Source organism: Harpia harpyja, chromosome 1, assembly GCF_026419915.1.
Source record: "Harpia harpyja isolate bHarHar1 chromosome 1, bHarHar1 primary haplotype, whole genome shotgun sequence".
Classification (NCBI taxonomy): Eukaryota; Metazoa; Chordata; class Aves; order Accipitriformes; family Accipitridae; genus Harpia; species Harpia harpyja.
The window spans coordinates 18,509,227-18,581,315 of record NC_068940.1 but is presented as its reverse complement, the minus strand read 5'-3'; positions in this window follow the sequence as shown (position 1 = coordinate 18,581,315).

Here is a 72,089-nt window from a genome sequence, read left to right as displayed (position 1 = left end):
TTCATGATTTGTTTCTGTAGGTTTTGGTTGTAAATTAGTGTTCATCACAGACTGCTATAGAGAAACTAACTTTTTAATAAACACAGTTTCAGCTAGTTTGTTTAAATCATCTTCCATCCTTGTTCTGCTCCTTTCAGAGCACTCTGAATTCATAAAGAGTATTTTCCTATTAGGTCTTTTCTTGATTTAGGATCTAGTTCAAGAACATCAGGAATGTTTATTTTTGGTGGTATTACATGATTAAGTGTTCTCGTCCTGCAAGTAAAACTATCGAAAATTACTTTATACAAAACTGCAAAATACTGTATTAAATATCTTGTGTATTACTTTACATGACTTCTAGGTATTTAATGAAATGATCAATTTCAAGCCACTTTGAATTATGAAGGTTAGGAAGCTGCAATACCTGTATAAATTGAGTCTTTAAGGGAAAAGGAAATAAAAAAAAAAGGCAAGCACTGAGATCAGTAGGTGGTTTCTCAAACATATTTTTTTCCTATTATAATGAATGTGAATAAAAAATGTCAGAGCTTTGTGTAAACTTAATTTTGGAGAGGGGAAAAGTGATGGAAATATGGAAAGCTAAATCTTAGAATGTTTACCCTTTCCATTTACATCTTGTTTCTTTTTCTTCTTGTTACAGCAATTGGGTTTTATTTGGAAATGGGTGATAATCCTGCATCCTCCAAAGTCCTTGTGCTAAGGTTTTCAAGTACACTGAATATTTTGGGGGGAGAAAAAGATTTTTCCAGTATAGGGAAGTAAAATTCTCGGTCTACGGATATTCGACTAGGGTGTGACTTCCAGTGTGGCAGCTTTTCAGGATGACAGGCCTGAATTTAAGAGCATTTGTATTGCATTTTAACTTTTTTTTCTTGTACTTTGTTCCTCATTTCTGTAACACTTGCAGGTTCTGTGGAGTGCAGCAGCGATCTTCTCGTGTTCACCTCTCAACACTTTTTGGTGATTTTTCATCTTTGCGCTTTATGGGTCCTCTGTTTCTTACAGTATACAGTTTTATATTTGGGGTAAGGTAAATGAAGTAATAGGACAAATCAGTCTTTTACATGTTTTTCATAGCTCTCCATCCTCCCCTCTCACTCCCTCCCCTCACCTTCTGCCCTCTGCAGCTTGTTTGAGGTGTTAGGTTTCTAGACTAAGTTCTTCTTGCTGCCTCTGTTACCTACGTGAATGGTCTTGGTCCCCTGGTTATCCAGATTTGCAATGACTTGGTGTGCTGTGCATTTCTTGGCTGCACACCTGGGCTTCCTCTGCATGTTCTGCAAACAGAAACAGCATGCAGGGGAGGAGGTTGGTGAACATGGGAGTTGGCTCTGGTATGAACGAGGAGCAGCCTGGAGCCGGGGGCTGAGTTGGAGGCTGTTGGTAGGACTGTGGCTGTCTTGGTCCCTTAATGAGCCACCCACCATGAAATAGTGTAGGATTTCATAAGATGAATAAGCAAAGGGTATTGCAGTACAGTATAACAAGCAACACACCTTGTATTGCCACTGGCAGGGAAAAAGAAAACCAACCAACCAAAAAACCAAAACCCAAACCGAAAACAAACCCCAACCCCCCTACTCTTGCTCTTTCAGCTTTGGCAGTGCCCATTTGGCAGGTGATAATATGCTCATTCCTGAACTGTTGTCTGTGAACATTCAGATGAGTTGACACTGTACAGATTAATATAAATGACTATGGAATTGTCGTGGTTTAACCCCAGCTGGCAGCTAAGCCCCACACAGCTGCTCACTCACTCCACCTAGTGGGATGGGGGAGAGAATCAGAAAAGTGTGAAAACTCGTGGGTTGAGATAAAGACAGTTTAGTAGGGAAAGCAAAAGCTGTGTGTGCAAGCAAAGCAAAACAAGGAATTCATTCATCACTTCCCATGGGCAGGCAGGTGTTCAGTCATCTGCAGGAAAGCAAAACTCCACCATGCATAACGGTTACTTGGGAAGACAAACTCCATCACCCTGAACATCCCCCCCTTCCTTCTTCTTCCCCCAGCTTTATATACTGAGCATGACGTCATATGATCTGGAATACCCCTTGGGTCAGTTGGGGTCAGCTGTCCTGGCTGTGTCCCCTCCCAACTGCTTGTGCCCCCCCAGCCTCCTCACTGGTGGGGTGGGGTGAGAGGCAGAAAAGGCCTTGACTCTGTGTAAGCACTGCTCAGCAGTAACGAAAACACCCCTGTGTTATCAACACTGTTTTCAGCCCAAACCCCAACTAGCTACTATGAAGAAAATTAATTCTGCTCCAGCCAAAACCAGCACTGGAATTAAAGCTAGGGGAGAAAAGCTGGAAACTTTAGGGTTGGCAGTGCTTCTTGAATGCCAGTGAAGAGCTTACCAGGTCTCTAGGTAAAGTGGATGGGACAGTAAAACTAATTTTTTTTTTTTTGACGTATTTTTTGACATTTATTTGACGTATGTAGTTACCTCTTTTTTGCCTAGAAAAAGAGAGTGGCAGCGTTATTACAGCTCCCTAGTTGGAGATCCCTTCCTTAGAGCTTCCTCTCTCCCCCCTTTCTTGGGCATGTCTTGGGGCAGATTTTTAGAGTTCATTTTCTTCAAAGCAGCTAAGAATATGCTTTCCTTATGGGTAGTCATAATTAGCTCTGCTTGTTCCTGGCAAAGGACAAATTGTTGATTTAGAGACTAAAGTCAGTCCTGTAACACTTAAAACTATCTTCTAAACCATAAATGATTTGTGCTTTGTGAAACCCTTTCTGTGCTGCTAATGGAGGTGTTTGAATGTCATTTGTATGAGAGACCGATACACCAGTCTGAAGCTCAAATCTGTTGCACTTCTAGACATTGTATGTAGATAGCATGTGCTTGTTGAGGCTTTGTAGAAGTAATGGTTAAAATGAAGGCTTGTATCCATGCTGTACAAAGGATATTGTTCACATCCATAGTTACCATTAGGAAGACTAAGTGGTTTAATAATTTTAGTGGTTTAATAATTTTAGTGGTTTATTCATTGAATAATCTAAGCTTTGGATTAAATAGTTAAAGGTCAGGGTCAAGTTTGTAAATAGTTCTCTCTGAAAAGGCATGAATAAAAATGTAGGAGTGTCAAGCAAACCATTTCTGTTCTACTTTTTGGATTGTAAAATTATTCGGATGCCTTTCTCAGAACTGATAAGAAGAAACTGGCCTTCTTCATAATTTTATATTGTCAGATCCTGATTAAAATATTTCTGCTTGGGCAATCCAAACACTCAAGCCAGTGTTTGAATTGCCCAGGAGTCTCCAGTACTTTGCCTTGGAACATCTTTCCCCTTGGCGTAACAAGGTGGAGACCCAGCAACAAATTGTGGCTGGAGCTTTTAGATGATAGAAATGATGATGAAAAAGTTTCTGATTAAAGAAATGTATTGCAAAATTTTTTTTTTTTTCATCAGTTTTCCAACTTGGTGAATAATCCCTGGACCTCTTCTGAGGTGATCTATTTTTTATTCTAGGAAGTTTTGAATAATAGTAAAATATTTACACTTAGGATAAGAGATGGACTTTGTATTACAGAGAAAATTACTTGCACATAGAGATGTAGCCACTGTGATTGCGCACTTTAACTGAGCTCTGTACACTGACAGTTGTACTTGTGCACAGCCTCCCCAAAACTGGAAGGTTATCCTGCAGACTTAACAGGACTTCAGCAGATGCATGAAAACACTTCAAAGTTTGTGTTTGCTTGTGTAATAGTGCAAGGTATGGAAAGCTCAAACCTGTCTGCCACAAAACTAGGTATCTGTCTTCTTATTCCTAAGGTCCAGCTGCCACAGTGCTGTGATAACACAACTATTCTGTCTTTAGACCAAAACTAGTGTATGTTTTGGACTCAAATTAATTTCTTCGGGTTTTTTGATGCCCTGAGTTTATAATAAGGCAGTCAAACACTTTTAGCCCCCTTGCCAGTGTAGTGTTTTCAGTGTTCAGATGCAGTGATGGTGGTTTTCTTCTTTATCAGAAATTGTAGTCTCTCTCTCATCAGTGGTTGTTGTTGCCAGCTGTTGACAACCACCAGCTGTTCGTTTTCTATCACCAGCTGTTGCCTACAGGGATGTGCATCTTTCTTCAGAAATGTTCTTACAGTAAACTCTGAAATCACATATTTTTTAATAATGCATCTTAGTCTTCCACTTATTTGATTTTTTAAAATATACTATTTGTAAAGAGGCATAGAATAAGAATAGAGGCACAAAAACCTGTCTCTGTATCTGCAAAATACACCAGTGTGAATAACTGTAACTCACCCTTATGCTAGATTGTCCAAACAATGTGCAGAGATGGCTATTTCAATACAAAATTATCTGTATAAAAAGACATGTATGTGTGTATGTGTATGTGTGTGTGTGTATATATATGTCGTGGTTTAACCCCAGCCAGCAACTAAACACCACGCAGCCGCTCACTCACTCCCCCCCCACCCAGTGGGATGGGGGAGAAAATTGGGAAAAGAAGCAAAACCCGTGGGTTGAGATAAGAACGGTTTAATAGAACAGAAAAGAAGAAACTAATAATGATAATGATAACACTAATAAAATGACAACAGCAATAATGAAAGGATTGGAATGTACAAATGATACGCAGTGCAATTGCTCACCACCCGCCGACCGACACCCAGCCAGTCCCCCGAGCCGCGAATCCCTGCCCCCCACTTCCCCGTTTCTGTACTGGATGGGACGTCACATGGTATGGAATACCCCGTTGGCCAGTTTGGGTCAGGTGCCCTGGCTGTGTCCTGTGCCAACTCCTTGTGCCCCTCCAGCTTTCTCACTGGCTGGGCATGAGAAGCTGAAAAATCCTTGACATTAGTCTAAACACTACTGAGCAACAACTGAAAACATCAGTGTTATCAACATTCTTCGCTCTGAACTCAAAACATAGCACTGTACCAGCTACTAGGAAGACAGTTAACTCTATCCCAGCTGAAACCAGGACAATATATTTAGACCAAATCTTCCTCCTCCTCTTGAAAAAGTTCTCCCCTGCACAGCAAAGCTGTTAAGGAAGGGAGAAAATTAAACTGTAACAGTGAAAGCAAGTGCCACAATACTTGAAATAGCCAAGTAAAAACTTTCAGATTTGCAATTATGTGAAGTTGTTTTTTTTTTTTTTAATCCTTCTCTGTGCTAATGCATACTGAAAGCTGGTACTTAATGGAGGACTTTTGTTAAAGAAAAAGCTATTTTATTGGAAGTGAAGTTCTTTGAGAAAGTTATTGTATATATTGGGGTTTTTATTTTATTTTAACAGACATTTTTAGAGCAATTTGACGAAAATCTGAAGCTTACTAAAAAGCTGCTGCTGGTGTTCTGCAGTTTTGCAGTCTGTGCTTTCTGGAGTTACACTGATATTATTCTCTAGAATGAAGCAACCCAAGGCTTTTGGAGAGCTCAGAAGCTTTAAAAGACTTTCCCGGTACACAAAAATTGGCGTTTCTGAACTGAAGTATCGAGGAATTTTGTTGACCCTGAGATACTAGCTGAGAACAACAACAGTGGAAGGAATTGGCTCCATAAAAGACTAGGCATTTATCAAACTAGTTGAGAAGAATCTCTTAATCTAATCACTTGGTACGGTGAATAAAAGATGTGATACAAAAATGATGTAGCAAATTAGTGTGGAAATGGTGTGAAATGTGTGCAATTGATTATATGACTGCTGAATGAAAAAATAAATGTAAGGGGATGAAATAGATACTTTAAGTGGGGAAAAAATATTAAGAGGTTAGTGGAGAATTAACATGCTTGAACAGATAGCTTATTTTATCTGATCTCTAAATCTATTCTCATGAGAAGTTTGGGTGCTCGTTTTCTACAGATGTCTGTGAGTGGGCATAGGTAAACGCTCTTCTTCCTAATAAAATATCTTAATACAATTAGATATGACTGTACCGTGTTATAGGTATGATGTTTATTGACTGCTGTCAATTATTATTGCAGTCAGGCTGTTCCTTCTGACCTTCCACCAGTTGAAAATCCTAGTAGTTTGTCTCATCTCAGATTTAGTTAGGGTAATCAAAAGTTAGGTGGCCAGGATCAGTATGCTTAGGTATGCTGAAACGTTAACATTAATGATAGGTCAACAGTTTCTTTTCTGTCAAAGTTTCGCCTTTGGTCCACATTTTGGATAAAATATGTATTGGATTGTGTGGCAAGGTTTTGGTAGCAGGGGGGCTACAGGGGTGGTTTCTGCGAGAAGCTGCTAGAAGTTTCCCCTATGTCTGACAGAGCCAATGCCAGCCGGCTCCAAGACAGAGCTGCCGCTATCCAAGGCCGAGCCCATCAGTGACAGTGGTAGCACCTCTGGGATAACATATTTAAGAAGGGCGAAAAAAACCCCTGTGGAAGAACAACAGTGGAGAAAGGAGTGAGAATGTGAGAGAAACAGCCCTGCAGACCCCCAGGTCAGTGCAGAAGGAGGGGGAGGAGGTACTCCAGGTACCAGAGCAGAGATTCCCCTGCAGCCCATGGGGAAGACTATGGTGAGGCAGGCTGTCCTCCTGCAGCCCAGAGAGGTCCATGGTGGAGCAGATATCCACCTGCAGCCCGGGGAGGACCCCACGCCGAAGCAGGGGGATGCCCGAAGGAGGCTGTGACCCTGTGGGAAGCCCACGCTGGAGCAGGCTCCTGGCAGGACCTGTGGCCCTGTGGAGAGAGGAGCCCACGCTGGAGCAGGTTTTCTGGCAGGACTTGTGACCCCGCAGGGGAACCATGCTGGAGCAGTCTGTGCCTGAAGGACTGCAGCCCATGGAAGGGACCCACACTGGAGCAGTTTGTGAAGAACTGCAGCCTGTGGGAAGGACCCATGCTGGAGAAGTTTGTGGAGGACTGTCTCCCATGGGAGGGACCCCACGCTGGAGCAAGGGAAGAGTGAGGAGTCCTCCCCCTGAGGAGGAAGGAGCGGCAGAGACAATGTGTGATGAACTGACCATAACCCCCATTCCCTGTCCCTCTGTGCCGCCTGGGGAAAGGAGGTAGAGAACTCCGGATTAAAGTTGAGCCCATGAAGAAGGGTGGGGTGGGGGAAAGGTGTTTTAAGATTTGGTTTTATTTCTCATTATCCTACTCTGATTTGATTAGCAGTAAATTAAATTAATTTTCCCCAAGCTGAGTCTGTTTTACTCATGATGATAATTGCTGAGTGATCTTCCTGTCCTTAACTCAACATACAAGCCTTTCTCTCCCTTGTCCAGCTGAGGAGGGGGGGTGATAGAACAGCTTTGGTGGGCACCTGGTGTCCAGCCCACCAATGTTTTTTGTTGTTGTTGTTTTTTTCTTCAAAGTCACTTTATGATCTGCAGCTGGTATAGTTTTATAGCAGATGAATGCTTTATTGATGTTGTCTTTAACTTTGAGAAAGCTATGTGGTTTCATTTGATAGACTGGGAACTATACATCTGTTTTTTGTTTCTGTTTTATTTTTCTTTCTACTGGGGATGTGAGAAGAAGAATCCAGACCACATTATAAAAAATGGGTAAGTAATAGGAGGCTGCATGTGTACTTCTCTTCCCAGCCTGCAAGGCTTCCTCACAGAATTACCTCATGTATCTGAAAGGCATGTAGGATAGTACCAAAGAAGTAGGGTTCTGTGAACTGAATAAGTGTTTGATGATGTTTCCACGATTGTCATAACTTCAGTTTTCACTGTTCCTGAGAGCACTTTCATCTCTCTTTTCCTGATACAGGGCACTTGTGTGAACTTGTTCAGAGTCTACCAAGGGCAGTAGCATGTGGTCTGTGGTGTCACTGTAATAGGTATTGATAAGGGTAGAGCTGTGGTAAAGTACCACCTTGTCCCGTCTTCCTATCTATGGTGGAAGATATTTAGGTTATGTCGAGATAAGCATTTTCCTTCACTAATTCATCTGCTAAGCATGCAAATCTCAACTGTATAACTCTATGAAGAAGAGCCCTCTGAATTATAATCTCTTTGTGAGGGTGAAAGCCTGAGAGAACTTGATGCCGTCTGGCTAACTCCAAGGGGCTTTACGTGAATATGCGGAAAAACTTTGAAAGCAAAACACTGTGTCAATAATGTCTGAATTTAGCTAGCACTGTCTTATCAAATGTCCATTTTTATTTCAATGGCTCTTTATAACAATTTTTTGTACTAAAGTTAAGAAACAGCAGCAGTAAAACTCCATATGCAAAACTCCTTAGAATTAAAAAACAAGCCTCTGTAATAATATGTCCATGTTAATTTGTTTATATGAGCAGAAAGACTTAGCAGAGAATGAGATTTTTTTGGTATGCAGCTGTTGATTTAATTTTTTTAGTGCTGTTGTCTACTTGTCATCTTCCAAGTTTGAACTGCCTGTCTAACAGCAAAAAACTTGCAGAAGCCCCAACCCAGTTGGCTTGCATATCCTGCAGTTATCAGATGAACTTGCTTTAAACTTCATTTGTGAGTGTTTCATTCTTAACATTAAATTTGTTTTTTCAGCAAAAATTTCTAGTACCTAGGGAAGGTAACTGAAGTTCATATTACATTATAACCAATCATTTGTTGGGGAGCCTGACCTCTGGTCTCCCTATGGGTTTGAGAGTTGATCACCTCTTGCCTGACCCTGTCTCTTTGTCAACATTTAATCCCAGATCTGTGAAAGATCTTGCCAACTGAGTAGTAGAGTGATCTGGAAAGAAAAAAAGCTGTTGCACTTAAGTCTGCACGAGAAAGTGAGGCATATAGGTTCAGTTTCTGGCTCTGCTGAAGATTTTCTGTGTGAAGTTGGGAATAGGTGTTCTGTCTGTCTTCTTTTTCTATCAAAAAGAAGAAAAAGTACTCTGTAATTTAATATTTAACAAGTGCCTAAAGGGCTATGCTGAGAAAGGGAGGTATGTGAAATAGTTCGAACAAATGACTGCAGCAAGCACGTGTAGGGTTTGTTGCTGGTTTTTGTTTCTCTTGGAATAGAACTCAATGTTTAAACCAAAAAGCATACTCTTGAGAACATGTGCATTATCAGGTAGCTTCAAAACTTCCTATACTTTGGAACTACAGCAGTTCTGACCCCGAGCTGAAGTGCTTGTAAATGCTTTTATTTCAGAGAAGTTGAATATTTAAGCCAGGCAAATTTGTCTTCAGAAATTTGGCACTTCTTTGTCTCCCTTTCCTGAAAGGCTTTAGCCGATGTTTTCAAAGTATGCTTGCTGGTCAGGGACAGTACAAAACCCAGTGGCAGTCTCTTAAAGCTTACTGGGCAGAGAAGGTAGGATACTTCTTTACTCTCCTTCCACAAGCTGAAATATCAAAGTTTCAGTCTGTATTTCAAAGACTTTACTGTATTTTATACAATGACTGATTTTGTACATGATTTTCATATATAATGTATCAGATGCCAGGCTCTTTGCAGTGATGCATGGCAGGAAAAAAAATACAATGGGCATAAGTTGATACAAGAGATTCAGATTGTCTATGAATACATTTTCACTCTTAGCACAGTCAAGGAGTGGGAGAGGCTGTGCGGTCTCCATCCTTTAAGGTTAACAAGACCAGACTGGATAAAGCCCTGAGCAATCCGGTCTGACCTCAGAGCTGACCCTGCTTTGGGTGGGAGTTTGGACTAGGGACCTCCTGAGGCTTGCCAGCTTGAATGTGTGATCCATTAAATTCTATAGCATTAAGTTCTTTATTGTTTAGTCTTTTTTGGTTTGGAATAGGTGGAATGTGAAGAATTTGAGGGGGGAAGAGTGGTTTGTTTTATTTGGGTGGGTTTGGTTTTTTTTTTTTGCTACCTTGCCAGAAGGAAGCTGGTGTTTCAGTGGGGCCCAGTTAACATTACACTGACCTTTTTGGCCCATATCCTCTGATGTTTCTAAAGGTAATATCGCAGCCCCCTTGAGGCTTTTGTACCGCTTTATTATTAGATTTTCACAAACATTGTTCCTTGTGATTAAAGTCTGTAGTGAGACTCCTGGGCATTGCTTCATCAGAGGAAGATAGGCAGGGGGCACAGGGGGCCAGAAACTTTTCACAGGGACACTGCTAAATCCTGAGAGAATTAACAGGAAAAAAGCCTACTTTTAACAAGCATGTGTATGGAACAGTTTCTGTATTTCTATATATATCCACCTTCCCCATTCTTCCAGTTCTCTTCCCCAGTGCAGAGAGAGCTTAGAGCTCACAAAGGACTTAATAGCAGCTGGTAGTATAGGCTTGGTTTAGCCTGACTTCTGCAGCCTGGTACTGAAAATAGAGCAGTACAATGAGCTTTAGACTATCTCCCCATGTTATAGCAGGCCAGATGCCCCTGTCTGGCTGACTGCAACTCCCATACTACTCTGCAAAACATAACATAAAGCCATTCTGGAAAGAGCATAGCTGACTTGTTGTCTTATATTTGTTGAGTGACATTAAAACAAGCATCATGTGATGGAAGATGTGGTCAGGGATGCACATCAGTCCTGCACACTGCAGTATGTGAGCACTTGTTTTCATGTGAAAGGATAGCATAGACCCAAGTTTTCCTCTCCGTAGTGCCTGGAAGCTTGCGTTAAACATGTACAGCTGAGGATAGATTTGACCTCTATCTGTGTGACCGTGAAGCAAGTTTAAAATAGAGGACTGTTCTAGGAGGATGGAGCTCATGTCCAAAACGTGATGTGGTCATAGCTACATTATTTTTCTCCCCTTTCTCCCTTCCTAAGGCTAACTTTGTATAGTTGTTGCACAATTGGTATGTATTTTTCATCAAAATTGTCAGACGAAGATAAAGCCTAAGCTTCTCTAAATTCTGTCTTCCTGCCTGGTGAGGAAACAGTGAAGTTGGACTTTACCTGTTGGCTGAAGTAAGGTACAAATACAGCTTTGACAATTCCTTACAGGGTTGCTTGTTTCCAAATCACAGATAGTTCTGAATCTAGGAGTGAACCAGGGCTCAGTTCAAGCTGCTGCCTGCCTATGTTTTTTAAAGATGGTGTAAATCAATTTTAGCTCTCTATGCACTGCAGCTATGGCTACCAGAAGGTCTCACACTGATCTGATTATTATGCTAGTTGTATGTGACTTTTGTACTACTGACAGTTGCTGTGGATTTTATAGTAGTTCAGAAAATTCTGCTTCTTACAGCTTCGTGCTATTGCTATACTAGCTTTTGTTGAACTGTGTGTTACAGGTGGCTCAGGCAAGCAAACCTTCCTTCATTGTTTCTTAAGCAAGGATTTGCATTCTACTCTTTGAGGAGAGGAGAAATGAATTTAACTGTCTGGTTCTTAGCTACCTTTCTTTCAGTGATGGTATTTTTGTATGAGTAATTGACTATTTTATTCTTCTGTAACAATGTAGAGTTTTCTACCAAAAATGGTAGAGACTGAGAATTGAAGTGTGCAAATAGCTCTTGTTCCACAAGTTTCAGCCATCTGGTTGCTTCAAAGAAAACAGGAAAGGAAAGTGCCTTAGGGGGGGTGAGAAATTAAAATAAAAATATTTTAGAAATAAATTATTAACACTTTAAAATTCAACTTTTATCTTTTCCTCAGTGTTAAGACATCTGGACTTGGAAGGCCTTTATTTTCTGCCTGCATCTGAACTGAACATCATCCGTTTGTGTAGTGTGCAGTAAATAGCATAGTGCGGCACAGTTGAAACTTCACAGCAATGACTTTATCCTCTGTGCAGTCGGCAGGTTTTATTCATTTTCTGCCTCTTTCACAACTTGCTGCAGTGATTATGCAAAGTCATTACAGTCATAACACAAAACAAGGAAAAACATCTTTTTTTTTATCTCTATACGTTGGGTACCAATTTCATCTCACTGCAACATTAAAACCTATACTGACAACAAAGGAATTCATTCTTGCTTTAACAAAATGCTGAAAGTACATTAGTATTTGATGTCTGCATCACACTGTTTTCTGTAGTTTTTATCATGAAGTTTATATCTCTGAAAGCATTTTTTGCCTCATAGCAATAGAAGCCAAATAATGAATAATTTGGTTGGGTCTTAAGATTTACTTAGTATTAAACAATATATGCACGTGAGTAGCATTTATTAGTATATGCCAGCATTTGCTACACTTAACGTGCAAAAACTTTTGTCTAAAGCACTTAGTGCACACAAAAATCAGCCAGTATCCTAAGGTATTGTAAATCACTTCATGAGCTAGAGGGATTTGCAGCAACTGAGGACCATGCTTAGCTTTTGTATGTAGAAAATTCATTTCTGTGTGTAGGGTAGTATATCTTTGTCAATATCCTAGGCATTCTGAGAAAACTAAAGCCAAAATATCTTCCTGTTGTGGTGTTAATGAACTAATTTGAAACATCTTTATTTCCTATCAGTCTATTAGCACATTTCATATTGGTACAACTATCTCTATCAGGTTCCAGTTAAATATGTTGTTTGACAGCACCATTTTCAGCATATGTATTTTGTATTTAAGCACGTACTGGCAAAGCTGCCTGACATATCCTAAATATTTGCCAATTAAATCAATTTCTGTATAGTTCTGCACACCCAAATTTCCCAAATGTAGGAAAGGATTACTGTTAAACAGAAGCTATATATATAAACTGTTAGTTTCATTTATAAAGACCCCTATATAAATTTGTCATTATGTAATATATATTATTATTGGTCATAAGCAGACATTTCCAATTCTAAATAAAAATACCTCTAGTGTTTTCTTCTATTACTGCTGTTTTATTTCCTACAATGAAGGAAAAAAATGACTAGGACACAAAGAATAGTACATTACTGCAAGATGTTACATAGACTAAAGCAGTTTTCTTCAGTGGTGATAAGTGCATGTCTAAAACTAAGCTAGAATGGCAGATAAAGAAACAGTTATTCCCAGGGTATACATATTTCTTCCATCTGGTGCATTATTTTCCAAACTAACTTCATTTGGCTTTCAAATGTTAGTTAACAGCTGGTCTAAAGGTTTTCATATTTGCTTTGCACATGTTCATCATTCATATGATTTTTAATATTCTCTGTAACATTTAGTTTGTGATTTTATTTCAGTTTGCTCATCCTGATTTTCCAAAGCAATGAATAAAACTTAGTTTTTGAATAACTTAGTTCTTTTCAAGATAAATGTGTGATGGAATAGAACTTAAGTCAGGAACTAGTCAAAAATCCCCCTGATCTATACAGACTGAGGTTGGAATAAAAGTAGAACTAACAGATAAATCTTAGGAAGAGTTCTGTGATCTGACACTGGTACTTTGGACAATGCACAGATAAACTATGCAAACTAGAACATAATCATAGGATCAAAGAATGAATTAGGTTTAAAGGGACCTTTGGTGGTCCAGCCTCCTCCTCCTCTAAGCAGGACCAACTGTGAATTTGGATCCATCTTAAATAGTGGCACTGTCTACTCAGGTTTTTGAGTATCACCAAGATCGGGAATTCCACAATATCTCTGGATATGTGACCAAATGTTTGACCATTCCTTCAGTGGAGTTGTTGTTGGGTTTGGGTTTTTTTCTTGTTGTATGTAATTGGAATTTCCCTTGCTGCAATTTATGGTGCTTGGTTGTTTTTTTGTTTTGTTTTGTTTTTCCTTCCCTGCTGTATTCCCCTTCTGAAGAGCTAAGCTTTGTCCTCTCTGTAATCCTCTTCTGCACTCCCAGCCTCACGCTCATTAGGCAGTAGAAGTCTGCAGCTGGTTTTCCGCTTTAGCTTCTGTGTCTGAAACTAAACAAACCGAGTCGCCTTAGCCTGTCCTTGTGTCAGGTACTCCAACCCCCAGTCACCTTGATATGTCTTCTGAACTCTCTGCTGTTAGCTGGTGTGTCTCTTGAAAGGGGAGAAAGGGGTGTTCATTCCTAAAAGGCTGAGTAAATGAAAAGTACCACTTCTGTGACCTGATGGCTATAGTCTGGCAAATGAAGCCAGTGTGCAGTTACCTTTCATCAGCGGAAAGGCATCCTCCTCAGCTTCTCTACCACGATCCCCAAGTCTCTTTTTTTGCAGTCTGAAGTGTTGCAAAGGGTTACTTTCTTGCACATGCAGGATGTTATATTTGCATCTGGAAGTCTGTAAGATTTCTCTTGGTCCATTCTCCCAGTGTATCCACATCCTTCTGAAGAGCCATTTTCCCCTCCAGTCTACTGACCGCTCCCCTAATTTGATACCATCTACAAACCTATTGAGGGCTTATTTCATTCCTTTGGCCAGGTCACTGATGCAGGACTTAAACAGTATATGCCCCAGTATTGACCCTGAGGAAAAACTGATTGCCAGTTTGACTGAGTCACTGGCTGTTGGTCCAGCAAGCCTTTCCTATGCTGTGTAACCCATACATCCAGTCTGTATTTCCGTGATGTGGCTGTGAGGCTGCTGTAGAACACTGCTTTGAAAGTCTTGCAGAAGTTTAGGTAAGCAACATTCACTGCTCTCTTCTACTCGACTAGAGTGATTCAGAAAAAGCATCTTTGTATTTTCTTGTGAATTACCTGTTTTCTGTAATTATTAATTTTTGGAACTTTATTCAAGCTGTTCACAATTATGCTTAGACAACCTAAGTTGTGTCTGATTCCTAATTAATCAAGTGGAGTTGTCACAAGTGTGAAATTGCTAACTGACATAAGTTGATACAGGTTAATACAGGCCTGAAAATCATTGGATAAAAAAGGTGAATAGATTCTGGTACATAAAATATATATACCTTTTTATCATAATACTTAAATGAAACTTCTGTATTTGTCTGAACTGAACAAAATGGAATCAAGGTCCTAAATACTGCACCGCCAGTTAATACATGACTAGACCTAATGCATTCTATCAGAAATACTTGTATGTACATTCTGGCATATGAAAATATATATTTGGCATACAAAAATATACAAACTTTTCTTTTTTTTCTTTTACCTTAGTTCTCAGGCATGCAAGACAGGATTTTTTAAAACACAGGAAATAACACTTTGTATGAAGTATGTCTCAATGCCAAACATGGATGACACTTAAAATCCCTTTAGAGGAATGCAAGATTGTTGTTTCTGTATTTTAGTTCTTCAAAGTTTTCCTTTCAAACACAACTATTTTACATGTTACTTACTGTTTCACACAGTCAGGTCACATAGCAATCAAAGATATATGAACTTTTAAGAAATGTTTCAAAATTTGTAGAAATAACTAGCCAAAATATAATAATGACACTTTATGTATGGTGACAATGCAGTATTTGAGAATCTGACCTTTATAATAATTGAATATGTATATACCACATTAATGTGATCTTTAACACTGTTTGGTGATGTGCATAATATATGGATGGGTATCAAGCCTTGTCATTACAGAGAACTGATGTCAGATGTTTTCATTTTGGTTTTATTTGAACTAGCTTAACTTGGTAGTCACAATTTTTACTGTTTTTCTTTTTTTTAATTTTTAAAATATATTGAAGGCATGATAATTTCATAGACCTTAAAATGCAACATTTCTGCTTTTGCCTTTTTTATACTTTTATCTCCCATATCATAATTCTTCCACTCTCTACCCTCTTGTTTCTGGTGTATTTTTTACCTTTACTAATAGAGCTTGTAACCCATGTGAGCAAATTTAATAATCTAAAAGTTCTTTAACTGCATCTGACATTCTAAATTTGAAAGCAAGTGATGAAATTTGGGTGGATTACATAGGCCCAAATAATGTACTGGGGTAGATGCCAGATACTAATGTCTTATCTTTGTTCCTTAGGTAGATTGTCAGAAAGATTGTCACTGCAAGGTGTGGTGTAACTGGTGTGTCCCAGTGGAGATAGTGTCAGCTATTTATTATTGCCCTTCCTATTTCTGCTAATGAAATTGACCTGCTATTAAAGTCAGGCTGAATAGGGTAGAAACTTAGTTATATCAACAGCAAGGTTCAATCTGACAAAGTTAATAGAATTTCTTTCTGCAGATTTTACAGAACGCAGCATCCCAGATTCTTTCTGCACGGTGGTTTGGGAAAAAGCATTAGAGCAAAATACTATGTAGTTTCATTAGAGTTTCTAGAAAAACTGCCTTCTCCCAACAATATTTAGAGAACCAAAATAGACCTGCTTTAACCCATCATAATATAAAAGGATGTTTGTGGTGCTGTACAAAGAACATTCTTGTGCTCTTATAGAGCACATTATAGCTCTACTCTATATCAAATTAGAATTTCATGTTTTTTCAGTGAAGTGCTGTTCAAGGTGATTAAGGATGTGTAATCTTTCTCAGTATGATATATAAACTCATTCTGCTTTCACTTCATGCCTCCCCTTTATGCTTACACACCAGTAGCAGAACATTAACCTCCATTTTAATTCTACAATGTTAACACGTAGCTCTGTGTAGTGAAGATGGTAAAGAAAATCAAATCATATGCCTCAGGGATTCAGACACTGGCCTGCATGGGGGTCAGAAAGACTCCCCAACAGCAAACAAGGACATACACTGGATGAATCTTGAAGGTGCTTTGTCTTTTTTTTCTGAAGCACCAGCCCCTGCTGTACCTGGAAATAGGATACCAGATCAACTGGCAGCAATCAGATACATTCAGAAGGTTTCAAACATAAAATTTAATCACTGCCTGATCACATCAGAGAAAAACAATTGTTGCCTTCCCTCTCTTTCACCTGCAATGAGAGGTTGATTTACTAATCATCTAATCAAGTGCAGGACATGGTGTTTGAAATGCCAATAAGACGTTTGTATTTCTGAAGACATGGTGAGATTTAAGAATATATTGCAGGAAGTGTCAAAACTGACTTCCACATTAAGTAAAAAATGCATAATCTTTGGAGAGTTATGAATCCGAATGGGATTTCTGAGACCTTCTAAGATGGAGAATATAAAAATAAATAAATGAAAAGCATCTCAAGGGTAGTAGTGGAAATGCAATTCAAGACCTGAATATACGTACGGAGATTAAATCCATGGCCTTGTGGATCAGTTACATGTGTGTAGGAAGTGATCAAGATGCCAGTGGAAAGTGACTCTGGTATTAGAAAAAGTATAGTAAACCTGATTTTTTAATCTTTTTCTTTCTCTTCAATCCTTCACTCTGTTTCAGATTTTTCTTCAAATATTTAAATTTTGCTACTAGCTAAATTGGTTAGAGTTTAAAGTGTTCTGAAGGTATTTGGCACTCCTTAAATCTGGATTATGGAACCCTCGTGTTCAGGACTCCACACACTGTTCCTAATGTATCCAATGTATCCAAGCATCAGCATGTTTTTTCCACTGTAGCTTTGCAGGCTGATTTGATAATTCAGTCATGTTAAGGATTTATGATGAAAAATTTCTCATTGACCTCTGTGATATTTGGTATACAGCAGGATGCTGTGTTTTGAAAAATACCCAGAAATATTTTTCTAGAATATTGGTGGTTTATATACAGTTTCAAAGGGGATGCACACAAATGTTTAATAACTGTTGCTTCTATAACCTTAACTTTTCTTAAAATTATAAGAAGCTTTTAACTGCATGATTGCAGACTAGTTTTGGAATAGTCTCTTCTTAGGCTGGGCAGTTTTAGTGAACATAAAGTATCCTTATTGCTCAAGGAAAGGCCACAGATGATCTTCACACAACTCAGTTCTGATATAGCAACAGTTATTAATTCCCTTTCACATATAGTTCCCCCCTTTATCTTACTGACCTGAGACTGAAAGTTTGTTTTAGTTTTCACAACACTCCCATGAAGTGAGGTTCTTGTTTCTCTGTTCATCCTTTTTAAAACAAGGATAACAAATATCCTTTAAATTAAGGCATCAGGTTGGAGACAAAATGCTTTTTTTTTCTCTGAGTACTTCACATTATATAGAACTTAATATTTTTGAAGCACAGCTCCAATGAAAAAATTTCAATTTTGATCTTTGAAAACTTTGGACATTGAACTTCTCAAGGAACACAGATAATTAAGAATGCTAGTGGTGTCTAAACTGTAATGGTTGTAAGAGTTTGAACATAAGCACAATTTGCTATAAAGTAAATAAAGGTGTGATGTTATAGGAAGCCAGCTACTTTGAAGGTGTTGTCTTCCTATAATAAATGTTACATATAATGAAATTTCAGGAATTCTCTTGTGAAATAGTGATAGCACTGTCATGGGTATTTTGTTCCTGGAAACTAATAGCTGTGTTGGTCAAATTTATAAAATCCAAACATAAAAGAGTATTTAATGTAAATTACTGTATCTGCTTATTTTATGTATATTATTTCAGTTCTGTTTTAAATAGTAATACTTTAAGTGTCAAAATTAGCATTATTTGAACCACATATCTTTGTAAACTTATGCTAAATAAGTGGGGAATGCTTGGGGTTTTTTATTTGCTTTTTTTATGGGTAAAAATATTACTATGAATGAGAGAAAGAAGGGACTCTCCAAAGCTATGGAAGTATAACTGTCTGGCTTAATATACCTTTTGCAAACATCATTATTTCTAAGTTTTTACTTGAAATTATGGGTGCCTTGGGCTGTGCAGCTTTTTGTTGGGTTTTGGGTTTTTTCCAGGTAGCCCCACAAGTTTTGTTAGTAACATTTTGATGGTGTGAACACATGCTAACTAGCAGGAAACTGTGGTGTGAATTAATGGTCCCTTGGGAATCTGGCAGCTCATTCTCTTACTTAATAAAATTAGAGAGTTGTTCTGACAGCCAGAGACAGACTGCACCAGACTGTGCCAAGGAAAATGAGGTTCTGGGGAGGTTAAAGAATTAAAAGAATTAAAGATAGTCTTTGCATTTCTAGACTGTGAATTCTATTAGTGAGTAATAATAGAAATTATAATGGCTACTTACTGCCTGGACAGCTGCCTCATTTACATCGGTATCACTTTGCTGGCTGCAGTGTCCCATTTACATGAATGTGTAAATGGAAACTCTTAAAAATAACAGTATAACTGGCAGGCCTGATATAGATAGGTTATGAATATTTTCCTCTTATCTTAGATTAGTATAGAATGTCATTGAAAATTGTTTTTGCTGTTACAGATGTTTGAATGAGGCCATAAAAAAAAAAAATCGGTATTGTGATCAGCTGCAGAGGGTAATGCAACTGTAATGACATTCCTTCTTGAAAACAACTTTCTATTTGCCATCTAGCTCTTGCTGTGCCAGCTAGCTCCTGTCTACACTACTAACAATGTGCTAGGAGCCAATTTAACACAGTTTGTATACTTTTCTGCTGGTGTTGACATATGGTTAATAGGTTTATTGAAATGTACTATGAAGATTTGTATACTGAAAACCATTTTTAAGACTAGCAGCAATTGTTGCTTAGTAGCATCCTTGGAGTGAGGTCATGGTGACTCCCCCTGCCTTTGGGTATTTAAGGGGACAAGAGTGCTGCAAGGGGCACCCAAACTATTCACGGGTTGGATTACCTGCAGTCCACGTGAGACTTAATCCTGTCTTCCCTGCAGATCAACTGGGACCTAGAAAGAGAAGGCTTCACATTACTCCCCACACTTAATTCACCTGGCAGCATAGCAAAATCTGCTGGGGAAATGAACTAGATTTAACAGCTGTTGGATCAGGGAACTGAGCTGTCACACTCTGAATGAGGTAGCTACCTGTAGTCAACAGCAAGGGATTACAGGAAGGTACAGGCTGTATATAAACTCTGCAGGGGTAATGGTATTTCAGCCAGTAGGTTGGACTTTCCTAGTCATGTGCAAGAGTGAAAAACCTGAAGTTCATTATAACGGTTTATATTTATCAAACTGAAAAGCTAAATAAAAAGTTTGTTTTACTGAACTAGGAAAGGCACCAAGGGCAATTTTGCCTGCTTTTCTACCTGCCCAGAATGCAGACAGATGTGAAGTGTTTCTGGGAGGAACATTTAATCCTGGACTGTGATCCAAGCTGCTTTGGACTATGATGAAAACCTAAGGAGTTACTTCCTAGTTCCTTTACTTCCCTTTTTTGTCTAGAGCTTAGATTTTAACTTGGATCTTTATGTACATAGGTGGCAACTCACTAGGAATACTTCCACTGCGAAAGACACTATGCTGTGTCTGTTGGAGCTGGAAACGGTTCCTACCAAATTTGGTTTATAATACATAATTTTAAAATGGATTGGGTCCCTAGTGATATAAATCAGCATAAAGTCAATTTAAATTAATAGAACTTGTTCATCATTTGTACTTGATCTGGTCCAGTGGGTCAAGTTTTCAGAACAGTGTTTTCTTTTTTTGTGACCTTGCTCTGGAAGTTGATAAAATGTGTATGTGTGTGTGCACAGGAACGTATGTACATATTTACTGGTAGGTGACTGAGGGAAATGGTAGATTGCTGTCTGTGAAGAGTCTCTTTGGCTTGCATGAGACTCTGCTGTCACAGCAGTTGCCCAGATGAAATGCTACAAGTTACAGATTTATAAGTACATAAATCTGTGCTTTGCTGTCTTCAGTCTTTATTTTGCAGAATGCCAAAGTTGCACATATAATATGGGTAGGTAGATTTGTGACTACTGAATTTAGGTAGCAAAAGATTGTTCTTGAGGAAAATTGTAATTACATGTAAGTGAAACTGGCTATTTTTACAAGCTTTAAATGTTGGGGTGGGAGGAATGAAGGGAGAAGACCTTGTTCAGTATGTATTTGTTTCTTCTAATAGATTTGTTTGTGGCTTTTTTATCTTAAAGTGCTCTCACATCATCTGCATTATATTTGTATTGCAAAATTTTGTCTTAGGCTTGTATGTAATTTAGGATGTAGCATTCCATGTTTTGTGTAAATCCACTGTTAAAAATGGATTGAAGAAACATTAATTTTCAGAGCATTGAGAATTTTCTTGGTGTTATTTCAGATTAATGAAGTAGATACAACTTCAGCATTTTTTCCAGTAGTCATATGAAGGCTTTATGCTTTCCAAGCAAGTGCTAAAATGGAGATTACAAACTTACAAATTAAATCCAACGCTATCAATCACCATTTTTCTTAAAGGAAAAAAAAATCTTTTTCTAAAACCAACATACTTTCCTATCTTCTAAGTAGTATTTGCTAATTATATAAATGTATTAATATATGGTAGATATGAATACTTTGTTGTTTTTATAAAATAAATTTTCTCTCATGGTCCATCCTTATGTACCATGTTGTTTTATAGTATATTGTTCTTTCACAAATCCCCAAAATACTGACAAGGTACAGTAGTTCCTGAGATAGTTATTTTGTTCCTAACATTCACACATAATGTTACCTGCCACCTTCCTTTTAAAAGTTTGGAATGAAGGGAATTATTTCTGAGATTTAAACTTCAAGGAACAAGAATTTGATCAATATGACACTGAAAACTGACATTGATACAGCAAATGGTTAGACTGCTGCTTTCGTTACAAATGGATTTTGGGTAGGAAGATTCTGGAGAGTAAGGCTCAGCAGATGTGATACTAGCAGGCCTATATAAATTTCATCTGGCATTTCTGTTGTCAGTGTGAAGTCTGCTTAAGTGCACAATTTCATGGTTGGCCAGTTACCGTCCTTGGCTGAATTAATTTTCAGTGCTGGTGAAAAAAATTACTGGTTTGCCAGTTGCTGCTCAGAGGTTGTAACTCTTGACAGAAAATACATATTCCATCAGAATCTTAAATTTTTAATCCAGTGTCTGTGTTTATTGATGGAGGTTAAATAATGTTACTGGATCAACAGGCAGCTAATTGCACTTCTATGAGACAGTGAATTGCAAAGTTTCTCTTACTTTGTTTTTCCTTAAGTAAACAGCAAAGAACAAACTCTTTTTCCATTACATTTATTTATGTATGTAATATATATGTAAGAAAACTCACTAATGATTCTTAAATAGCTCATACAGATGAAAAATTGAGATCCATTTATTTAAAAGTAGTATTTAATTCTTGTGTCCATTGACCTAATGTGATATTAGTATCTGCTAATGGCCTTGCTGGCTCCATGAGAAGTTCCTGTGGCTATCATCTGGGATTTTGCTGTCCTTTAATCTAAGCTTTTAGTCTTGTGAATGTAGCAGAGGATCATGAGCCCTCTTGTTAAATGTTTGTTTTAGACAATTTTAGCTTGCCATGGAACATAGCTTATGGAAAATCTGATTCCTTAGCTTTGGGCTGAAGGGAATTTTTTCCCTGTTATTGTGAAGATGTAATAAACATGATCTTCAGAAAACTAGTAACAGTACTGATCTAAGATGTTATCTGTCAGCTGTCCTCAAGATAGGTTCCCATTCTAGTGTTGTCATCTGTCAAACTTGCAGTTTAGGTAAAGAAAAGGAGAGGAAAAAATACAGGGAATGGAGGAGATAAAAAGAGAAACCTTGCATAATATCGAAGATCTCCCTCTCCCTCCCTATGTCCCCAGTGTCCCTCTCCTTCTCCCCCCTCCCCAGCAGATAGCTGCTGAATTGGTCTGAGGGGAAAAGAGCTCTCACAGAAATGGCATAGGGGAAAAGTGTCACAGGCCTTGAAGCCCCATAATATGCTTGGCTCAGGCGCTGACAAAATTGAAGATTTTGTGGCATGCTAACAGCGATACAAAACCTGAGGAAAGATCCACTGTCTCGGGCATTTTAAGTCTTTCCCTAAAGAGTTGCAGTTAGATCTGGATCCAGCCTGCTCCAGAGCATCACAGAACTTTGTTTATATCCTATTGTTAATATGTTCTTTATGTACTCTAATATGAGCTGGTTTTAATTCTGCTTTTTATCCTTTACAGTACCCTTGGGGAATGATAGTCTGCTTTCTTGTCATAGTTACGCTCACGTTTCAAACTCTTTATGGAAGGATATCAGTGTTACTAACAGCATGTGTGTTTCCAATAGAGTATATTAGGATTCAGAACACTGGTAAGGGCTTGGCTAGTCCTAAATGCTTACAAAAATCTTATTCGAGTTCCACTCAAAAGGAATTGTGATTAAGTATAGTAGCTTACATTAAGGTAGAGCTTAATTCAGCTTGAAATAATCCGAAACCATCACATAGTTTCAGCTCCTAAACTGTTTATATTAAAGTTCATAATACTTTTGATGATTAACCAAAGGATCATCTGGAGACAAGTGCAAAGTGTCAGGTTTCAGAACTCTCTGACTCTATACTGTAATCTTGCTGGACCAGTCCCTCTCTAAATATTTTATTTCTCTGTTTTAAGTATTTACAGATTGTAAGACATTTATGTCTAGTTCTTATCAGAACAGTTTTCAGAGCAGTGTTTTCTGGTTTACTTGGAATTTGGCTAGCCCCATTTTTAATTGAAAAAGAAATACAGCCATCACATTGTAAAAATTATATAATGAAGTTCATTGGCTTCTGTAATTGTATTATTTCTATATAGAGCTGTGTGATGGGTTAACCCTGGCTGGATGCCAGGTGCCCACCAGAGCTGTTCTATCACTCCCCCTCCTTCTCAACTGGACAGGGGAGAGAAAATATAACAAAGAACTTGTGGGTCGAGATAAGGATAGGAGAGATCACTCACCAATTACCGTCACGGGCAAAACAGACTCAGTTTGGGGAAAAATTAACTTGATTTATTACAAATCAACCGGAGTAGGGTAATGAGAAATAAAACCAAATCTCAGAACACCTTCCCTCCACCCCTCCCTTCTTCCCGGGCACAACTTCACTCCCGGATTCTCTACCACCCCCCCAGCGGCACAGGGGGACGGGGATGGGGTTTACGGTCAGTTCATCACACGTTATTTTCTGCCGCTTCATCCTCCTCAGGGGGAGGACTCATCACACTCTTCCCCTGCTCCAGCGTGGGGTCCCACCCACGGGAGACAGTCCTCCACGAACTTCTCCAACGTGGGTCCTTCCCACGGGCTGCAGTTCTTCATGAACTGCTCCAGCATGGGTCCTTTCCACGGTGTGCAGTCCTTCAGGCACAGACTGCTCCAGCGTGGGCCCCCCACGGGGTCACAAGTCCTGCCAGAAAATCTGCTCTGTGGGCTCCTCTCTCCACAGATCTGCAGGTCCTGCCAGGAGCCTGCTCCAGCGCGGGGTTCCCACGGGGTCACAGCCTCCTTCGGGAACCCACCTGCTCCGGCGTGGGGTCCTCCACGGGCTGCAGGTGGATATCTGCTCCACCGTGGACCTCCATGGACTGCAGGGGGACAGCCTGCCTCACCATGGTCTTCACCACGGGCTGCAGGGGAATCTCTGCTCCGGCGCCTGGAGCATCTCCTCCCCCTCCTTCTTCACTGACCTTGGTGTCCGCAGGGTTGTTTCTCTTACATGTTCTCACTCCTCTCTCCGGCTGCCGAAATACCACCGTCCCAACTTTTTTCCTTCTTAAAAATGTTATCACAGAGGCGTTACCACTATCGCTGATTGGCTCGGCCTTGGCCGGCGGCGGGTCTGTCTTAGAGCCGGCTGGTATGGGCTCTGTCGAACACAGGGGAAGCTTCCAGCAGCTTCTTACAGAAGCCACCCCTGTAACCCCCCCCGCTACCAAAACCTTGCCACACAAAACCAATACAAGCTGCTAAGGGAATTTTCCATCAAGTATTATCCTTACTCCCTTGTACGGCCAAGTTAGACTGAGTCATAGCTTAAACTCATGGAGTTGCAGAGAAAATAACCGGGTAGAATAAGCTGTGATGAAAATTCAGCAGTTATTTTCTGTTTGGTCTAGTTTAAATTTCAGCAGTTTCCTTTCCACAAATGGAAAGACGCTTGAGGCTTCTAAAATGTGAGGCAATTTAAGTGATTGACTCTTATATCTTACACATTTGTATAACTCGTAACTTACCTGTTGCTCAGAGTGTGTGAAGCTGAGCAATAGTATTGTAGTCCAGGATAAGTCTCTGACAGTCTGTGATGAGGAAGAAGTAGAGAACAGCATGGAGAGGCCCCAAGTAACATGAAGAGAAGAGACATTTCCATATTTTTGTGCTAGTGGGATTCTAGTACACAGATCTCTCCCCTCTTTCTGTTACATCACTGATCTGAGAAATATACTTTTACTTTGTGTATCTTCTGACCAGACATTCCTCTCATTACTATTGTCACCTTTTGACAGACTTTCAGTTGCTGACTGTTCTCCAGTGTTAATGCTCCAATTGTGGTAAGCAAATACGTGGACACTTCTTCACCTGTTTGCTCAGGACTGATGGTTTTAAATTTTTGCTCACTTCTTTGAGAAACATCTATTGTGTCTGGCATATTCTTCACACTAAATATCTACAGCATGAAAGGCAGATAGCAAAGATAAGACTGAAGCTACTTGGTTCCCTTTGCAGTACGTTGAGTTGTCTTTTTTTTTTTTTTTTTCTTCCCCATAAAGGCAAATTAGAATATCCTGAGAACTCAGATTCCTGTTAGAGCTGCCAAATTAAGGCAAGCAACAAGACTAGTGTTTCTCCTGATTGCCAGTCCACGAGGAAGACTGACACAGTTCTGCAGACCCATAACTTGTGCCTTCTACAGCAAAGTGTGCCAAATAGGAGTGGTGATGGGAATATGAACCACTGGACCTTCAAAAGTTCAGGTAACTCAAAGAAGCTTAGGATAATCCAGAGGAAACCTTACCAAAACTCTGCTACCTTTGAAGATTGTCTATCACTTAGCCAGAAGGATTTGATATAAAATAGAAGCTTTATCTTCTGGATTTTTTTTCCCCCGAGTCATTCATCAAAGTCCAAGTTCAGTTAAGTGACTGTAATTTTGACTTTTTTTTTTTTTTTTTTTTTTTTTTTTAAGTTTGATGTTAAACCTATTACAGTTTTTTGCCATAATTCCATTTGTATGCCAGGGACAGCTAGAAGAAGAACCTGTAAAGAATGGAAGCTTTCATCAATGTGAACCTCTGTGTCTTCTGTTAAAACTTGAATAGGAGAAAATTAATTTACTTTTTTCCTCCATGTTTTGATAGTCAGATTGGATGAGTAGCTCTTATAGCTTACACTTGAATTAACTGAACCTTTGAAATGGGAATTTGAAAGAAAACCTGTATATTATTTAAGAAATACAAATTCTGTTTTAAAAGTAAGAATATTTCTTTAAGATTGGAATACCTCAGGGTTTAATGGAATGCGGGAAATAGCAACGTATCAAAACGTATGCCAGGGAAAATAAGCATTCCAGCTGTACTACTAATGAGCTATACCATTTGTCTTGGATGGCTGTGGTATACAGGAGGGTTCACTGCATTGTTCAATTCATGCAACTTTATTTTGATCACTTACTCTGATAGGTGGCTGGGGGTTTGAGGGCTTTTTGTATAAGAAATATAAAATTAATGTCTTGTATCTCTAAAGAATGTTTAAGTTTCCAAAGCAAACCTTTATGCTAAGAAACATCAGTGTAACAATACCTGCACAATCTTAGATTTATAGCTGTTTAATTATAGGGATATGTGAAAGAGATATTCAACGTGTGTGTGTGTATGTATATACATATATGTTATACTTACATATATGTGTGTATATATATACATATATGTATATACATACATACACACACACACACATGCTTCCCTTACAGTAGACTTCTCCCAATCCCTCTTCTCAAGATTCTGACTGTTCTTGATTCTGGAGTGGATGACTGTAATGTTAATAGTGCTTTAATACAATTACTTGGATGTATTTCCTTCTTTTCAAGTAGTTAGGTCTATTAGCAAAATGAATAGGTTTGTGCTGTGGACACTTCAGCCTCTGGTAACTTAAAAAGAGAAATAAAGTCAAAACAGGGTTAAACTTCATTTACACTGAGCCATTGGAATTACCTTATTACTGCCTAGATTTTCTGATCTTACTGAAGATTAAACCTGTGCTCTGGCATTTTGTTCACTGTGTGGCAGCCTCTGTCACTGTGTGTCACATCTGTGTGGCAGCCCCTGTCAAATTTTGTAGTAATTCTAACCAATTTGGTCACCTGTTTCAGAAGTTAAATGTGCTACTTATTCTTTGCCTGACAGGCATGCACCTGCAATTTGTGCACACATGCAGCATTTCCTTACAAATCTAGGCTAAATAAACATATTGGAAAAAAAGAAGTGGCACCTGTAATATCAGTTTGGGGACTACGAGATCCCAAACATAGACCTCTGCCCCATGATTAGCTGTTGTTTCTATACCTATGGCTTGCCTGTCAGTTCTGTAGCCTGGATGGATGGATGTGTACACATCAGTATGCACACACATATTCTTCCTGGTTAATTCCCAGCTATGGGGCATGAACTTTGCATGATGTAACCCTCAGCACTGATTCCCCTGAATGTCCAGGCTGAAGGACCTGTTGGAGCACCCTGTATCTCCCTCATTGACAATGCCCCTAACTTTCCTTCCCAAAGCTAAGCCCATGGGCATTGGCTTCTCTTACTGTGCAGTGGGAAAGCAGCTAGACCCCCTGATTGCACAGTGATTTTTTTTTTTTTTTTTTTTTTTAAAAAGGGGTAAGACCCAGTTGTTCACCAGCCCCAGTCATCTTCTCCTGATAATGTTCTGATCACTGCAGAAAGGATGGCAGGGTATGTGTCCCTGCTGGTTGAAGGACCAGTACCTTGTGTGTTCTAGTAGGGTGCTAACAGCTGAGTTAACACTGTCATTTATTCTTCTTCTATCCTTAGTCCTTGCTCATCCTTTCCACTGCTGGTTTGGATCTTGTCCCTTCTGCTTCTCAGTTGAGTTGTTTTTTCTTCAGTGTAGCTTGTGTGCTACTGCTGCAATCATGAGACTTTGAACAGAAGGGGAAAAAGTAAATGTTGGAGATAAATGTGATATAGCATAGTGTAGGGGTCCTTTTCCCCAGGTGAAGATAAGGTAGACCTCCTTTATTTAGCCTTCAGTAGAACATTTTACGTGACTGTGTCTTAAATTCGAAGTTATAGGAAGCAATGGAGGTTATTGAGAAGGAGGATAAAGAATTGGCTAATGCAACTATTCACGCTGAAAGAAGAAATATCAAGCAAAGGGAAATCATTAGTGTTTCTCAAGGGTTAGCATTGGGAGTAATTTTCATAAATGTTTTCATTAATGACCCTTACATTAATAGTAGGGAAACATTTTCAGCATAATCTGCTGACAAAATGAAGTTGGAGGACACAAAGGCAGACTGATATATCACAGAGAGAATGTTTTGCTATTAGATTCTGGATGTGTGTCATTAGTTTTTTGTTTTCCTTTCGTTGCTCTTATTCCTGTTGTCATTCAGGTTTTTTTCCATTGAGAGTTTCTAATCTGGAAATGAGTGACTAAGGGAAGGTCTTAGTATGCTGGTGCAGCTATAAACTGTCATTGTGATGCATTTGTAAAAGGGCAAAATGCAATCCCTTTGATGTATTGGAACTGGTGCTATTAAGATCTTGATGAAACAAATTCTGAAACATTATGTTCAAGAAGAAAGAGAAGAGGAAAGACAAACTAAAGCTGGAGCAGCTGGAAGTGCAGAAGAACACTGTCAGAAGAACGGTGAGCCAGCAAATGACCTTGGACTGAAAATGCTTGACTTGTTTACTTTAACAAACTAAAGGCTAAGAAGAGATGTGAGTGAAATTCACAAATATATCAGGCATAAATACTGGAAAGAAAAGAACAATTTAGCTAAAGGGCCATGCTGACACCAAATAAGTGGATATTAGTTTACCCTGAATAAATATAAATCAGATACTGGAAGATTCCTAGTTGTTTGAGCAAAGAAGTTCTGTAATAGCCCTCCACCAAATACAGTTATACAATTGTTAGGAGGGAAGCCTTGATTTTCTTTCTTTTTCTTTTTTTTTTCTTTCTTTTTTTTTTTTCTTTAATTAGTGGAGGTCTCTTAGATTATGAAGGGTATTTATATGACACAGTTGTGTTCCATAGCAAGGGACTCTGCTTACGAGCCTGAGAGGTCTGTTCTCACTCAGTGATCTTATGATGGTGGTCTTGCTCTTAGTTTCAGTAGTGTGAGTAGACCAAGGAACAGCTGTTTAGGAAGTTTTAGGAGAATGTAGAAAGGGATATTAATTGGAATGTTTAAGTGGTTTAAATACCTGGGAACAGCATTAGACAATAACAATTCAATTTATGAAATAAATTCCTGTGCATATAGATTGACAGTTTCAGAAATACACAAGCCAATTCTGCAAAGAGGGTATAGCATCTTCAATTACTTACACTGCTTTTGAAAATGTTTTCATTGTGACATTCTTGCCCGGTACAACAGCAGTGGTTCTTGGAGGCCTACAGTATCCTTTAAGCTCTTAACTGCAAAAAGTTAAACTGTTTCCAACTCTGAAACTTCATTGCTAACAATTGCATGTGTGTTCTCTAATTGTGCATGTACTGCTAGCTACTTATCCCTGGCAGGCAGTATTGTGCTTTCAGAGTAACAGCTCTTCTTGCTGTTCACCACACATTGGGTGTATCAAGCTTTGTGTCACTATGCATTGGGTTATATCTGTCTTACAGAGTCCTTGAGAGACTGTTCAGTTATTAGGCTTTAAGAATGCTGTGCAGCATGGAGAAAGTAATTCCAGGCAATGGTATAGCTGGAGTGCATCAGGTATGCAGCAGTGGTATTTTGAACCTGACTGACTAAGTCCTTGATCACATGGGTTTTTCATCAAAGGAGGAGAGTGCGATGCTGTTGGTTGAGAGGAGAAACAATAGAGAATGTCAGACGCAACTCTGAAGTCAGTCCCAAAGTTTGTTTGAAGTCACAGGACAGAGGTTGTATGTGCCTAGATATTGAAAGGGTTGGAAATAAGTGTTGGTTGTGTATTTTATTGGCACTTTCCTTCTGAGGGACTCAAGGAACCATCTAAACACAGAAATGAAGCTTCCAGAGCCACTTGTGAGAGTCCTCTCAGTGACTTTATTGACTCTTTCCTTCCTTTATCATTGTTTGTCTTTTTATCTCTCACTGGGCAGGCTTTCTTCCCTCCAGCTCACACCACTGTGCTCCTCACTACTTGCCCTGTATCTGTCACTTTTGCTGCTTCTTGCTTCTGTATCATTATTTTTCTATTCCCTTTGCCCATCTTTATAGACAGCACAGGATGGGTGAAATTGAGAAGCATTGTAGAAAGTATAAGTAGACCAGGAAGTTTTCTTCAAGGTCTTTGTGCCACAGACAGGATCTTCACAGATGTGTTGACATTGATAGGTGTGGAGTACTAGCAAAGGCCCACTTCACTGGCCTAAGATGATACTAGTAACAAGGTAGCTTAGTCAGAAATCCATTGGTTAACATGTTCTGAGCATCCATAACAGCTTGGGTTACTTTAGTGGCAGTACTGGGACATTTTCCGAATGGAACCGGGTTCTTCAGCATGCAGAAGTAACATTTTGGTCAGTCTTGAGTTTCATAATATGTATTTTTTCAGTGATATTGTAGGCAATTTATTGTGCAGATGGAGCAAGAGAGGAAGGAGGCATGGAGGCTTAATGATGGTTTGCCAAAAGTAAAGCTCTTTTAGGAGACACATCTTTTCCCCTCTGTTTCCCCGTATTTTTTTCCCTTATGCTCTATTCTTTAACCAAGTAAAATTTCACAGCTGTGGTACAGAAGGTAAAATGTATCTGTTCTGTGCTTATGTTTTCAATTTTAAATATCATAATGATTTCCAAAAATAGAAATGGAGCAAGACAGAGTAAGTATGAAAAAGGGAAGCACTGGAAAAGCTTGTACTTTTCAGTTTTGAAACAACTGGACTGGATAAAGAGGCAGATGGTACACCAGCAGTTAAAGTAGGCATTATATTTTCTCTCCTAGCTGCCAGTGGCTAGAAAGGAACTACTGTCCTTCATTTGGTCTTGCCATATCCTAGTAATCCTCCAGCATCAACTTTGCATCTTTCTCCTGGTCTTCAGGAGTTTGCAAAAGTCATTCAAACAGTCTTTTATGTTAATTTTTAATTTTATTTGATCTTTTACTTAAAGGAAGCTATAGCTTCTTTGCCCTGCCCAAGGGCAGGGAAAGCTGCTCAGTGCAAAGCCCACATTGTAGTGCATACATTCCAAATCATTACTATTTAATTCTAACAGTTTATGCTTGAGTGCTTAATCTTTTTCGTGAAAATTGGTAACACTTGTGATTACATGCTGTGGAATCCCAGTGTATAAACTGTCATCCATTAACTGTGATTTCCCTTATTTCATACCTAGAGGAAGAATGGGAGTAGATGGAAAAACATCCCTATCTGTAACATTGTCATCATTTCTTAGAGTGCAGCAGTGTTAACTGGGGAGACTAAGAATTAAGAGCTTTATTTTCCATATGTTTGTTTCATCCTGGCCCAGTCAAGCATCTTGCTGTGGCTATGCTGGATGCACAGGAGCATCTGCTGAAGATCAGCCTTGGATAGCTACAGGCACTGCATCTTAAAGCTTGCAGCATGCCTCAGGGGAGAAGGGAGCTGCTTCATCCGTTTCTTCCTCTCTCTCTCCTACTGGTACCTTCCATCTCCCTGGTGGCAGAGTCAGAATAAATAATTTTTTTTTTCCATAAGCATGACCACTCCTTTAATGAGATGGTCATTAAGGCCTCATGCTTAGGCATGAGGCTCCTGAAGTTTCTCTGAGTGTACCCACTTTTATAACAAAGTTAAGAATGAAGGATGGAGGCACACCCAAGAGTCCACTAGATGTTTCTTTGGCCATGTCTGAGGATTGCAGGGTGGCCCGTAATTAATCTCATTCCTCCTGGAATCATTCAGCCTCGTCTTAGGAAAAACCAATTTCTGTTGATCTGTTCCTCCAAAGGAATGCATTTCTGGAGCTTACATGAATATAGGTTAATGGTGCAGTGTTTCTCTAACGTTTTGTTTAAAAATTGTGTGTGTATATGTATGTAAACAGAAATTTGCACATTGCACTGTCAGCATTGCATCAGACTTTGTGACATTCAGATGTGAGTGCTAAATAGTACTTTCTTTTTTTTTTTTAAAAAAAGCTATTAAGGGGCCAACCCAGTAGTTGATACAGCTCCAACTGTATCCAATCACTGTATGCTTGAGTTTGAACCAAATTTATTATCAAGTTGTCTCATTTATGTTCCCCATTTGTTTCAGAGTCCTCAGACTAAATCAGATTTTAAGACATCTGTTACTTGCTGTGCTACCAATGTGGTTTTGACTTGTTACATGTTACATGCTGTAGAATTTCCTTTGTTAGGTAAATAAGTAGATACCAGCAACTGTAAAGATCTAAAATGGTTTTGCAGTGTTGGAGATGATAGTTAGCTAGTAAAATAACTATTTCAATTAAAAATTCTACGAGAGTACAAATTTGCATCTCTTAAGACACTTTGTTTTAAGCTTCAGTATACTTGAGTAGAAATTGATACGTCATATGTTTTATTTGAAAAAGCATCTTTGTTGCTAGGATCTCATAACCACACATTTAGTCATTGTTTATAAATGAACATTGATTTTCATTATCTATTCAATGTCCTATTTGAGATTCAAACAAAATATTTTAATTAATGTGTCAAAATCCCAGTGGACTGAACCTTCAAGACAAACTTGGCCAAAATGCATGATAAGGAGCTAAAAGGTCACAGAAACTTGCTAATGTTTTCATTAAATGAGTACTGTTGTGTATGTCAAAAAAGTGAGTCAATTGCATGATTGGCACCAATACAAAGATGAAAGATATTTATTTATACAGGTGATGTGAACCCACTTTCAGTTCTTTCAGTTATATACAAAGTCATTTCAAATTTCTGTTTAGCAAACCAGTTAATGGTAGGATGTTTTTACAAGATGGGCAAAGATGAGGCACAAATAAATTTCAGCATGCGTACAAGGAGAAGCAGCAGAACGGGTGGGTCAAGACAGCAGTGTACAGCTTCAGCAAGGAATGTTGCAGCTGAAGGTCTTGCTGGAGAAGTTTTGCAAATGCAATTGCGGTGTGTATGGCATAAGCAGAGACCTGTCAAAACCTCAGAGTGCATGTTCAGAATTTATCAAACCATGTGAAACTTTAAGGTATGTCTTAGGATCTTGTATTCAAGCCTAATTCAGATTTAAACTGGATATTTTGGGTGTTGATAGCTGTATAGCCATATTGTTGCAGTAATCTGTATCTTTGAATTATCTTAAATACTAATATTTTCATAAGAATATGTCCTCCTCTGCCCTTGATGGGCAGTGAACCACTGCACACCTAGTGTGTGAAGAGATGTGTGTTGGTGTAATAAAGGTTGTTTCCTGAATTCAGGCCTAAAAGTATTCATAAGGACAAAACACTTCTTATTTTACATTTTAACTGTTTGGTTTTAAATTTAAATTGCTAATATCTCCTAGGAACAGACTTGCAGCTCAGTAGGTCTTGCCAATGGTTTCAACTGGAATTGTTTAGAATAAAGGTTGATACTGTGAATTATTTTTCATTTATCTAAAGGGTAAATAGTATTTTCTCTACTATAGCAAGTTCGTCACTCAATTTATAAAATAAAACTTATTTTAACTTCACTTTTAGACTTATATAGCATAGCAATTATTCTTAGATAAGAGTTATTTAAAACAGACTATGGTGAAGCATAAACAAAAGTCAGAACACCCTTGGACAAAGATTTAATGTTTATTTCATTTTGTTTGTCCTTTCTGTTTTATGAATAATAATCAGCTATAAAATGTGAGGAAAAGTCAAGAAATAAAACCCCCTTTTTCTTTGCATAATATAGTTGCTTTGTCCTGAGTTATGCATGAGCTATTCTCTTTTGTCTGTTTCTAATATGGATAAATATTTTACTCAAAGATTTAGTATCTCATTTTATTCAAATTCAAAGTTAAAAATTCAGTGTCTGTGTAGGTATATATATCTTAAAATTTTAAGTTCCTATCATTTAAAACTGTTAAATTTAAGTCACTGAAAACTTGACATTGTGCAAAGGACATGAAAGATTCAGATATGCAAGTCTGTGGCAAACTACTGAAAAATATAGTCTACTGAAAAATATAGTCTGTGACATACCGAATTTGGAGTATTTTTAAATATGAATTACTAATATTTAAGCTTTCAGTATTGTTTAGTATAAGAATTCTCATGTAAATGGGACACCAGGGGTTTGCTTTTAAATAAGCTCTAAAAATGTTACAAGATGCTTATTGTTTAAACTTTCTACCAGTCTTTTCTCATAGCAATGGCTAAGAAAAAAAAGAAATTTTGTTCTTATCTTTCTTTTTAAGATTATATCACAGACATCAGGCTTTCTGGAATGTGTCAAATTTTGTAAAGTTGGTTGATTCTCTGTGTTGATTTTGTGACTTTTACAGTGATTTACTGCAGTGTCAAATGAATTAGGAATTCTGCCATTCTATTAGTGGCATTTTACATCTGTTTTGTTCTTGCAGTGTGCAAGAAAAGGAGCGCACCCATGGGTGCTTAGGTCCCATGGGATATAATTTGAGCTACCTGGTCTTTGAGGTAGAATCCAGAATCCTGTGTTAAGCCCTTGGGCTCAGTGGGATAAAATTAAGACACCTCAAAATGTGATGTATAACAGCTGGAATGCTCATGCAGCAGTCTGTATAGTCTTCATAGTGCCTTTGGAAGACAGGAGAGGGAAATGACTTGTCTGGAGTGGTGGTTGCTGTTACCCTTAAGAGTTATGGTTAGTATACAGGCCTAGAAAACTGGGAACACAGTTTAGTATCCTCTTTATCTGGAGAAGATGAAAAATGATGTCTGTCTGTCTACGTGGCATCACAGAAGAAAGGGATTGACCTGTATGTCCTGTAGAAGATTGTGCTGCAGTGTAGAAAGGCTCAGACAGACAACACACAAAAAAGCACTCACAGGTTATGCTATGTACTTGTTTTGTTGTCCTTGCTTCCTCAGACTTCCTTTATTTTATACTAATTATTGGTTATGCTGCAAAGATAGTCCTAGGTTGTGATTCCATTTCTCTAAAAATGTTTCCAGCTCTCTAAGGAGTTTCATGTTATCCCTTTAAAAAAATTCCCACAACTTCTCCAAAATGTGCTATCTTCCCCACAAAGTATAACATAGTATGTAATATTGTTGTTTATAATGCTTTTATCTTACAAATATCTATTACTAATTTCTGGAAAAAAATAGCATTTCTGGGTAAGTGTTATATACTTACGACTAGCTCATTGCTTCCTGTGTCCTTTTCTGTGCGTTCTATCCTAGGATTCTAGGTGGTTTCTGAAGCCCTGAATCATCAAAGTGCTTCAGTAGAAACACTTTCCCCATGTGTTGGGGGCAGGGGTGCATGTGTTATGGATTTTTTTCTCCTGTACCCATGCTTAAATATGTACGTAATTTTAAATGGATGTCTAATTCCATTCAGCTCAGTTAAACTTATGTTCAGAGTTAAACACATACTTGTGTGTGTTTCTGGACTAGGGTGCAAAGTAGCATTCAAAGTGTTAATATATAACGCTACTTCCAACTGTACAATCTGTCATTTAAATGCTGAAATACAGTGCAAGACCTGCAGAAGTGCATATGGGAGCATCATGAATAGCAAATGAATCTATTTTGATCCTTGATGGATGTTTCAATGAATAACAAATGAGTTCACAGTGATTGGACACAGAAAGTGTTAGTGATGGGGTTTTTTTTCCCCTGGCATAATAAAGGAATCGTCTTAAAGTGACGGTATGTGGCAGGCTGTGTTTAGTTGCCTCAGTACCGACTGTTGGGCTGTTTCCCTTTCTTTAACTGTGCTTCATGCTATTTTATAAAGAAACAACCATCCATGTTCTTTAAAGGTCTTTTCTCATTAATGTTTTTTATCTGATACGAAAGAATTAACCTATGTTTGCCACATATATTTTCAATATACATTAAATGTGCATGCATTAAACTACTTTCCAAAGGACTCAATTCGATCAAACCTTATTAGATCTTAAATTACACATTCAGACATGTTGTTTGAAATACTAGGGGAGTAATTGTCTTACTATCAACCCCTTGAATAAAACAAAACCAAGACTGCTTGTTTTAGTTTTCAGAAGAGAAAAAGAGGGTAAAGAGGCATAATTTTGTTCTTGGACCTCAAAGTGTTTCACTAATATAGCAGAAATATAGCTTGGAGTAGTGTCTGAAGATCCTACAGTCCAGCAGTCAGGTATTTCAGTGCAGCACAGAAGTCTGTGATTGGTCTGTAGTGATTCTTATCAGAAACTGTGGTGTTAATTATTTGTTCTCTCCTTATTGCCAGATAGAATGACTTGGCTAAGTAGCATATGTGCTTGCTGACAAATTTGCACATACAAATCCTTGCTTACAAACTTTGCTAGATGTTTATGGAAGCTGGTTAGTATACTGGTTTGAAATGTTGATGCTTTTTAAATTATTTTTGCAGATAGTTCATCTTAATTTTGTTTGTTTAACTTTCTAAGGCTTATTCTTCACAAGCAGTTTGCTGTTGTATTTTCATAATCACTATAAATCAAGAGCTGTTGGGCTTGTTTGCTATTTTTTGAAGGTACATAATAAGAAATAGCTTTCAGCTAGTAAGTTGCATGCTATTTTTTTTTTTTCCCCACAGTGGTTACAAACTTACTTGGTTATTTCATTGTTGAAGAGAAAAAAAATAATAATATACCTGAAACTGAACGTATGACCAAGTTCTCTAAAATTATCAGCAGCAGTGGAGAATGTTATCCTGTTTTCTTCTAGCTGTATTCTTATATACTCACATAGTAGCTGGAAATTAAATGCTATCTGGTTGCATTAACCAGTGATTCAGGATTAAGTCATTATCTTTGACACACAGACCTAGTGTTAGTTTCAAAATGATCGTTTGCACTAAGGGACAATTTTTGTAAGTCAAAGGTTTTACAGAACTGGGTTGGTCATTTTGCTGTCCAGGTGCAAAATTCAGCTGCAGCAACATCCTTTAATTGCCAAGCAATGAAGAGGAAAACATCTGCTAGTTATGAATATGTTCTGAATTGGTAATCATAACAAAATAATGCCATGCCTGTTCAGCCAAGGAGTAAGGCAGAAGGCTAAAGGCTGTTGCATGTCACTCATTTTCACTGTTGACTTATGACTGCCTGTAAATTCAAGTTACCGATTCTGTCTCAATAAGACACAATATATAAAATCATTAAAAGGATATAAATTTAAATGTTGGCAGGTGTAACAAAAGCATATGGATATATTTTATGCACTCTTTTTATGAGATCGTGAATTGTCATGCCCCAAATGACCTTTTTCTACAACTAGATAACAAATGTAGTACGATGTGTGTTGCATATACATTAAACACTCATGACCTTTCCAGAGGAGCCAGTTCTACATTATTAGATCTACTGAATTTTGCTTTTGCAAATAGAGGGACTCATTATCCTCTTATTGTCTTTATGGTACTTAGCTGTATTTCCACTGTAGTCAATGTAATTACACCATATCAAAATTTTTCTGAAAGCAGTCAGTCCCAGTGAGTATAGCAGCAGGTAGCATCAAGGTTCATGTACTGCACTTTCAGACCTTTTTTCTGTCCTGAGAAGACAGATGATGTAATTCCAGTATCCTGAGACCCCCCTCATTCTCCCACATGTTCTGTACCCATAGCCTGACCATGCTATAGTGCATGAGTATAGCATATGCTGTGTAGCAGGTGTTTTGTGTGTTTCTTCTTTGGTCAGAGGGGATGTACAGACTCAGTGTAGCTTTGATCACAGTCTGGGAGCATAATTTATGTACCTGTATTCTTATGCAAATAAAGAGTAAGTCTAACTTAACCTTAGTCTTGATTACCTTTCCTGGTTTGGACTGAGTTGTCTTCAGCAGCAAAACGGATGTGAGAGAAGAACCACCAAGACATTTGAAAGAAGTGGTTGTTTAAAATGCCTTTAAACTTGGTGAATTTTGGCCACTTACTCTGCATTGGCAGCACAGCTGTGGAGAAGCTCATTTGATACACACAGGAAACCCAGTCCTCTTTTGACCATTCTCCGCTTTTATTGCCGTTAATTCACCCAACCATAAGCTCACAAGAGATTTGTTTGCTGTTTTCCACTCAGGGAGAAGATCGGACATTTGTTGCCCTTTTGTGGTATCTGATGCGTCAAGTGCTTCTGCTTTCTTCTACAGTTTAACCATGAGGATTTGCTATGTCCCTGCTTCTGTGCTAACACGCAGGTGTCATACTTTGCTGCTTGGAGTCCAGAATTTGTACAGGAGAGCTGTTGTAGTTGAACATAGAGGAATGTCAACAGTCTTGACTATGGCAGTCTGAAGGAATCTGGGCCTGTTGGGAGCAATATCCCTGTTCTTCCATGTAGGGATCACAAAAATCCTTATAGATAGCAGTTTGCATTTTTGACACCTCCAGCTTTCCTTCTTCTCTAACATACTGGAGTATCAAATGAAATAAGAAGCTTCCAGATATTCTAGTTTACTAGAACTTTCCCTGGTTTCTTTCATTAGCAGGATGGGCATGTTGTATACCTGACATAGCCAAAAGCAGTAAAGATAGGTGTGAGAGACTGAAAGAGTTAATGTCTCAAACATTGTGGTGGGGCAAGTTCTGCTTAAAGACAAACCCTGCACAGCAAGGAACCAAGGTGAAAAGCCCATCAGCTCAGACATCAGCAACAGGAGGGAGAGGGCGTGCTGGAGGGTGCGCAGCTCCCTGTTCTGATAAGCTGTTCTGATACAAAGATCAAACAATGGCCACGTCTGCAGGGAAGGAGAAGTTACTCCACAAAGGATCCCCAAGCCCAAAGGCTCACAAACTGCTCATTAACCTGACGAGTTCGGGTGCCCGCCCAAAGGAGGGGCAAGGATGATAAAAGGACACAAAATGAAGCCCCAGGTGTGCAAGCCCACTGGGACTGGACCCCTTGGCTGACTGGACCCCTCAGCTGACTGAACCAATGCTAGACCCAGGACCGGTGAAATCTTTCTCTCTTCCTTTCTCTCTCTCTGTCGTCTTCTCTCTTTCCTTTTCCTTTTCCACATTCCTTACACCTCATCTGTTTCAAGACATAAACCGTTGACCAAGTCTGAGACTAAGAGTGGATCCAGCTGCCCCTGGACCCTTCTCTGAGGAGGAGTCTAGAAAGCAAGGGGGTCTTCTCTGAACCTCCTGACTCAACGGGAGGGATTTCCTTATTCCCTGAATTGATGTATATGGTTACACGGTTTACAGAAGTAGTCTTATGCCCATTCCTGTTGTGAGAAACCCTGCCATCTATTACCACGCCTCCCCAGTTCAGTTTACTTCTGTCATGAATAAAATCTTTAACTGATCGTTTGGTGTGGTTTCACCTTAATTTAGCCCGAGGGAATTTCGAATTAAACACGACTCCCTGGTCTGTCCAGTCTGGGTCGTGACAATAGGAACTTGTTTCCCATTGGTAACACCAGTATTAAGTGGTTGTCTATATAGCATTATAAACATTTAGTATACTTTCAGTAAGCCTGTGTGAAATCTGAGAGCATTTGCTTCGCTAAGGTGATCAGATCAAGGACCTTTCTAGTGCCCAGAGAGTCATAAGGAGCAGGGAAAGCTATAAGCAAAATGCAGAGACACAAACCTGGTTGGCATTTTCTCCGTTATCCCTTGTCTATGACAAAAAAACCTCCAGTCGCTAATTGATAAGCCATTAAGAAACTCTGGGTGTAGCCTTGGAGAGGGCCAACCTGGCCTTTGCAAATGGTAAATTATGTTGATAGTGGGTAAGAGAGCCCAGGATCAGGGCTTAGAGAGGCAGAGGGCCCACACTGGTGTTTGAGGGATCCATGAATGTGGGTATGCCCATGAATCTAGAGAGTGAGGGAGGGCATGTGTTTTCTCTAGCGAGCTTCAGTCTCGATAGCCGGGGAGGAGGAATAGGACTCGGCTCTCTGTACTGAGGTTTTGTGTGACTTCTGGTGGTGTTATATGTAGGTGTTGTTAAAAGGCAGCGCCCTGTGCAGCCGTCTGCACTAGCGTCCCGTGTGTATGTGTGTCCGGGACACATGCGCAGCCTTGCTCCTGGCTGAACTGTGCGAAGCAGAAAGCATCACATTGTTTGGCCTGTGACAGACACCTGGCCAGGCTCCGGCGGCTGGGCAGGAGGGATCCCTGGGTCCTGGATTCTGCTGGAGACAGCACCCGTACCACTTCCCTGAACTCACTCTGGTAAATTCTGTACCAGGTCAATCCCTAATGTAGTTGTAATTCAAGTGTCTGTCACCACTTACAGCTCAATCAAAAATATTTACATTCCTGTGGATGATGTTGTATTATAATGGTAGGAAAACTGAAATGCATTTGATGAGTAAAATGAAAAAAATAAAAGAAAATGAGATACAGTAAAACATAGTTCCATTGAAATTTCTGTGGGAAAGACGAAATTATCTGATTTAAGTTGGTGATTGACACATTTGATAAAATAAGCAGCAGCTCTGCTACATCATAATGCATGCAAGATAAGGAATAGCCAGATGCTCCCAAAATTCAAGTTCTTTTAAATTTATTTTAGTGCTTTAGTGTTTATAGTAGAGGTTTTTAATACAGTGTTGGATAGAAGTATAGTACTAATGTAATTTAACTGACAGCTGAGTGATTGTTTATTTAACCCTTTTTCAACAGCTTCCAAGTTTTGAGAGAAAGAATTGTATATTTCTGAAGGATTATATAAATGTACAAGCTGTTGATACTCAGTTAATTAATACCTTGGAGATGTGGCCCTAACATCTGATAAGTTAAACTCATGACATTACGTTCTGTAGTATGAAAGGGAATGCACTGTACTACATCAGCCTCTGACAATGGATAATTATCAATAGTGTGGATATTTGATGTAGCTATTCAACAAATGCAGCCTTTGTGCATGTTCAAGACTTCTACATTTCTTGCATGGGTGCACATCTATCTCTGTGTATGCACATGTACGTGTGATTTTAGCTAATAGTTCCTTGTATATAGTTGCTGAGGTTTGGTTTGGATATTTGAAAATCGTTAAGTGTTTTTCAGCTACAGATTTTATCTATTTTGTTCCAGTTGCCTGAGTCTGAGTGACTGATCTAACTGACCAGTATGAAACTTACTGTAATTTTTGAGTGAATATGTAACTCAAAACTAGGTTTGGATAAATATTTGGATGTTTAAGCTTAAAATTCATTGATCTGAGCATTCATTTCAGTGAGTTTCTAATATTCAGATGTTCACAGGAAGCAAATCTCAGAGTTGGGAACCATGGTCAAGAGAAAAATAGCTTTTCAGATTAAATAAGTATTTGTGAGTGCTTTGGAGTTTGTTTTTTTTTCTTGTGTCCCAGTTTTTTCTGCTGTCCACTGCTTGTTGAGGCGTGCTGCTTTAACCCAGTTTGCTCTTCCCATTATCATATAGCTGCAGTGTTGCTTTCTTACATCGAGTGAATTATTTACATTGAATGCACTTCACGTTTTTTCCAAAAGAATACTGCCAGGCAGAAAAGGTTTTGCAGCTCAGAGCAGTGAAGGGCTGCATCAGGTCTACAGCTGTTTCCTTCAGAAGTCCCTAGTGTCTAGCATAGGGGTGGAAGTTGGATAAACACTAGTTTTAAGAGCCTGTGGGGGAATATCTCTGTAGCTCAGCAGTCTGGTGCTTCCAGACTGCTTCTAGCTTCCTATGGGGCCCACAAGCGTTTTGTATAAAGCCCACAGGCTCCTGTAAGTTAAAGCAACTTTCTGTTCACAAAAGGCTTCTGGGATGAATGTACATGAATATCTATGCAGATATCTCTGGACAAGATAGTACACAACTTTTGTAAGTTTGTGAAATGAGTTTTGTTTAAATATACTTTCAAGATTATTTGCCTTGTAGTGGGTTTACTGCGGCCAGCAGCCAAACCCCCACAGCCTCTTGCTCCCTCCCCTCTCCTGTGGGCTGGGGAGAAGGATAGCAAGAAGCCTCATGGATTGAGGTAAAGACAGTTTAATGGGTGAAACGAAAGCTGCACATACAAGCAAAGCAAAGGAGGAATTCGCTCACTGCTTCCCATTAGCAGGCAGATGTCCAGCCACCACCTGAGAGACAGGGCCTCAGCATTTGTAAAGCTTGCTTGGGAAAGAAGACGAATGCCATAACCACTACCATCTCCCCTTCTTCCTCTTTTCCTTGAGCTTTTATTGCTGAGCACGACGTCATGTAACATGGAATACGACATCGGTCAATCTGGGTCAGTTGTCCCAGCTGTGTCCCCTCCCAATCTCTTGCCCACCCTCCAGCTACTCACTGAGGGGGCAGAGTGGGAAACAGAAAAAGCCTTGACGCTGTGCAAGCACTGCTCAGCAACAGCCAAAACACTGCTGTGTTAGCGAGGCTGCTTTAGTCACAGGTCCAAAGCACAGCGCCATACAGGCTGCTGTGAAGAAAGTTACCTCCATCCCAGCCAGACCCAGTACAAATTAAATGATCGGATTTTCATCATTAGAGTCTATTTCCCCTTTGTGATAAGCAATTATATTTTACATGAGGCCTTTGAAATACAAATAGTTCTGGCAGGTAGATACAGCAGGTACACTGCTTTAGTGGAAAAGGTAATATTCCAGACCATATCTTGGGAATATCATCAGGTGTGTAGTATTTGGATAAGAAAAGGTACTTGTTAAAAACAAGCAAACACTCCTTCCACGCTGTCCTGGTTTCAGCTGGGATAGAGTTAACTGTCTTCCTAGTAGCTGGTACAGTGCTATGTTTTGAGTTCAGAGCGAAGAATGTTGATAACACTGATGTTTTCAGTTGTTGCTCAGTAGTGTTTAGACTAATGTCAAGGATTTTTCAGCTTCTCATGCCCAGCCAGTGAGAAAGCTGGAGGGGCACAAGAAGTTGGCACAGGACACAGCCAGGGCACCTGACCCAAATTGGCCAACGGGGTATTCCATACCATGTGACGTCCCATCCAGTATAGGAACGGGGAAGGGGGGGGGCAGGGATTCGCCGCTCGGGGACTGGCTGGGTGTCGGTCGGCAGGTGGTGAGCAATTGCACTGCGCATCATTTGTACATTCCAATCCTTTCATTATTGCTGTTGTCATTTTATTAGTGTTATCATTATCATTATTAGTTTCTTTTCTGTTCTATTAAACCGTTCTTATCTCAACCCACGGGTTTTGCTTCTTTTCCCGATTTTCTCCCCCATCCCACTGGGTGGGGGGGAGTGAGTGAGCAGCTGCGTGGTGTTTAGTTGCTGGCTGGGGTTAAACCACGACACACGCTTTCCACAGAACTAAGGTCAGAAAAGCATTGGATAATGCTGGCTTTTTTTAGTCATCGTACACAATTTTAAGAGGGTATTTAAATAAAAATAGGTATACGAAGTATTTTATTTTGTGCTTCTGTCCACCTAGATGTATGCATCATTCAGCAACTTATACTTTGTAAAGCCCATAGCTGTGTTAGATAAGGTGTTAAACAGTGTTTTGCGCTTTCTTCACTGCGTTACGGGAGTAACACAGGTAAAATGCAAACGGTTAAAATACACTTACCATACAGAACAGGCACTGGCACTAATAGTTTGTGCGGATTGTTCTTTTGTGTATGGAAGTTCAAGCCGAACTCTAACTTTTGCTTTGGGCAGTATTTGGATGAAGTTAACTCAGAAACCTTCTTTCATACAAATGAAATGAAACTTCCTATATCCAATTTTGCAACTAGTCATGGGAAAGCCACAAAAATGGGATTATTCTTGACCTGTAGGGAGATGACAAGAATAAATGACTATGGTGTGAATTTACTTTCTGTCATCAGGTTACTCATGTGAAACATTGCCATTTTGAAGCTTGTAGAATTTTTTCTTGTCACTAAGAGAGACTTAAAAGTTTCATTTCATCTTGTTGGCTGGAAAGATTTTTTAGTGGCTTGTTTCAGCTGAGTAGTTCCAGTTGTATATAGAGAGTCTAGAGCACAGAGTGATACTTTCTTGGCTCCTTAAAAAAGAATACTTACAATATAATTGTAAGCATGCATAAAGAAGGAAGTTTAAAAGTTGGGTTATTTTTCCAAATTTCCTGGAAAGAGGTTTCTGATGTAAAGGTAATACCTTGACTCCAGCAGCATTTAAAAATGTGATCTCTGACATGAAATGTTAATAGTTTCATGTTACATATAATCACAGTGATTGGATGTAAAGTGTAATTTGATGGAAATATAAAATATAGATCCCCTGTGCATGTCAAATTCTGGGTTTTGCATAAATTGGGTATACAAGTCATATGCATCCTGGCAATAATAGCACTTGTAGTGTCTAAATAAAATCCTAGAACTCAAGGAATGTGTTGAATCCTTCCAAATACACTTCATAGCCTTTGACAGTTCAAGAAAAAAAATGTCGTATGCTTCGTGCCATCAGTTTACACAATTCAGAGAAGTTCAGGAAAAGGAGACAACCTTGAAGAGTTTGTAATAACAACCAAAAAAATAATGAAATGCTCAGAAATTATACATAGAAAACTAGATATGGAGATAGTCTAAAAACAGAATACAGTCCAACCAGAAAATGATATTTCACTGGAAGTGAATTTTCAGAGACAGGATAAAGAAGGGAGACAGATACAAGTTGGCTCCTTTTTCCCTAAGACCAAATTGGTCCTGACTAAAACATTAAAGGCATAGAGAGATGAAGAAAAGTGGAGGTACAAAGAAAGGCTAACAGTGAAATTAAAAAAGAGAGGAAAACACATTCAATGAGGGAGATAATGGGTTTTACTCCAGTTATAACATGCAAAAAGGTTACGTGTCTATAGTTGGGAGCAGCTGCAGCAACAGGGTTTGTGTCTAAACTTCAACAAATAAGTATTCCTTCCAAAAAGTATTTTGCATTAGATTTGCATTGAAAACAGGAGTTGCCCTTTGGCTAGTCTGCATCTTGTATATTTTACTTTAAAAGTACATGCCAAAATACTACATGAAAAGCAGTCCATCTTTTTCCATTTGGTTGTATGGTAGTTGTTTATTAGTCCAATATGGACACGAATGTCTAACTTGTTTGATTTCTGATTTTTTAAAAACTTGATTTTGAGAAATCCCTTTCAAGATATTCCTGATTGTTGTAAGAGTTTAACTTTTAATCCCAAATCAGTAGTTTTTGCAAGGTTTCCGGATTTTTGCAGAAGCTTTTCACCCAGACTTGCAATATATGAGAGAAATTATTATTACTAGCCAGGCTGGCTATGGTGCAAGAGATGTGGCCCTTTACCTGTTCTATTATGTGTAGTTGCCTGGTTCCTATTATAATCCAGAGTAATACAGAGTGTTAACTTTTTTCACAGAAGGTGTTGGCTACACAAAGACTAATGAGAGGGAGGGATTTTCCATTTTTATGTTAATTTTGTGAGCTGCACATGATGGGGAATTTCTGCTTAGAATAGAAAGTCAATTAAGTAGCCCCCCCAAAATCTTGACTTTTGCTGTAACGTTTGAAATTCTTTTGCCAATATGCCCTTTTGTTTTTGCATGCGTAGGTAAGTCCCATCTGTCTATATTCAACACAAAACATGTGAGCGAAATGTTGTGAGTCATTAACAGTTAACCTGCAAGTCTTATTCTAATTTTTAATCATGAGCAGCTCTGCAACACTCTCATAAAGCTCATTTGCTGGATGCAGTGGGTGGAATTAGTATTGACCTAGTCTACCTGGAGACTGCTGAACTTTTAACCTTCTTAAAAATGAATCTTGAGAGCTTCTTATCTTCTTATCTTATTTCTTTATTTAACTTATTATTAAGAGAAGCAGAAGATAGTAATAGCAATAATGATTAAAAAAGTAGACTCAGATGGGAGTTTAAATCTTTGCACAATTCACTATCAGTGACTTATTTCAATGTTCTTTAAGACCTTCCTCAGTGTAAAAAATGTTTCCAGGCATCAGCAATTGCTGCTGAGTTTGAAACAAAGAGTATGCTGCAAATGAGCAAGAGGTGCAACAAATAATGGAACTGGAATTTCTGAGCAGACCATTAAGTTAGTGGAAGAACAGTATGAAAACATGTGTGGATATCACCAGAAGGAAGTGTCAAAGTTGTGAAAAGCACTTCAGTATCAGAACAGAAAGTGATTCAAACTAATGTATGGACTTTCTATATAATTTAAAAGATATCAAATAATATAATTTAATAACACAATAATGAGTTCTTTCAAGAATGTCGTCATAATCCAAATATTAAATCTGTTTGGACTTGGCTTTTTCACCAACTTTGTGTGGCCATGCTATTGAAAATTAAGTTATTGCTAAGTGCCTTTTGAACTATCATGCAAAGTTTGAGATGTCATTCTACTACAATCCCACTACATTGTTTACTGAATTCTTTCAATTAAATCCTTGTGGAGAACTACCCTTTTTCACATAAAATGAGTAAATATGGCACTGGTTATTAAAAAAAAAAAAATCTAGTAAAAAAAATAGAAATTTTATCACGACACAGACTGTTGTCTTAGGAGTCTTGTTTGAGGGTTATTTTGTTGCTGTTGATTTCTCGATCCTTTAATGGTATCTGAAATCTGTAGAACAGTTAAAATAAATGAGGCCAAAAATGAAAAACTCGAGGCGCGATTGTTTTGAGCTGAATGATATTTCTGAATACAATACCAACTTACTTTTCTGCATTTGCTATTATAAGTAAAGAAAATGTTTCCTTCCATCAGAAAAACTTAATGATGTTTCTTGTTCTCTGCTGACATAGAGCTAGGACTGCAGTAAAATCAGTGTGACTGGTCAGAAAAGAAAAAAGTGTTCATTTGGCCTTTTTAATTAAAAAAGCATCTTCAGCTTGTGCACAAAGCATTCCTGTGAATTTCTTTACCATCCTGCTCTCATGTTTAAATGACAGTTGTGTTAAAAAAAAAAAAAAAACAAAACAGGCAAAGGCAAATGAAGCATTGCAACTGGAGATAGAGGCCAAGATTCCCTGTCCATCTGGGCCCAACTGGCTCTGGGAAGAAACACACCTAAAACCTAAGGTTCTCCATAAACTCAAAAAAAAAAAAAAATCAAATTTTTTTTAAGCTATTTTTGTATCTGTAAGGTAAAGATTAACCATCTTCCTCCTATCAAATGATATTAAATACATGGTGGTATTGTTTGCCCATTCTTGACCCCAAATTATTGGGATTTATCCTACAAATGCTGAACTCTTCTTCACTAATGCTGCTGGGCAAACATAAAGTATGATTCTGAAGTAATTAATCTACTAAAGTTCACCTTAATTTAATGTATTTGTATAGGTAATTAGAATACTGGCTCTGTTCATTAACATTTCAGATCTCATTTAAATGTAAATTGTAATATTCTTCTTTTGTGCAAGAGTGGGTAGTTAGTGTCATTCATGAGTAATAAGTAATTTGTTCCTCATTAGCCGTTAAGAATAGATAAAGATATAGATCAAATGTGGGTAGCAGATGTAGTTAAAAATGGTTACCTGTCTGGAAGGGGAATTTAAAACAAGCATTCATTGTTTTTCTGTAATTTTACATTTTTAATTTGGTCCTAATTCATAATTCAGAACACTTTCTATTAATTGGCTCTTTGCATTATTCATAATGAGGGTGTGAAAGTACAAAAATGTTTTCTCTGATTGACTTATGAGATACAGTGTGAAATTTTAAAATATTATTTTCATATTGGTTCAGATTAAGCCCATTTATAATGCAGAGTTCTACTTCCAGATATTCTTCAAAGCACTAGAAGGAATATTCAGAAATAATGAAGACTGGCTCTGTGATATGCTTATTTAAAAAAAAAAAATCTAATCATCCTATTTTGGCTGAAAGATGCCTTGAACTGATTTGGAAGAACAGTTTCTAACTTGTTTCTGAAACTATAGCAAAGTAAATTAGTAATAATAATAATAATAATGAAAAAGATCCCAAGTTTCCTTTCTGTTGGTTAGATTTGAAATCAGTCTGTGATAGGAACCTGCCACTTAGGTAGCAGAAAAAAAAAAAGTATCTTCCCATTTGTGAAAAGTGGAGAAGGAATAGGAATTTGAAAGCCATTGCTGTCACATTGAAGGTCAGTAATCAACTCTTTTCTCTAAATAGTTATAATGTTACTTCTGTCCCATTTTCATTGAGGTTTTTAGCAGAAAGCTAGCAATTATTTTAAGACAATTGCATAAAAAATGAATTTGAGGTGCGCTTGTGAGTGACGGACAAATTAGGGAGGAAACTGATGGAATTTGTAAGTACTAAATCAATGAGTAACCACCCAAACAGTGTTAGCACAGAGCCAGCAAGCAAAAAGAGGGAGAGCTGGAAAAGGGGAAGATTGCTTGGTTAACATCAGTGCTTGAGTAACAAGGTTGTGGTCAAAACTGTAGGAATCAAATGAGAGCTGCTAATAGTCATGGTGAGTTAAACCAGGAAAATGTGTGTGTCTATACAGGTATAAAAAATAATTTTAAAAGCCCTTTACTGTGAAGAAGGTCTACTTCTTTATATTTCTATACACGTACATCCTTGAGTAGACCCTTTATACAGGAAGTATCCATTACACATACCTATGTACGGCTGCAAAATATCTTGTGATTTTAGTAAAAAATGATGATTCTGAACCATTGCCTGTCAGAAGCACATCAGATTGCATTTAAAAGTCATTCAGATGGGATTTTTGCCTCTCCTATTGGCAGGAGAGTTTCTTATTGCAAGTCCATTTGATAAAAACTTCTTTATAAAATTTGCAACATAAATCTGTTGATGATCTAATCTGTTTGTTCGTGAATAAGTACTATATAAATATTTTAATTCTTTCCTTTGTTTCCTTTGAGCAACCTGGTCTAGTGGAAGGTGTCCCTGCCCATGGCAGGGGGGTTGGAACTAGATGATCTTTAAGGTCCCTTCCAGCCCAAACCATTCTATGATTCTATGATCTTTAATCCAATTATTATTGCTCTCAGCTATTAGTCTGGTAAATACTGGAGAGAACAACTGCTTTCAGACAATGCGGTAACAAAAGCTTTCCATTTGTCTGATGATCTTCATAGTCACTCTCTGCTTGTGTCAAAGTGAAAATTAAATAATTCTTATATGAAGGATGATCAAGAGATACCACATACAGTTCTCCAGATGAGGAGCCTATCACAAGTGCCTTTCACAATGGCATTTATAGTACATCCTCTCCACTGGAAATAACTTTTAATATATATCACAGGACAGCATTTTTCTTCAAAGCAAAAAATGATGATGGAAGACCCTTGTAAGGTTACGAAGCATACAGTCGTCTTTTTAATCCTGTTATTTCCAGATGGTGAACTTCTAGCTTGTAACTGAAGGTCCTCCTATTAGTCCCTAAATCCAAGACTCTGGGACTGATCTTAAGCCCCATTTCTTTCTTCCAGTTATCATAACCAACTCATTCTTCCTGCTTGATATTCCAGTGTTCCTCCCAATTGATGATGCTTCACAGCCTTCACAGAATGTATTGAAAATAGGGCTAGAAGGAACCTGAAGAGAATATGGGTCTATCCTCTGTACGATTCATTTTTTATAAACCTTCAAACATGGAGATCCACCGTATTCCCAGGCAATCTGTCACATTGGTCTGCAAATTTTGTTTTAATGTCTGACTTCATTCTTCTTTGCTATAGTTCCAGTTCATTACTTTCTATTCATCATAGACATGAAGGAAAGATTGCTCCCTCTTTCTTCAATGCAACTCTTGTGTATCTGAAAGCTGTAGTAACAGCCACTCTGATCTTTCTTTGTTTTGGCTAAACAAATCTAATACATTCTTCTTTTCCAGAGTTCATATTGATCTCCACTGAACTGTCTCCAGTCAGTCCACATCCTTCTTGGCAATCAGTGCATAGAGCTGAACACTGAATTCCAACTGCTGCCTTATCAGCGCTGAGGAAAGTAAATAGAGTAATTGAGTGTCTTACAGGCAGGTTTTCTCTTTATACACCTTAGTATGAAGTTTGCCTTTCTTGTAGCATCACAACATACTTAAGTAACATTTAGTTTTATGATCCACCATAAACCCAAAGATCTTTTCTGAAGACCTGTCATTCTTATCCTGTATTTGGGTAGAGGATTATTTCTACTTAGGTGTTGTACCTTGCCTTGTCTTTATTGACTCATTCTCTTTGCTTTTCTCTCAGACCATTTGTCAGGGGGAAAAATGGGGTTAGGTGATTATGAATGCTGATCTTAATCTTCAGCATGCTTGCAAATTTAATATGTATAGTGTTTATTTCACCAGCCAAATCATTAATTGAAACACTACACATAACCAGACTCAAGATAGATCCCTTGAGGAATTACACTGAATCCCTACATTACAAGAGGGAGCTACAGGCCATAAAACATAATTGTTCTATCTATATTACATTTTCTTAATTTGCATATGAGAATGTCATGTGAGGTGGTGTCAAAATCCCTACTTAAAATCATGATATATGCAGTCTCCTAGTTATTATTTTTAAGCAGATCTTTTACCCTATCACACAAAAGGTTGAATACCATTTGACTTTAATGCATCCATATTTGGTTTTAGTTGCTTCTTACCTTTCAAACATTTATTGTTAAACTGATATTTCTCCCATAAGCTTTCCTAAATTTGAAAGCAGGATGCCTTTTCTATAGTTCTGTATTTCTTCTTTTACCTTTTCAAATGTAGGCATTATAATTGCTCTTTTCCAATCTTCTATAACCCTACTTGTTCCCATTGAATAGGAGAATTTTGTAACTGGTATTTTAAGATTGGGTCAGTGGTTTCTTTTTAATAAATGCATTGAAATAGCATAATTAACTCACATTCTTGCAATTTTAGTTTTTCACTAAACAGTAATCTTGAAGAAACTGGAAATCTTTATTTCAGAAGTGACTTTCTTCAGTATTTTTGTAAGTTGCTAATATCAGCTATTGGTAATAAATAAAGCTTCATCCTTCGGAACCCAGTGTAGCACTTACATGTTTACAAAGATTTCCTTAGAGCTTCTTGAGCTCCTACAATCATCATATTCTTGGTATTTGGAAGGCTTTTCCAGATTTGGTCTTGATGGGATCTGTCTGTCACTTGGTCTTTATGTTAATCTTGTTCATCCTCGAGAGGCAATACTTTTTTCCCTTGTCTGTCACTCAGACTTTTCAGATTGGTTTAACTACTTGTAGTTAACTTTAATTGGGAGTTTCCATCTTGGTTTGTGCTTTTTGAACCTCAGTAAAAATGGGGTTTAGTTGTTTGTTTGTTGTCTGATCAAAAAAATAGAAGTTAGCACTTTCAGGGTTGTAATGAGCATCCATGTAAAAATAGAGGCTTTTTCACTTGAGAAACCTGGAGACAGTAATATTACCTAAACAAACTTTATTTAGAAAAGACACCTCATATTTTATTACTGTGAAGAATAACTGTAAGAAATGGCCTTTTACCAGACACTAAAAATATTTAAAGCCCCGTGAGGCTTAGATGGTTAATTCCTTTGCCTTTGTCTACTCTGTGTTGACACAATGAAATCCTCTTATACCTTTTGTAAGAGATGTGGGTTTTGTCATTGTTCTGGATTAAAATCTCAATTTTATTTTAATAGTGTAAGAAATATCAAGTGTTGATTGTTCATTAGATTGCCTTTCTCCGTTCAACATTTCAGTGGAAGTATATGATTTAGTCCAGCAAGCATTTACCGCGGCATATAAACTTCTCTACTTTCCGTTGCCCATTGTATGGGGACAGTAGTTGCATGGTAGTAATTGTCCTGTTTGCACTAGTTCTTCACCTGCTTTCTTTGAAACGAAGGAGAATCTTTCAGAAAATTACTTTTCTGAGAGAGTAACTACTAAACAAACATGATACCTAGACTTCTGAGTATACTAAGTAAGAATTTAGGATATCTAGAGAAGCTTGATTTCTTATTAGGAAAGAAATCATTGATATTCACACTTAATGAGTAACATAGTAAAGAAGATTCTAATGACCTCTATTTTCAGCAGGTACAAATGAGAGTAGTTGCCGTGTCTTCAGTGGAGCAGTGCGAATAAATACAAGCTGAGAATTTGGGCCAAGAAGAGTAATTTATCAGATGCAGATTCTGTTTTACAAAGAGAATAAAAGCAAGACCAAGCTTCCTTTTCACATGTAATTCATGTTCCTGCACTACAGCTGATACACAAGTTTGCTGGTCACAGCGTTAACTGCATTAACTAGCAGGAACTATAGCATGGGTTTCATTTTGTGTTTTCTTTTTTCAATTTGCATTTAGTATGTTAGGAGGTAATAATATATAGTCAAGAAAAGGTGGTAGGAGGCCTACATGGATGAACAAGGAACTTCTGACAAAACTCAAACATCAGATGAAAGCATAGAAGAGATAGAAGAAGAATCTGGGCACAAAGGAGGAATAATACAGACACTGTCTGAATGTGCAGGGATGATGTTAGGAAAGTCAAAGCCCATCTGCAGTTAAGTATGGCAAGGGACATGAAGGACAAAAAGAAGAGTTTTTACAATTATATCAGCGGCAAAAACAAAGACTAGGGAAAATGTGGACATACTGCTAAATGAGGCAGGGGAGTTGAAGACAAAGTACATGGAAAAGGCCAAGGTACTCCAAACATATCAAGGTGACTGGGAGTAGTCAGCTTGGATTTACAAAGGGTAAATCATGTGTGACCAACCTAGTGGCCTTTTACAACAAAATTACTTGTTTGGTGGACAAGAAGAGAACAGTGGATGTCATTTATCTTGACTTGAGTAAAGCTGTCTTTCACAACATCCTCGTCAACAAACTGATGAAGTACAGTTTAGATAAATGGACAGTGAGTGAGGTAAAATGAAAACTGACTAAAGGTTGTGACCAGTGTTGTGAAGTCCAGCTAGAGGCCAGTCACCCACTAGTGGTGTACCCCAGGGGTCAATAGCAAGGCCGCTACTGTTTAACATCTTCATTAAGAACATGGACAATAAGATAAGAGTTCACCCTCAGCAAGCTTGCAGATGATTTGGAACTTGGAAGAGTGTTTGATACACCAGATGGTTGTGCTGCCATCCAGATGGAGCTCAACAGGCTGGAGAAATGGGTCAACAGGAACTTCGTGAAGTTTAGCAAAGTGATATGCACCTGGGAAAGACTAACACCACACACCAGTGTGGGCTGGGGACCAACCAGCAGGAAAGTAGCTTTGCAGAAAACAACCTGAGGGTCCTGATGTCATCAGCCTGACTCTAATTATCTTGCAGCAAAGGCGGCCAACAGCATACTGTGCTGCCTTAGGAAGAGCAGTGCCAGCAGGTACAAGGGAGGTAATCTTTCCCCTCAGCACTGGTGAGACACATCTGGAGTGCTATGCACAGTTCTGCATCTCCTAGTACAAAGAGGAACATGGACTTATGAAGGTAAGTATACTGGAGGGCCACAAAGATTATAAAAGGACTTGAGTATCTGTCATATGAAGAGAGGCTGAGAGAGCTGGGACTGTCTAGCCTACAGAAGAGAAAGCTCAGGGGGATTTTATCTATTTGTTTAAATACATTGTTGGGGAGAGTAATGAAGATAGAGACAGCCTCTTCTCAGTGGTGCACAGTTGAAGGACAAGAGGCAATAGCCACAAACTGAAATACAGGAAAATCCTTTTAAGCATAAGAAAAAGCTTTTTTGCTATGAGGGTGTTCAATCACTGGAACAGGTTGCCCAGAGAGGTTGTGGAGTCTCCATCCTTGAAGTTATTTGAAGCCATCTGGACCCGGTCCTAAGCAACCTGTTCTAACTACCCCCACCTTGAGCCAGGGGGACTGCATTAGGCAATTGCCAGAGGTACCTTCCAACCTCAACAATTCTGTGATGCTGTGAATTTACTGATAAATTCAGCGGTGTACATGATAGTAGATGGTCAGTGCTAGCCTCTGGTATGGTCCTTGTTCCACAGGACATTTTTTTTTTCCAATGAAATAACTTATTTTGAACTATAAAGATAAGTTTTTGTTAGTTTCTTATCCTGAAAGGTCATAAACATTTACAAATGTCACTTGACAATGTTCACTGTGACTAATATTTGAAAGAATTTTTAAATCAAGATTTGGAAAGTATACATGATGTGAATCAGCTTTCCCTCCAGACTAGTTTTTGATGCCTTATTGGATGATTCAGAGTGGCTGAGCAAGTGCTTGTGGAACAAATATATCAGCAGCAATCTTGATTCCTTCTTTAATAACAGGGTGTCTTCAGATGAAGATGATCACTCACTGTCCATTTTATTGTTGTTTTTTTCCCCCAAAAATTAAACATCCACATTCCAGAAATGTAGATGTAATTTTATTTTATTTTTTTAATGTGAGTGAAAGGTTACCTTATTAAAACCATTTTATTTGCTGTGTTCAAATAGGGTTAGAAGCTTCTTCAGAATACCCTTCATGTGGGCCAGCAACATCCTAATTGCCAATCTGGAATAACTTATTTTTTTTTTATGTTTCTCCTATGCAGTGCTGAAATGCAGCTCCACATTTTTAAAAATCATTAACAGCTAAAGGAGAAGAGAGAATACTGGAGAAAGCGTTAGACATACTTTTCATAACTATTTTGCCTTTTACTTCCCCTTTGTGTTCTCCAGAGTATGTGCATTTCTTCAGCTGATTCTGCCTGAATCTTGATGCTCCTTTGGGTTGAGAATTATTCCAAATTTTCTTAATAGCTTATAACTGTAGTTACCTAACTGCACTTACCTAGTTTTGAAGACGTCAGGGGAAAATATATTGCCCTGGATCTGACAGCCCAAGAGAGGCAAATCTGCTACACAGTTCCATGCCCCAGGTCCAACCAGTAGTGAGGCTGTGGTCCCAGCAGGCACACACAGGCAGAGTACCTGTGTACACCACATATACGCATACATACAGGGCTGTGGCTAGCTCCACAGATCAGACACAGGCCCAGCATTCACATGAATGGAGGCAACAGTCTCATCCTTCTCCTGTCTCTGGCTGAGCAAGGTGGAGGTCTACTACTGAGACTGTATGTACAGCTCTCATCCTACCAGCAGCTGAGCTCAGATACTCAGTCTCCCCAGTTGCTGGCACCTGGACATATGAGCCCTGGGAGCTGCAGCCCCACTCCATTTGCTGGTGCAAACTAACTCACAGATACACACACGTGCACGCATGCTCACACCCACCCAAAGCTGGCTGGGGCTCATCTTGTCCCCAGTAGCCAACTGCCCTGTGCTTTCAGCCATAGAGCAGCACAGACACCAACAGGTCTCACTGGCAGCTGGCTGGGACTCTCCTGGTGCCCCCTGATAGCCAGCGTCTCCCATGCTCTTGCCCTTAGAGAAACATGCCCCTCCTTGGCCTCCAGGCCACGTCACCTAGCACTTGAACTTGCTACAGTTGCTGGCAATACGGGCTCGTGGGGCTCTGACCACTGGTGCCATCCCCATGGCTGGTGCTTGATCTCACTCACTCTGGTCTCCAGTCTCTGGCATGCAGGCCTATCAGCCTATGGTCCCAGTCCAGCTGGTAGCACCCAGTCCTTCACTTGTTCCAGTTGCTGATGCTGTGGACACACAGGCCTCTATGACCTGCAGTCCCACCCCAGTTTTTGGCACTAAAACTTACTCGTTCTGGTCTCTCCAGTTGCTGACATCACAGATGCATGAGTGACTGGTACGGCAACTTGTGGTCTGACTCCAGTTACTGCACTCAGACCTTCCAGTACACACATGCACACAGATACAGTCCCTCACCCGGGAAAAGATTTAGAAAGAAATTCAATAAGAAGATAGGACAGATTGCACTGATGAAGTGCAGGATGTGGCTAGACAAGTGTTATCATCCAGTTATTTATTTACAGGCAAGCAGCCCTTTTTATCCCGTATCCCTCTATTTTCCCCATACTTGTTCCTCCCCAAATGGCCTAAATCCATCCCTTTCCCTGCCTTCGGTTCCATCTCCAAGCATCCCATAGTAAGTCTTACACAACCTCAAAATGTGTCCCATAGCCCTAGGCAGCAGCCCCCCTCCAGCTGGCTTCATGCTTGACTCACCATGGTGGGTTTCACACCTGGACAAGGGGGCTGAGGCTCTCCTGGGATACAGCCCTGAGGGGCCTGGCCAGGCTGTCCCTTTCTCTGCACCCACATCGGCTTTCTGCCTGCCAACGTGCATCCGTGCTCCTCTCCCCTTGTGGAGACGGGCCTTTGGTGAGCTGATGGCTCCTCTGATGGGCTTCAGAGCAGCCAGGGTGGGTATTATTTGGGCTTTCCCCACATTGCTGTTGTCCCTCTGGGCTCCTTTGTAGGTGTGCAGATGGGCTTTTCTTATGTAATCTAAGAGAAGACACTACAACTTCTTGAGCGTTGTACTTCCACAAAGGCAGAGTTTATTTTTTCACAGAAAGTTTCTAAAAATACTAGCAGCGATTTCTATAGGTATAGTCTATATTTTTTTATGAGTGTGCATTCAAAGTAATATAGGGGAAGTAAAGAGAAGTTTAACGATGTTAATTGTCTACCTGAGCTTCTGTTCATAACGGGCAAGACATGTCATTTTTAGTGATACACTCTAATACTCTCTATGCTAATATCTTCAAATGCCTTTCAGCCATTTTTGGATAGGTAGCTAGAAGAAAACCCTGACTTTTGGTACTGTCTCAGCCAAATGAGATACGTGGACAGGTAACACCTGGATCTTGTATATAATTTCTTGCCTACTATAGGACTGAACAACAATGCACTCTATTTGTACTGTTGAATTAATTATATTCTCTCTTTAGTTTGAGCTGCCTTGACCTTTTCTGAGGAAGATTCTGAGTTAAATTCATTTTGACAGTTACCTTACCCCTATGTATCTCAGTCAGACTGTCTTTTACCTAAACATCTGACAACTTCATAGTCTGCCTGCTTTCACCTGTTGACTGTTTCTCCCTGAGTAGATTAATGTAATTGTAGCCTATTGGACTCTAATAAGATTAAGAAATGCCTCCATAGCTTTTTCATAGATCTCAGTGATGTCTGAAGCAATGGAGTCTTTGAACTCATGTTCCGTATGTTGATTATGCAGCTGCTCAGCCATAACCTAGGAGATGTTACGTTTCTTGGTGTTATCAATTAATATGTATAATACGATTAAAATAACCAGGGAGCTGCTAAAGTCCTGTGTACAGCCCTGCTCCCATCAGTTAATATTTAAAATAGGGAAACAATAACTAGACACGATTTAGGGTTTAGGAATAAACTATTAGACAATGGGGCTTTGTAGATAGCTAGAATGCTTATGTCAGAAAAGATAATGGATTGTGGTCTGATCAACAAACCTTGAAGAACCACTTGGAACTGCCAAGACAGAGTAAGAAGTAGGTAAAAGTTAATTCCTGCAGGGGGAGATTGCGACCACCAACTCACTGACCACCTACTCAAATGATACCACCTATTCAAAAGAAGACAATGAAGGAAGAAGACAGAGTCTGCACACTAATTTACATGAGAGGTAAAGAAAAGAGAACCAATCATTAAGGGAAAAAATAATGAATATGTATTACTTAAGTATATAAATGTGGGAATTTTTGAGACAAAGGTGTGCTGTCTTGAGATAGGCACCCATTCATGCACATCAACAAAATTAATTTGAAAATACCTTGACTCTGTGTGCTGTTGGCTTGCACACCGTGTAAATGCATCTGCTTTTAGGACAACATGGGTATTGTAAAAGGACTTACGTAATTTAGAGAGGACAACAGACATTTATGGAGATTCAACCTGTGAACCTCACACATTTGCAGCAAGTAGTATCTTCCCTTTTTGGGTACTTTGAAAAGGTCAGGTATCTTTTGTGTTAAAGGCACACTTTCCTATACAAACTTCTTATGAGGCGAATGGGCAAAATTGAATCATGGTTTAAACTTTAATTGCTCATATTGCAGGTGCCTTGAGACTTTGATGAAGGTCTTACTGATAAGTAGGTGCATCGTGTGTCAAAATAAAAAGCAGATTGTTATTTTTTTTATTCCCTTCCTGCTATAAGGTGCTTCTTCTGGAAAAGCTTAGTTCAATATTGAGCGAGAGTGCTGTTTTCAGAGAAGAATTTCAGATAAAGAGTGAAGCCTCCACCTTTTATACTAAGGGGATGAACAGCCACATCTGGTAAGTGAGTTGTAAAATGAGTTGTGCAAAACCCTTGTTTGGTGACTCTCTTCAGTGGTACTTGTATTCTTACATTTGTTGAGACTCTAATCCAACTATTTAATTTGAAGTAACTATACTTTAAAAACTCTGCAACTGAAGAAGTTGTTTCATACCTCAACTACTAGGTATTTATTTTCACTTACCTTTACTCTCCTATAATATTTCTTTTTTTGTTTTGCGGTTTTCTTTAGAAAACCTTTAGAGATGTTCAAAATAACCTTAAAAGCCTGTTAACAGACCTTAATATCTTGGTTGGAAAGGTTAACAAACTGCAGGAGCTCTTTGTTTGTGTAGTGAACATTTAAAATATCCAACATATGGTAAAGGATTGTAACAGACAGCTAACAGGATATTGCAGATACTGAAAAAAACCCCTGCTTAGGGGCCCGGAGCAGAAAAAAACCTCAAGCATTTTCAGCTGAGCTTATTAGCATGTGAAGGAATAACCACATTTCAACATTCAGTTACTCACAGTTATTGCCTTTAAGATTAATTTGAGGAAGTTTCCTTTTCCTTTATGTTGTATAATAAGGCTTATTTTTTCCCCACAACACAAATGTTTTTGCCATTAAAAAAAAAAAATGTTACTATTAGATCTTCATTTCCTCCTTTTTGCCTGAAGATACTGGCAAGGTCTTTGAAGGACAGAAACATTAATGTCACATGAGCATACTGCCTGAGCCTCAGCCTCTAGAGAAAGGATGTAGATTCATATTTGCCGTGTATTTAACTTTACAGTTTATGCAACATGCAGGTTTCTTTTGAAATAATTGGCATGCTCCCTGCCGAGTTCTAAGATCCTTTGAATTCAGCAGAAAGGTACGTAGCTCATCTGAGTTCAGTATATATTAATTTTGCCCAGTGTTACCTGCAGGAAACATAGAATCTAATTGTGGTTTCTGTTTGTGAGGTAATTGCATTGAAGAACATGTTGGGAACCGCAGCTATATTGAAGCATGAGTAAGAAGCAAAGTGAAAAGGGGGACTTTGGTGAAAGTGGTTAATTTATCTGCATCTGTGAACCTAAAACAACTGGCATGATGCTTGCCACAATAAATTCATGATACTGCTTATGCTGTGCAAGCCATGGTAACATTTTAACAGTTTACAGTAGCTTCAGAATTGCCTTGCATAATATTGATATTAGCTTTGAGATGTGTCATTGAAATCAGTGGAAACTTTGTAGTTTATATCTGAAATAAAGCATTTGTGAACAGGGCTTCAAATTCATTGGGACTCTGATGCAGCTGGAATGATGTTTTCCAATAGATATAATCATATTGCAAAAATGATGTAACATTTGCTGAACAGTGACGTGAGTACAAGCATATGCTTTGCAATACTGGGTAAGAGGAATACTTAACAAATGCAATCAGTAGCAATGGTTTTAAGAGGAAAAAGTTTTTTTGAAAAGCTTAAAGAAGCACTACAATTCCTTAAAGTTATAAATACTACGTTTCTTAGTCCAATGGGATTTTTCTGTTGAGGATATAAACTTGATCATATGAGAAAATACTTCAGACAACAGCAGCCCTGAGGTATGAAGTATTTTAAGGCAACAGTACCAAAGTAATTTTGTGCAGAAAAGCAGTCCGAGACATAAAATAGGCCTGCTTTTTTTGTCTGCCTTCCACTTCGTTAAAATCATCTCCATTTTTGCATAGTGACGGTGAAGACAGTGTAATGAACTACCAAATAAAAAAAAAGCTAAACTCCCATCTCAAGTGTATGTGGAAGCTACCATGATCTGCCAGTCTTGAAAGCAGAACCCTGGCCTCCTCAGAGATTAACCTGATGTGCAGAGGGAGGGGAAGAAAGGGTTAGCCCCACCACAAATGGTAAGTGATCCATTTGTCCCTGCGTGCTGGTTTTAATAAACAGGCTTCTGTCTCTTCTATTAGGAAAGCTTTTGTCTTCTGTTTAACTTCTGTGACTACCTAGTTTGCTTTTGCAGGTGGAGCCTAGCACTTAGCAAGCTTAATACAGAAGAAGCTGTGGTTAAACCTCTACTGTATTCTGATGCAATGCTTTTTGAAGGTGTCTGACAAGCGGTGGAACTTTTGGAAAAATTTGGGGGGCAACATGTCTTGTCATATACCTATTGCTTTGCTACAGAAAGCATGAATATATGTAGAATGGATTTTATTTAAAAAGACAGGCTAGGAGGTCCAGGGGGCAGATGAAAAAGGCCAACAATCTGTATCCCTACAAATGGTACGTTTTAGGGAATTTTTCAAATTGAGCCAATCTGCCATAAGTTTATGGTGCTTGTATGATGAGTTGAGTAATTTGAGTAACAATGAAGTGAATGATGTGTTACAACTCAATAGGTGTACTTATCACTTAGGGAATTAGAGATCTCTGGGAGGGGAGCATTTACAGACTGACAAATCAGGCCAGTTTTAAGCTTTAAAACTGAACTTTACTAACTTCTCTCATGAATAACACACTTCCTGCTCATGGCAGTTCTTACACAATATTGATCATCATTACTACATATAAAAAATGTAGTCTTTAAAATACATTTCTAAATGTATTTATTTAAAATACATTTCTAAATGTATTTTACTTCTAAATTAGCTTTGAGTATGCAATACCATGGAGATGACACTATGTATTTAGTAATGATGGCTGCAGCAGTTCTTGATGGTCCTTAGTTGTGGAGATCTGGGTGATCAGGCTTAAGAGCTCTTTGATGAGAGAAGTCAGAAACGAAATAGGCTTGCCTGTTTCTTCTGTCATATGCCAGATGTTTTTATGTTATTTCTGTCCTCCCCAGAAGGGGAGTCTGCTTATCTGCTTGTTTGGTTTGCTTTTGTCTTGCCAGTCATTCTTCCAGCATGTTCAGCAGGATGTTCTGCCTAATTGCACTCCCTTTGCTTATCCTGTTTTTGTCTGACAAATTTTGTTACTTGAATGCCTCCTACCTGCAACTGCATCCAACTGCCTTTGCCCCTTTTGCTTACTTACATATTTATCTAAAATTTTGTCTGGCTAGGCAATCACAGTGTTACAAAATACTTACACGCTATTGTTAGCTACACGATTTTAGTATGCTTGTATTCAGGTTTAAGGCAAGTTTATATTAATTATGTCCTGATTAGTACATTTATAATTTAAAGATGCCGCAGGCTTTAGCAATGTATGATTGGAATAAAGCTTTTCCATTTGCAGGAATAAAAGTTCTCTTTAATTAAAAAATATTTGGATACTTACAGTTGTTGTAACCATATTAGATATTGAACTTTCTGTCATCCTCTAAGCAGGTTTTAAGATGGTAGAAGAATTCAGTATAAAAAACCCCATGTGCAATATTACAAAATATCAAGAGTATTTTTTCTAACTTATTTTTAAGGCAGAAGGCAGAGGATTTCTATTAGTTGTAAAATAGCCTGGTTTTGTTCTAGACTGGTTACATTTCTGAAGATAATCTTGTTAATGCTAGATATGTCTGTGTGGTTTCTCAAATACAAACATGATATAGCATTTTTCTAGTTGTGCTGAGAATTGTCACATACCCACTTAACTGTGTTGCACTTAAGATGCTCACCGGTGGTTAATAAATGAATAAATCTCTAATTATATGCGTCTGGAATGTCTTCAACAACATTTGCATGGTATATCAACCCTTCCATCATCTAAAATAGTTCCTGAAATTTGTGTGTTGGTGGGTTTTGTTGTTTAATTGTTTATCCTTGCAGAAATAAGTACGAAAGCTTTGGAGGGCAGGGTCCTGATTTTGTTTGTCTTTGTTCTGAGTGGTATGTGTCTGTGGATAATCTCACACACATGCACTAGACAGTTTGAAGGCTGGAGTCGTATGATAAATTGCAGAATCACCCAAGACAATTACTTCAACAGCTCCCAAGTAAGCAGATCTTCCTTCTCTGTCATTGTATTTCAGTTACAAATTCTTTGTTGGCACAAACAGCTCAAAGCAAAAATTAAGTTTCATATGAGGGTGTTTGCACAGGTACCAAGCAGTCGCTGTTCTTTCTTTTTCTTCACACTGAACTCTAAGCTTTATCACCTTTTTATTCTAGGTTTGTTTTAATACTCTGAAATTGTTTGTTCTTATTGTGATGAAGGACTGTTTTTGTTGTAGTACTGTGGCTGCCTGGCAGATTGTTTTAGTTGTTCCACCCTTCGGGAATATTAAGAGATGATAGCAAGATAGAAGGTTAGAGAAAACTGTTAGGTGAATTGAATGTTATTATTTCCTCAGCATAAATTGCCAGTTGCGTAAAATTACTTTTTGGAGACTAAATAAAAAAATAAATAATGTTAGTTGGTAGTATAGATCTTTAGGCAAAAGAAAATGTTAATATTAAAGATACTTACCCTCAGCTGATGGTCTCTGAAAAATACTGAGCTAGCTCCTCAGTATTGTGCATGGGTGCAACTACATTAGCTTCCATGGCCCTGTGTCAGTGAGTGCTCTGTAGGATTTTGCATTGTGGTACAGAAGAGAGGTTATGCCATGCAGCTGCTCCCTGCTTTTGTCTCAGGGCCTTCACTGCTTCTCATGAAGCTTTCGCATGGAGATGCAAAATTGAGGGAAATTAGTAGGGGTGCTGAGAAGAAGGCTGTATTACTCTTTCTGTCTTGTACCTGATCAGTAGAGAATGAGTATTTCAAACAAGTAACTAACTATTCAGTGGCTGTTTCAAAAGAGCTTAAACAGATATTTAATGGCACTTGGGCAGCTAATTTTTAGGCTTCTTAGGGAAAAAAAAAAATCAGTATTAGCTTTTAAGATGGCTGTACTTAAGAGATACTTAAGCCATTAGTATAGGTAATGTGATTATAGCATTGTTTTTTCATCACAGCATGTTTTTTTGGTGGAAACTTCCGTACATACACTTAACACCTGTCAATTTATCACCATCAACACACAGTGGGAAAAGCCATTTCCATGCTTCAAAGTCCCAGCAGATCTTTCATAAAATTTCAGTGTTGTTTTTGGCTTTAGGAATCAAAGCTTTATATTACTAGTTGGATTACGTTTTTTAAAGGTTGAGTTGCAAAACTGTAATGAACAACACAGCATGTTTAGTCTGATTCAAAGGCTAATGAAGTCAGGAAAATAGCTAAGTAGTGAATCTCAGATGCGTTATTTGCTCTTTATACTGTATGGATGATTACATTGCTGAATCGCTCAAACTTTTTTGTTATGCTAGAACAATGAACTGTTGTAATTGGATTCAATATAGCATCTTGTATCAATGATACATTTTTAAATTGCTGTCCCTTATGCCATGGAACATGCTGGTTTTCACCTCAACACACCAAAGCTTTTGTTTTGGGGGAGTGGGGTTGCCGGCGGGTTTGCTAAGGGTGATGATTTAATGTCTGTAATGCTGAGGAATGTTTGTTGGCTCGTTCTAAGAAGGTCTCAATTCTGTGAATCTGGTAGGTAGCACTGTGTTAGAATTAGTCCTACTCACTGTAATTTTCTGAGGTGAATAAATGTGGCAGAATCCAAGTCTAAACAGATACTTTCTTTTTCTGATTGCAGATGACATCATATTGGTAGCCACATTCAGAAACCTTACAGGACAGAACAAGTGAAGTGTGTGTAATCTCAGAGTAAGCACCTTTGGTGCTGTCATTCCACGTAACAGAGTGTTTAATGATGTAGTAGCTTCTCTGATGCTTTCTCCCCTTCCTGCTGGACGTAGAAGCCTTTCAGCATGTTTCTTGCATAGAAAAACAGATAGATTCTACTAGGACCAGGGCACAACCAACTCTTAATTCTAGCCATTCTTGTGTTTGCTGATTGGCATCAGGAAGGCTAAAAAGATTTGATTCTCCCTGAGGGGAAGGTGTTGACTGAAGCCTTCCAGGAGTTCCTCAGACATAACTCATGCTCCCTTAGGCAAGAATAGGGATGTTATTAAAAAATTCTCTTAACAAACACAGTAAATATTTCTTTGATAACTTAATGTTAGAGAATCATATTCTATTTTTTTTTCAGTAATCTGTTTAATGACTGATGACGAGAGAAAAAAAATCCAAACAAAACCTTTTCTGCTCAGAGAGCATGTGAATATTTCTTGATTCTTGACTCAGCTACAGCTGGCACGTCCAGAATTTGAATAACCATTCACTAAAGGACAACTGTAGTCTTTTAAGGTCATGTAGGAACATCAGGGTGGGGACAGGCATAGTTTGGGGACATGTATTTTAACGAATAGCTTGCTACAAGGCCAAAGATGTGCAGTGGGGAAGATACATGTGATCTGCTTCTTTTCTGTCTATGGGAGCTTCCAGCAATGGCTGCTTCATGAGGAATAGCAAAAGTAAGGTTAATTACTAGAAAATAATTTTAATACTATTTGAAGTGAAAGGAGCAACTGTGTATGTTCACAAAACAAGTATACTCATGTCCTAAAATACTGGACGCATAGACTTCTGTAAACATTGTGGGCAATTACAAGTCCAGATTTAAAAACAAGCTTAACCCTATGCCTAACTAAAAATTTAAATATGAAACTAGAATGCCAAACCACTTATTTTATCAGTCTACCTCATAAACACTTCTGTTTGGACAAATATTTGAATTTGCAGCATCAAAAAATGAAAGTCAAGTGCTTCAAGTAATAAAGAAAGAAAATACTATCTTCCAGCAGAAATTTTTCACCATCATGAAAAGCTCTAATGTGTGTAATGGTAATGCTGCCATCTTTGCAAGACATTTGAATTTATTACAGAATTTGAAATTGTTCAGTGGACTATCAGTGGTAATAATAAAACCTACTTGTCCTAGGCTCACTAGATCTTAAGGAGAGCAAAGCAAGGACAGGACAGTTGTAGTGGCAAAAACTCAGCAGCCCGGTGGCACTTTGCCAGAACTCTCTAATCAGAACCAGCAATACTTCATAAATATGAGGTTAAACAACAGAGAAAAGATTATAGATTGCAAAGAACAACATGATAAATGTAGCATCCCAATGGGGAAAAAAAACGACTACATAGGTGATGATATAGCTGTAATTTTATTTGCTGAAGATTCAGAAGGTGCTCTTAGATAGAAGATCTCTTAGTATTGCTGTGATGTCCAAGAATAAAATCAGGTGGACACTGATGTAGTCTTTACAGCTGTGTAGAAAAGGCATGACTTAAATAAAAGCAGCTCTGGAAGAAACCAGATCCTCACAGCTTGCTCCTCAGATCTAAAAATAGATTGTTTTAAGCATGTTTACATGGTGGCAAATATAATCTTATCATGTGGAAAATTAACTTTCGTAACATCCTTCTGTAGTTCATCAGATGACTTCATGGATGGTCTTCTTGCATTTAGTCAAATTCAAGTCTTACAATATGCTGCAGTAAGACGGTTGTTCTTCTCAGACCTCCTTAGGAAACTGCAGGGACTGTTTTTGAACTTGTCAAACATTAAAGACCTGAAACATCTTCTACTGCAGTGAACAGATGGTTATATTCCTTGGGAGCTGCCTTCACAAACTGACTGGCATTTGCTTAGGATAACCTGCATTTTTTTGCACTGCCTACCTAGCACTACATGTAGTACCTGAGCAGGCTAATTTGGGAAGAACCAACAAATCTCATGTGGAACACATGGCTGTCACACTGCTCTGTGAAGGCCTAAATGATGAGCAGAGTTAACTTCTTGAACAACTAACTCATGGGCTATTGAGGTGTAGGAACAACTGGTGGGCTACTGACGTGTGGGAAAACATTTGTTGATAGCGAGTGGAATATCCTTTCTTGGTACACTGCATATATTGGAAGAGTTTTGTGTTTCTTTATGTTCAGCTTGCATTTTATAATTCTACAGAATGGTGAGAAAGAGGTAAGGATATACAAGTAGGAAGGAAGCATCAAGACAATAATAAAGAAAAATATCCCTTTTATTTGAAGAACTGTGGAGCATAGCATAAGCAATCTCACATGTTGGTAGTGGAGCTGAGGAAGGATTTAAAGGGAAAAAAATGACAAATCAAAAAGAGTTGCATTGCGTTTGTTGCATTAGTTAGAATAGAGGTACTGATCTGATTGTTTAAGAAGTCTAAAAATATTCTGTTGTCTAGGGTCAAATACAGTATATTACCATTATTAACAATATATAATCCATTATTGTACCATTATTAGCAATTGTTATGCTGTCTATGTAACAGTTTTTCCCCATTTTTTTGAGGGACATGGGTATCTAATTATTGAAAAGTATAACTGTCACCATAACTTCCCTTTTGTTTATCAGGATAGTATGTTTTGATTGTGTCATTGATCAAGCTTGCTTTTTAAGGTCAAAAGAAGCAACATATTTTTCAGAAAATTTCTTACATTTCTTAATTAAACTTAAGATCTTTTTCTTTTTTCTTCTTAGTTTTTTCCTCCCTTTTTTTTCTTTTTTTTCTTTTTCTTTTTTCTTTTTAGTTTTTTCCTCCTTTTTTTTTTTCTTTTCTTTTTTTTTTTTCCTGCCTTTAGTCTGGAGCTGCATCTTCTTTGTGGTATGGTTATAAAGTAGTGGGCAAGATTTTTCTTTTGGATTCTGCTGAATTAATCGGTTGTTATATGGACAGAGATAAAAAAGATCCCACAGAGGTTTAGGGTCATGAGATACAATAACTGGAATGCTTTTTAAAAAAAAAAACAACAAAAAAACCCCCAAACCCCAAAACCCAACAAAACCCACAACATTGTGTCTACTAACATGTTTTTTTATTTTTCATATTTCAGTTGATGTGGTAACAGAAGAAAAATTATAATCCTGTTATATAGAACAGATGATTTATTCCTGCATGAGAATGTGTAGTTTTGTATAAGAAATTACCAGATAAAAATGACAGATTGCTATCTCTAGTACACACTTAATGTTTTCATTTGACTATTTCTTGCTCCTTGAAAAAATGAGCAGTGGTTTAGTTCCCTGCACACATTTGACTCTTCCTATGTTTTCACTATCATGAAGTGAAGAGTATGATGATTGATCTTTGCCTTCAATAACTTCCCAAACATCAGCTGACCCTGTTTACACCAACATCCTTTCCATTTTTGTTTTACCAGTGTGTCCTGTTTTATGTTCTTGTACAGTTACAAAGCAGCTTGAAGTAGGTATACCACTTCTAATTATTTGGTTGAAAATATAATTGTATTCTGTAGTCCCTCTTCTGAGAATGCTGTAATTATCCTGGATCCTCTAAACATCCAGCAGCCACCATTGCCAAAGACCTGGTTGTGCATTGTATGGAAAATTCAAACTACATACTTCCCTGTAGTATGTTAGGATAAACTAATGGAACAGTTCTCTTCCTGTGCACTTCCCCATGCTATCAGCTCCACCACTACCTGACATCAGTTTCCTTGCATTTCAGACTTTCCAGCATAGTATTCAGATACAGTTGTTCTCTCGCTTTTGCTTTTCCCCACCCACTGAACTTTCCAGAAACAAAAAAAAAAGCCCACAACCTTCTCCTTCACATATTACAGTATGTTTAATAAAAAGAAGTGATTGATGATTGTAGAAGTTACAGGAAAAAAATCTGTAAGAGGTGATTTCTTCTCACAAAGCACAGCTCTGATATACCTTTACTAGGAGGTGTTTGTCTAAAATATGCCTTGCAGTTTCGAATGATGAAGGTAAAGAAGAACATAAATAAAAGAGATTTTTAAATACAGAAACATTGGTAACATTGAGTTATGCTATTAATGAGTTATTGTTGTGTTAGCACCTAGAGCATCCAATTAAAGCAGCATAGGCTTCTGCTTATCCAACAGTGTTAAACCACAGAAGAAAGCTTCCTGTTGAATTGTGGATTACCTAAATAAGAGCTGTAAAACTACATTAGGAAAGAGATGCGAACAGTAACTCAATCAAGATCATATTGCAAGCACTGAAAGAATAGGAAGTAAAAGACAGATTGAAAAGACAGATTTATTGTCTGAGATAATAAACCAGCATGAATCTTGCCATTTCTTGTAGGATGATCCATTCCAGTACTCTCACCTTTAATATTATTTGTTCAATATAAATACTGGAGAATCATAGAATCATAGAATCATTTCGGTTGGAAAAGACCTTCAAGATCATCGAGTCCAACCATTAACCATGCCCCCTAAACCATGCCCTGGAGTACCCTGTCCACTCGCTTTTTGAATACCTCCAGGGATGGTGAATCAACCACTTCCCTGGGCAGCCCATTCCAATGTTTGACAACCCTCTCAGTAAAAAAATTTTTCCTAATATCTAACCTAAATCTCCCTTGCCTCAACTTGAGGCCATTTCCTCTTGTCCTATCTCCAGACACCTGACAGAAGAGACCAACACCCACCTCACTACAACCCCCTTTCAGGTAGTTGTAGAGAAGCTATATAGTAAAGAGAAAGGAAAAAGAAAATATTCTGTGGATTCCGCAGTTTCCATAGAATTTACTCTCTGAATTGGCCATGATATTAAAAAAAAAAAAAAAAGTCAAGTTCCACTATAAAAACTATTGTTTTTCTTGCACCTCTGCTGTTTTATTTTAGAGTTCTTTTTTCTCATCCATCTGCTTATATAAAAAACTGTTTTTGTTAAGGATTGTTGTTTGTCTCCTTGTTTTTCAACCAAGCAATTTTAATTAAAGAAAGATTAACAGTTTTCATGGATTCTTCTCTAGTAGATTTTACTTTCTTTTGATGTTTTTCTCATATGACTTGATGCTCAAGCTGCAACATATGCCTGTGAATCCTTTCAGGGCTAATTTGAATGGAAAAATAGAAAAAACTTCTAGCTTGAGGGTTAAATTATTGTAAGCAGTGTAACTTTGTTTTGATTGTTTTCAGCATGATTTTGTATTTTTGCAGCTTGTCCAAGATTCAGCTACATTAGACAAGGCTAGTAATGTATTTGAAACAGAATGGTTTTCTTGTTCAAAATGTTAAAAAAAAAATCACAGCATAATTAGTACTAAACATTCTCTGTGTCAATGCTATTTTTCTCCTAGTTGAAAGGCATAAACAAGTTTCTAGTTAACAGGATATTACAAGAAATTATTTGCTACTTACTGCTCTGGTCTAATCTGGTAAGCTTCAGTGGATAACTAGGCTGTCTGTGTATCTTTCCTTTCAGACACATTTCAGATGTATCTACCCAGACGTTGCTCCTGCTATTTATAACAGGCAGCGTGGTCAGAACTGTGTAGATCAACCTGTTTGCTCAAGTTTGGAAGCGTAACAGGACTCATGCAGCCAGCATGCATCAAAAGTGTGTTTCCAGGTGTACTTTGGAAAATATGCATCTTACAGTATTTGCAGGTAGGTTCCTGAGCCGGTTTCTCCTGCACGATAGGGGACTAAGTGCCAGAATCCACTGCTTCTAACAAAATAGTAGTTACGGCAATGGTTGGTCTGCTTTCCCATGAATGCTGCAAGTCTGGAAAATGCTCCTGATCTGATTTCAAGTCCTCTATAGCTATGTCCACACAACACTATATGGAGTGCCAGGGACTTTGTCCAGCATACTAGCCTCATAGTCCCAGAGAATCAGAGGTCAAGGACTTAAGTTTTAAATGAGAGTCTGAAAGCGAGGTAAACTAGTTCCATAGGTGAAGCCAGTTGGTTTGAAAACGACTTGTTCTTTTACACTTGAAGCCAATTTACAGCACTTTGACAATGCTAAAGGCCATTTAAAACTTACAAAGTGTTTTCCAGTGTAATTCATATAAATGTCAGGCCTGCTATATCTTAGGCGTATAAAAAGGGGCATCCTATTTGTCTTTTTTTCTATTGTCTCTGCTCTGTGTTGTGTTGGAACAGGTCAGCGAGCGCTCAGAAACAGGTAGGTGCTCCATGCTAGTTGCATCCTCAGTGAAAATAATTAGTATTTGGGGAGGCCCTAGAAATGGAAGCATGGCTTTGAGATAGCATAGTCTGTTCTGGAATCATTCATTGGTGAATCAGTACGGCCTAAGATGTCTTTCTGAACAGTTTCTTTAAACTTTATAAATTGTGGTCCTTTATACAAAAGGTGTTATTTCAAAGCCGGGGGGCTCTTTTCCTTTTCTTCTTTGATGTGGGGTAAGAACTGAAAATGATGTGGAATTATGTTTTACCCATAGTTAGCATTTATTTCCCATTCTGTAGCAAATACTGAATTAGAAATTGTTTATAATTTGGAACAGAAACAAGTCTTTCCAAAACTTCTTGGAAATGAAAACACTGAAAACAACTTAGGAGCAGTCAATATTTTTTTTAGCTTTCGTTCTTTCATTTCAGTTTTTATTATAATTTTATGCAAAATTATATATATTATATAAAAAACCAAAAATAAAAAAGCTGAGAACTAAGCTTTTTTGTAGGAAGGCTTACTTCAGGGTTTGTTGCAGGAATGGAGGTTCTTAGACCTAGATTATATAGCTATATAATTTTAAGTACCCTGGGAAAAGACAAAGGACAGAAGCTGCTAGTATATTTGGAAGATGATGCTTTTCCATGGGAAATTTTGATTTAATTGAAATAGTATATTTCATTGGAACATCATTCCATACAAAAAATTGCTTAGCATTATTATAAATTATATCAGTGTGTATTTGATGCACTTATGTTTCATTAAGACAACGCTAGAAGTGAGGCGTGACCTCTTAGCATGTTTACCAAGACTGTAAATCACTGAATTGCCAATCATATGTTCAAGGTTAACAGCACTGTATATGAAAAGAAAAAAGTTTCCTTCTCTTCAAATTACAGCAATTATATCAGTTTATTCTGTGCTCAGAATAAATTTGACCCATGGAATAAGGTTGCAGGTTAGAATTTTAAGAAGAGCCTAAGGGAAGACAGTGCTCAAACCCGCTGTCGTTCAATGACAGTGGAAATACATTTAAAATTCCTGTCTCAATATAGAATTCTTTGTTGCTATGTTTGAGGTATCCAAATTAAAATTCAGTCTGACATAGTCCTGTTATTAGCTTGGAGGTACATTATTGCACAGAAACACAAAAAAAGGTTGGTGTATGCCCTGGGAAGAGGAGGAGGATTTTTGGAAACATGCTGACCCCATGTGTCATTTTTTTATCCTGTTAATTTATGAACTAACAAAACTAACAAAGGAGTGGAGCATGGAAATAGTCATGTATTCCACTTTATATTAAAGAAGTGTCCCTTCCAGTTGCAATACTGTCATTTATAAAATAAGGCATCTGTGTACTCTCTATTGGAACTGTCATTTGGCTTTACTGATTGCCACTTGCAGTGTTCATTAATCTATCTGCCTGACATCATCCTTTTCAAGCAACAGGTCTCCCTAGTACTGTTGCTTTTGCTAATACTTATCATTGTGCTTTCAGTTTTATGGTGATGACGGGCATTATATGTGTGTGTAGTGCTCTGATAGAGGGCTGCAACCTTGCCATGCGAATGACAGGCTCTTGCCCTGTTTTGATTGGGAATCTGTTGCAGTCATCAGTGTGACAGCTTCTAAACGCATCAGTGAGTCAACTAGAAATTCACTGATCTTGGCTGGAAATAATATTGTCTGGGATAATTTCAGATACCATGCAGATACCTGCTTGCTTTTGCAGGGTATCTGATCTAATAAGCAGTTATGCACATGGATAACTTTACAGATGTGCCCAGTTTGTTTCAATAGGACTGCCTATCTGAATAAATAATTCTTGCATGGAAGTACTTGCAGGATTAGGCTTTTGCTTTACATATGTAAGTCTGATTTCAGAAGTATTAGTTAAACTTACATAAGGTCGATTAGCTGTTTAGAAAACACAGCATTGTTTTTTGCAAGTGTACAGCACTGTAGAAGAGTCTACTGTTTATCCTCTTAATCAGACTTTGTGGAAAAAGCTGCATGTTTTTCATGAACTTTTCATTAAAATTGATGCATTTACGTCTGTTCATTTAATTAATCTTTGCCTAACTTTTCCCATGCATTGAATAGGAATAATTAACCTTTGCCTGCTGAGAATGATGTTTAATGATACTCCTTAAAATCGAGAGTGACTTTGTCCCTCTCATATTTACTACCCAGGAGCGTGATGAGTTCTGTAAACTAGAATGAGGCACCTCTCTCTTCATCTAGTTGTTGAAGCTTTCTTGTCTTCCAGTCACTCAAGTTCAAGAAAAAAACCAGTAAATCATTCCTAAGAAACAGCTTTTATCTCTGGCAGTTTTTTAGTGTTTCTTTTCAGTGCCAAGGATAACAGTTGCCTGTCCGGAGGATAGCATAAATATATTTGAGGAGATTGA